General features: G+C 48.7%; 1 protein-coding gene across 1 annotated transcript; it reads right to left on the reverse strand.

Annotated features, from left to right (window-relative positions):
• Window positions 1-43,293: 43,293 nt before the first annotated feature.
• LOC144155977 (uncharacterized) lies at window positions 43,294-59,490 on the reverse strand. Its single transcript, XM_077687763.1, has 2 exons — window positions 58,899-59,490; window positions 43,294-43,631 (listed from the first exon to the last, which is right to left on the reverse strand). Exons 1-2 carry the CDS (start codon window positions 59,488-59,490, stop codon window positions 43,294-43,296), a joined length of 930 nt encoding a protein of 309 aa, XP_077543889.1.
• Window positions 59,491-72,089: the final 12,599 nt, after the last annotated feature.

Below are 72,089 nucleotides of genomic sequence, written 5' to 3' on the forward strand. Positions count from 1 at the left end.
TCGCACTGTGAGAGGCCTCGTGAAGGAATTGTTTTGAATTGATGAACGCCAACGCCAGACGCCGGGATTGTCGCTTAAGCTCTCACCTTGGAACGTCTCGTAAAACATGTAAATTGCACATAACGACGTCACCGCACTTTTTGATCGATCGCTGCCAGCTTCATCCGCGTTGCTCGAGATAAGAGCTGCAGATTTCCACTGTGCAACCAACCCACCAACACGGCAATACAGTGACGTCAGTGCAAGCTATCACGCCTCCGAAAAACGCGTCTACAAACTTTGTTCTCGAGTACACTAAGCACGGCAGAGCAGTTCGACACTGCTTTAACGGCTGCCAAGCACCGGCAGCAACTGGGTGCTCTGCGGCCCTCGACTGCGACCGATACCCTCTCTCCCCCCCCCCCCCCCCCGAACACACACACACACTGTTGGGACTGGGCCATTCTAGCTCAGTCACCACTGTTCGATTCACTTCACTTTATTTCCTTAAAGACCCCACAGGGGGGTGTTACATAAGGGGCGCGTTGTACAACATAGATACAAAAGCCACAGGTTAACAATACAGATGCATAGATGTTGCGACGTTGCCCTGCTCAGTCCGCCATCGACGCGGCGCAGAGGAGAGCGATGAAGTTGTCGAGCCGACGGTGATTTTAGGCTGCATTCATATACAATATATACAAAGGTAGCAAGAGCGTTATATGGCTCGCGCAGAGGCACTTCTCAACTCAGGGCCTCCGATAAAATGCCGCCGCACAGACGCTGCTTCAAGGCTGGTTTTATACCCCCGGGGTTCCGCCGCAGCCGCGTGCAGTTCGAATCTTTCCAATCAGGACTATCACTGGCCGCAGTTTGAATCCGGCGAGTGCAGGCGAAGTGATTGCGTCAGCCGAGCCACGAATGGGAAAGGGGAGGCGACTCAGCGGCGCCGTCTCCAGAGTCTACTCGTCGCTGCGTGTCTTTTGCGGGCCGGTCGTCCCAAGCATGATTTGGTGCGGTCGTCTCGATGGGAAAAGGAGAGTAGACTCGGCGGCGCCGTGTGCCGCCAGTTGCGGCACGTCTGCCGCGGGCTGGCTGACCGAGGCGCGAATCGGGCCCATCGTCGGCGCGTCGCCAGGTGCAGCAAATTTGTGTCGGGTGCTCTGGTTAACCGCACACACACGCATAGAAAAATTATTAAGATCAGACCCGTGTGGGTTTTGGCCTAGCTGTTAACGGAAATAGACACAACGACGCGTAGCGCCAGTCCTGTCCCTTTTTCGCGGCGGGACCTCCCTCTTTGGCTTTTCGCGCGCTAGCCGGTTTTCGTCTTTCTGTTTATCTCTTATAGCGCTTTCCATTGGGCGAACAGGAACACTTCTAACTGCACCCAAAGTGCTCTCGCGAGTTCTGACGTCTTCCAGTGGTCGAACAGGAGCAGGGGCGTTGTGTTTCATTGGTCGATGAGGAGCACTTTTTTGGCGCCGAGAGCAGCCGAGAGCAGTTCTCGGTGCTCCGTCGACAGCGGCGGAGTAACAGGGAACGCCGAGGAAGTCACATGACCTCTTTTGCGTCACTTCTGGTTTTATCCCCGGGTGGCGGCGGAAAAATGGCGGAATCCAGCAGCCGCGGTAGTCGCTCAGTGCGTACGCTAGCAGCTAAGCGCGCCCGTCTGAACAAGGAATTGCTGCTACTTTTAGATGTTGAAAGCACCACAGATTCAAGCGCAAGCTCATCATCGGACAGCAGCAGCAGCGACGACGACGAGGATTTGACATTGCATGAGTGTATGTTCGAGCACCTGTTCACCCCGCCGGAGCAGCGACCGAAGGTAGAGTCGTATCTGGAAAAGACGGCGGACGCTGTTATCGTTCGCAGCTAATTTTTGGGAGACACGATGGTGACCCCTTTATCATGAACATGATTATCCGCTCGGCTTCTTCATTCGTGGCTATGCGGAAGGCAGACACAAAACCACCGGCACGTATCTGACAAAACTGGCGAGGAACAGCGTGCGGACATCACGAGCGCGCGAAATGCTCCGGGAAGCGAGCGCTGGAAACGTTTGGTCACATGACTATTGACATCTCGCCCTCCCCCTCTTTTCACTGCTCCCGGAGCAGCGCGAATGTTTCATTCGCGGAACGAAAGCACACGTCCCCGCTACTCCCGTGTGCTGCTCTGGCTGCTCGCTCCACTTGCTCCTGTTCGCCCAATGGAATTCGCCATTACTTTGCGGGCTGGCGGCGGTTGTGAGGGGTACGGTTGCGCAATGTTCGCAGAATTCGGAACAGCGGCGGCAGCATCTCTTTCCAGATGGTTTTAAAGGAGCCATGAAGAGAAAATACAACTTCGTTTAATTTGAAAGAACTAGGATTCAGTATCTCCCTCAGCTCCATTACAGCCACAAAAGATTTTTTTTAACGAAAAAAACGCAAGAAGTATTTAAAAACTTTCAAATTTTGCGCCACATGTGACGTGTTATGAGCAAGAATGACGTCATACGGGCCAACAGTAAAACAATTTTCAGTGCGTTAACTGCACGTTAGCATTCAAGTGATGCGCTCAAATGGAACTAGAGGCCCCATTACAGACGTCCAGTCATGTGTCGTCGCGACAGTTCCTTTTCACCCGAACCACCTAAGAAGAAGAAGAACAGGTCAGTTAGGCCGCCGCCAATCGCACAAACAAGGTTCCGTAACGTCATAGAAAAGTTGCGGGAAATTGGCTAGGGGGTCGCGACTGCTTCACACGTTTTCTTTAATATCTCCGTTATTTGTTCGAAGATTGCGATGATTGTGGTATCATTGTTATCGGGACTAAGCCGTCTTTCTAATAAACCTAACTTGTATTTTGTCTTCATGGCTCCTTTAAAGACGATAGTCTTTCTTCGGCCACTTGAGCGCGACAATGTTGGCCTGTCAGTCTGTCTGTCTGTGTCCGTCATAAAGATAATTCATTATTGCAACTTAATATCATGCCCTGCTGTACACATGGGAGCTACTGGGGTCGCCGTTAAGTAGCTTCATGTACATAATGCGCCCTCTCTACAACTGGCCAACTGCCCCGCGATTCAACCGCGATTCAGCGCGCGATTCAAAACGCGAGTGCGTACGTCCCGTTTCGCTCTAGCTCCCGTGTACGACAGACCGTGTACGACAGCAAGAAAACGACAGACGTTTTCTTGCTCTGTCCTGATTTATATGTAACCTGTGTTTTTCTAATCAATTAAACAATTTATTTTTTCTACTTAGTCTTTCATTCGAGCTACGACCTAGCTAACAGTGCAGATAAGTTGATTATTCGTGAGTAATACAAATTGAGTACTCATGAGTACTGATTGAGTACTCATGAGTGCAGAATGAGTAGTACTCATGAGTGCAGAATGAGTAGTACTCGTGAGTGCAGAATGAGTAGTACTCGCGAATGCAGAATGAGTAGTACTCATGAGTAGTACTCATGAGCAGTAGTACTCATTGAGTACTCATGAGTACAGATTGAGTACTCATGAGTACAGATTCAGTACTCATGAGTACAGATTGAGTACGAATACTCATGAGGACAAATGAGTTTGAGTACAAGTGAGTACGATTACAAATGAGTATTTGATGAGTGAGTACGAGTGATTTTGTGAACAGACGAACTTTTTGAGTCTGAGTTTGATTGAGTACAGGGTAAATAAAAAAAAATGTGATTGAGTTTGAGTGAGTTGTTTCTGTTTTGCCGACCTATATAAAAAAATAATACTTACCGGCGCCCGGTTTCGAACCAACGACTCTGCGGGGGGACCGCAAGGTACATGGTACTCTACCCACTGCACCACAAAGCCCACACAGAATGGAAGGTTACGAACACGCCTTATATCCTTGACTCATTCAACCGTCGGCCACAGGTGCGCCCTCTCCCCCGCGTCCTGCTCGCCTTCTCTCCGCTCGCAACGCCCTCTCTCGCCGCGTTCGGTTCGGGCGCACAACAGGTGGGGACGTGCGCAACACTAAGGTGGCTAGAATGTGGAGGTGTGAGTACCGGCGGCGGAAACGTGACTCCAAAGCGCGCAGATGCCACGGGCGGCGCTGTTGACCAAGGCGCGGTAGGGCGCGGTAAGGCGCGCAGCTGGAATGAGCGCGCCGACGGCATCGCGTCGGCTGCATTTCTACCATCAAGGGGGAAACGAACCCGTTGCGGTATGGCGAGCTTTCTGGAAGAGTAAAAGAGAATATTTATCACTAAAAAAATTTTATGAGCCGATTTCATTACACCCATGAAATTTAGTTTTACGGGAACAGTTCGCATTGCATGCAGTTTCAAAAGCACGTTTGCACATTACGTGAAGTGGCTCCGGCTTCTATTAAAAAAAACTTGGAGTTGTATAATGTTCACTGACACCGCCCGGTACAGAGGCGCCTTGCATTTCGCTTTGCTCGAAATACGGCCGCCGTCCTCGAGATCGGCACTACCGCATGGGCCTGCAAACTGTCAATAACTGAAGGCGTCTCGGAGTACACCGCGCTTTCTGCTACCCTTAACAAACCGCTAGACCGCATGCAGTTATCCCGCTCACATCAGAAATGATAGCAGACATTGAAGCAACCCATCTGGTCTCGTCATGAAATCGTTTATTTACAATAAAAAAAACGGTTTATTTACATGTGAAGATACAAATTTAACTATATTTACAGGTGCCCATTAGCACCTGTATATAAGAAACACACAAAGAGCATTCACCGCTGAAAAGAAAACAAGAACTATTCACCGGGGAAGAACTATTTGCAGGTGAAGAAGAAACAAAAAAAAGTAGGAAAAACTATTTTCAGGTGAAGAAAGACAAACTACTGACAGGTGATGAAGAAACAAAAAGTATTTACAGGTGAAGAGAACAAAAGTATATTTATTGGGGGAAAAGAAAAAGTATTAACAGCGGAGCTGTTGTACAAGCCGTAAGTTCGCCGTAGCAGAAAGTAGATACCAAGAAAATGCCGAGCCCTCGTGAGCGCGTGCCTCGCGGCGACCACCGAGCGCCTTCGGCACGGGAAGTGGCTTTAGTTAAAAAAAAAAAAAAACAGCGCTGTCGTCAAGCCTTACCGCCCATGTAAAAAGAAACAAACAAAACAAAACTTCAGCGCTAATGCGGAAGTTCCCGCCACCGCTGCCTCGAGAATTGATGAGAAGAGCACGGTACGTGGAAGTCTACAATGCTGAGGATGACTTTGCATCTACCAGTCGCCGCGAAGACGACGGCATCTTCGATGCATATGACGACGATTACTAGCTCCCAAACAATGCAACTAAACAATGAGTTTTTCGTATATACGAAAAACTTAACTATGCGTCCGGCAATGCCCAACTACAACAGCTTCGTCATTCAAGTATTGCGCGTGAATGCAAGATTTTCTGAATTTTTTTATAAGTGAAGAATTAAAAAAAATGGTAAAATTCAGCCTGCATCATGCAAGGTTTCACTGCATTCAGTTTCTTCTCATTACCTTACTAGTTCACACCTTAAGTAGAAACTGTATCCTCCTAAGGCAATAAAACCGTATAGCGTGAAGCTCAGGGCAGCAGAATGGTCTCGGCAGCCAATCTGCGGCACATCACCCATTGACTAGCGAATTTCTGCCGCGGCTTTAGCATGCAAACGTGTTACGCCGAATGCGCAAGTTAGTTTGTTTTCTCCGTTTGCTCCGCCGTCTTTTTTGCTGTCGACAGCATCGCACCCCGAACAGATGCCCGAACGGGAGAACGACGCGAGACAGTCCACAACGCACGACGAAGCTGGCCACGGCGGGGGCAGGGAGAGCGCGGGCAGGACTGGGCAGGACGGCGCGGCCGGCTGCGGCTACCGCGCCTCGACGGGCAGCGCCACAATTTCCCTGGTGTCATCTGCGCGCAAGGGAGTCACGCGCGGCCGAAGGAAGGCGCCGCGGTACTCACACCTCCCCATTCTAGCCACCTTAGCAACACCCTCTCTAGCCGCGTTGTGTTCGCGCTGATCAACAGTCGGTTCGCGCGCAAGAACAGGTGGGGGCGCTCGCATCGCGCTCTCTCGCCGCGCTCCGTTCGCGCTTAAACCACATATGTCGTTCGCGCGTGCTCCGGTCGCTAACATCTGTGGCGTGATCGTGACGTCAACATCACGCGTTCGTGTGGTGGCGCGATTTTGGCGCTATAACACTCTCTCGCGAGGGGCATTGGATTGGATTCGATTGGATTGGCTTGGATTGGCTTGGATTGGCTTGGCTTGGCTTGGCTTGGTTTGGATTTGGATTGGATTGGAATAAAGTGGATTGTGTTGGATTGTGTTGCGTCATAGCCGCGCCACGTTGCGTCATAGCCACGGCAGGGGGTTCACGGCACGTTTCCCGTTTCACCAGCGACTTCATCGACAATGTCTACGCTGGAAGACAACAATTACAACAACAACCAATACGTAATCCATACGACTTGCAGGCGCGCCCCCCGCGGAAATGCTCTGCATTTGATCGCGCCCCTCGCGAGGGGGATGTTTTTTAGATGCGGAGCATCTGATGATCGGGGCTATGTCCCTCCCTCCGCCGTGCGGCGTCCGTACCCCCACTGCGCATACCTGGCCAGTCACCACTTATGGTGATTGTGGCAGGATGTCCCTAGGGATTGGCCAACCAAAGAGTCCATCACGAGGAAGCTTCGCGTTCAACCACCGTCATCATCTTGTCGTCGGGGAACTCTGAGTACCACACCCCCACTGCGCATGCCTGGCCAGGCACGGCTGATGATGATTGTGGCAGGATGCCCCTAGGGATTGGCCAACCAAAGAATCCATCACAAGATAGCTTCGCGTTCAACCACCGTCATCTGCCCGTAGGGGAAATCTGAGTACCACACCCCACTGCGCATGCCTGGCCAGGCACCACTGATGATGATTGGGGCAGGATGCCCCTAGGGATTGGCCAACCAAAGAATCCATCACGAGATAGCTTCGCGTTCAACCACCATCTTCATCTTCCCGTAGGGGAACCCTGAGTAGTATGCGGGGAATTCCTCCTCTCTTCTCTGACGTTTCTCTCCTCTCTGGCATTCCTCCTCGCCTCTCCGAAGCTCCTCTCCTCTCTCAGATTGTGCAACGAATGGCAACACCTGCGGTAGCCGCTGCATACTCCGCTGTGGGCGCCACTGTAGCTCCGCGGTATGAATGACTCATTCCGCTCCCCTCATTCTCCTCCCGCAACGCCGCGGTGAGTCAGCGTCAACGCCAGTAGCCCCGTGTACATGGACGCGACGGGGGCGGGGTGAGTTGAGTGGCGGGTTCAGCTTACCTCGACACGTCCGAGTTTATATGACCCCGTCCAAAGAATCGAGGTGAGGGGAGCGGCGGGGTTCCCGAAAAAGGGGCTACCGTATTTTCACGATTCTAACGCGCACCCTCTCTTGCTAAAAGGTAGCTTAATATTTGTGTGCGCGTTACAATCGGGCTCAAAACCGAAATAGGCTTTAAAGTGGCCAGCAGCATTCCCATGCGCAACGTACACTAAGTACCCGCAAAATCCAACTCAATCCAATAAAAACAATCCGTCAACACCACGTGATTGAATTTCGGCGCACTGATTCCTCAATGGCATGCCGCATACCCTGGTCAGCTGTTGCACATTTTTTTTGTGCTTCTGCTTAGCCCCTAACGCTTAGAATTATGAAGATCAAGGCACTTGAAATCGCAGGCAGCTTCAGTGTTCCCGCTATAACTTTATTTCCAGCAGCAGCTGGATAAGCTACCTTGTGAAGCACAATTCATTATTGGCTTCTAGAGCTGCATACGCCAAATAAAATCTCCCTCTTCCAGGTACGTGGTGTCATGTCTTTTCCATCTGCGCAGTACCGTCAGTGTCACTTTTTTTTTCGAATTTTCCTGCGCGAAGTTACCCGCGCGTTACAATTGGGGGCGCGTTAGAACCGCGCAGATACGGTATTCTGCTCCCCGCGGCCCGCCGACTCAGCCCGACGAGAGAGCTAACCCACCCCCTGCCTCCGAGTTGACTGGACTCGCCGCGACGGCTCTCTGACCCACCCCGTTCGCTTATACATGGGGGGGTCGAGTCCAAAAAACCTGTTTATTTCGACTCAACGCGCCCTCGTCGGGTCAATGTAAACGGGGCAGCGCCGCGGACAGCGCAGCGGAAAAGAGGACTCGAGCCGCTGCCACGAAACGGCAACGGGAACAGGCCGATCACGAACTTCGGGCTCGCGAAGCCGAGAGGAAACGTCAACGCTGCCAAGAAGCTGCTACTGATGCAACGAGGGCTCGCGCAGCTAACTAATGGGAACTTGAGTCGACACCGGCTGCTTCGCATAATACTCAGTCAGGGTTCCCCTACGGGAAGATGGTGAAATTTTTTTTCGGCTTAGTCGCACAGTCTTATTGGAAGCCTTTGTCGAAGGCAAACTATGTCTGTTATGAGTAAAAGCTCGGTAATTCGAACCGCAAGGAGGGGCCGTCTAGGTTCAAATAATTGAAATATTCAACGAACGAAAGTCAAGAAGAACAGCAGTACATTGCGATTGTGACGCAGTAGGGTATGTCACCAATTTGATGCTCCAAAACTGCCGTCACTGGGATATTCCGTTTGTCCTCGAAGACGACAGCTAGCACTTTTGGAGTAGACGAATGAATTTAGCTGGATGCCTCCTATTGGTTAGGTGCGGCGCGAACTGCTCTTCCAGCGGGGCCGCAGCAGGGCTAACGTCCCGACTAGCACCTGCAGGTCGGAGTGTCCCGCATTAAAAACGTGGTGGCGCCAATGTAGTCTCGTCAGCTGAAGGCAGGGATACAGCTAAAACCCGGGCCATGCAGGGAAGAAAAGCTAAGGAGACGCCCTTATGTCACCTCTAGTGAAGCCGGACGGGCCATTTTCGTGGGTCGCCCTCTTTTGCCTGTATTTTGCACGCTCGCACTACCTTGTCCGCCTTCACTCACTCCACTGTCGTCTGCTTCGTGGACACTTACACTGAGGCGGACACCTGGCCCATCGAGATACGGACCTTGCAGACAGGGCTGCGGCACCTACAGCGCCTGCTGACCGCATGCGTCCGGACTGCGCTCCAGCAGAGGTTCCTCGGTTTGCCGAACTCGTACACGGAAATGCTGCTGACCGTATTCGAAGAGGGAATTCAGGTGCCGAACCCACCCCGCCTCGATTCGCCACCACGATACATCAGCGAGGCCCTGCGGACCCCCCCCCCCCTTCTCCCCCCGCGGGGTCCGTAAAGGCCGATCCACACGACGGACCGAGGGTCCAATCGGTCACGTGATGAGACGTCACGGTCCGCCGCGGTCCGATCCACAGCAGAGAGCATCCACACGGCGGGCCGGCTGAGCGGACCGCGAATGGCCGACCGTCTGAACTCGCACGCTTGAAGGTTGAACACAGGCGCCGTTTGGCGGTGACAACATGTTGTAACGCACAAGCCTGCACGAAACGTTTCATTCCCACAATAACAGCCACCCGCATGCCAGCAGGGCGGGCGCGCTCACGCAGCCGCCGGCGTCGTTCGCACGAAGGCGACACCACGAGCGGCGACGGCGGGGTGATCCTGGCTGCATACGGCTCGTCACCGCTCGCTGGAACCGAACGCTTCCCGCAAATTGAGGTCCACATGCGTGAAACAAAGTGATAATGATGGCTATCATCGCACTAGTAAGAGCCATAGGACTCGCTATACTCGCTTACAATTTAACATCACCGCAGCCGGATGTCACTGCGCGCAGCACAAGTAGCGCGTTACTGGGAATTTTTTAAACATGGCACGAGCGGTTTTGTATCTTTTTGGACCTAATATGCTTATAAACTACTGCAGCAACGGCAAACAAACTACGCGAGAAAAGGCAAACGATCACGCATTCGTCGCAGACTCCTTTCAAAACGCGCGCGCGCGTTGACATCCGGGTCCGTCGCGTAGGCGGAGTGATACCGTACATAAGCTGTTGCCGTTCTTAACTTGTTCCCGAGTATAGTAAAAGCGCAGATCAAGTATGCGTCGCGATTGTAAGCCTAGCCCGCCGCCTATCCCAGCGGGGGTGATTGACAGGCTCCTTTGAGCGATTCGAAACAGCCGCGCTGCCCGCGCCTTTCTTTTGTGGCGCAACTGGACCCGGCTCCGCCCACGCGGCGCGGGAGCTGTCAGACCACGCTGATTGATGTCGCGGTCCGCCGTCGAGACTCCGGACTGAAAAGCCTCGGCGAATATTTGGACCGCGAAGGCCGCGGTCCTGCGTGGTCCAACGGCGGTCCGCGTGAACTGGTGACGTCCTATCACGTGATGCGCGGACCGCGGTCCAAATAATCGTTTTGGTCCGCCGTGTGGATCGGCCTTAACCTGCAGCGGACACACTGCACCAGGCCATCCGCCACTCGGTTGCCGCCCGTCTCCATGACGAGCTGAGCATCTACCTCTATCTTTACACGGACGGCATCGTCAAACACAGCATGGGCGAGGCGTCGGCTGTGTGCGTCCTGAGGTGGGAGCCAGCCGGAGCTGCCGCCTGCCACTCCCAGCTTCTCCACATAGGCGGAACTGCTCGGCCGACTTCGGCCTGAAGAGGTGGTCCGAAGGTCACAGGGGCGGTCATCCTCATAGACTCCAGGTCTTGACTGATTGATTGATTGATTGTTGGGTTTAATGCGTCGACGCTATACAGACGAAGAGGTGCGCCGTAGTCGAGGGCTCCGGATGAGTTTTGACCACCTGGGGATCCTTACACGGGCGTTTCACTTTTCGCCTGAGTCACAAAAGCCGCCGCCGCGGCTGGAAATCGAGCCTGCGTGCTTGGGCTCAGCAGCACAACGCCTTAGCCACAACGAAGTCACACTTCTCCGCATAGTGCTGAAGCTCAGCGAAAAAATAGTCGATAGGCTGCATCTCTTTGATACAGCTGTTAGAAACAGCATTGGCTGATGTGACATTCTTATACGGGAGGTGTGTGTAATTGAACTTTGCGCAAAGCTGCGAGTGTGCGTCCGGACTGCTCACATTCGGCTGGGGCTAGAAAGGGGAATGTCTCGACAGCCACCCTAGCTGTTCGGCCTAGTACGGAAATAAGCAATGCCCACCTTGTTTCTGCTGTCTTTGTGCTGTATTCGCGGGCTGCCTCGTAAAGGTCGCACGCTACTTTCTGGTCCGGCGGGGTTGCTTCCCGGTCGATACAGTGTTGGTGGCTGGATGGGCGGAAACGTCATGGCTACTTGTTGCGTTGGTGTTTCATGGAATTGCTACGTTGATCATCCCACTTGACACACCCTGTTCTGTCTCGATGTGTACACATGTCAGTTGATGCCACACAATGATCAGACATTGCACGCCAGCCATTTTCTGAGAGCTTCGGCCCAGCCTATAGGCCCGTGCCATGGGGTTTCTAACTATATACACGCAAGAGGAGTCTGGCGCTAGCATCTCTGCGGCTTACACCAAGGCCGTCTGTGTCGTCAATGGCGGCCATTATGCCATGCGCTCGCTTTAGTTTCATTATTGGGTTTGATTGAAACGTTTTAGTGGCCGTCTATTCGAACACAGTGCCACAAAAGCGCAAATAATGGCGTGTTACTATATAAGTGGCAAATAAAACAGGCTATTTTAAATGTAAGAAAAAAACAAGTAAAGTAAACTTTTGCTGGCACGGTTGTGCCTAATATTCTACACGTCAAGCTGGCAGTTAACAACAATGTTGATATTTTGAGATAAATTCATTACAGGCTCTCATTAAAAATATATATATATATATTAATATTTCAAATAATAAGTTGTTTGAAAAGCGTGGAAATGTTTTTGAGCGTGGCTATGAAAACGTCACCTTCGTGGTGAACCGGTGCACCGACTATCAGCTACGGTTTAACAAAATTTGTTGCTTAGTGAGTAGGTTCACCCTTCAAGAAACAGGAAAACGGGGCGTAAACAGTCATGAGTGAAGACAAGATATGGACGGCTCGAGGCGCCCGTATCTGTCGTATCTGGTCTTCGTCTTAGTGTATTTGGTTTCTTTTTTTTTTTAAAGCAAAGCTTTCTACCTCTACCCCCAAGGATTCTCTCGCGACCGTTGGTGTCACCAGAAAACTCCAGCGAACAAATAAAAGAATTCACTGGAACCGCCGGGAACCGAACCTGCAACTTATAGACTCACAAAGCGAGAGCCCGTTGTCTTACTGATTCAGCTACGAGCCCACGCGAACACGGGAAGACAAATGGTGTACTCACCAAGCACATCTACGGGTTTACCCCCTGCCATCTCGCTGAATGCCACGTGAAAGCGTCACACGACCACTCACGCCCGTCAAGGGGCCCTGTGCGCACCTTGCTCATGTGCTAAGAGTTACAAAAATTGAAGGAAGCTCACACCAATGCATGGCATCTCACTTCTAGTACGCCAATGTGCTAAAGCCTGTGGCCTCCAGTGTTCACGTCAAAAATCACAGCTCCTTGTCGTCCGCCCTCACGCCAAATCAAGGAATACATTCAAATACTCCTTGATGACCAGGCCATCACTCCAAACCCCAGCATCAAGATCCTGGTCCTACATTTCCAGGCCAGCACCAAGAGTGACGTCTCCTTGCAGCGCCTAAAAAAATAATCTAGTCATACACGTGATCAGGCGAGTTGCCACCAAGAAGCGAGGCCTAAAAGAATCCGGTACCTTTCGATTAATTGAAGCTTTTGTCCTCTCGAGAGTTACTTACGACAAACCCCTATCTTCTTCTCGTCGAGGAAATCATAGAGATGCTTTATATAATGATTAGAAAGGCGGTTGAGCAGGCCATTGGTCTTCTCATGAGTGCGTCCACACTGAGGCTGCTTAGCACGGGCTCCACAACACGGTGGAAGAGCTGATAGAAGGCCATCTTTCTAACCAGAAGGTCCGACTCAGGACTGCGGTGGGTAACCGCATGCTTCACCAGATTGGCTGGGCAGCCCAGAATGTCACTCCGCTTGACGTACTCCCAGACTGTTGGCGACTAAAACTAAAGATGCTCCCTTTGCTTAGAAATATGAACCCCTCACATGACGAGGGTCAACGAAAAGCACGGGCTCAAGCGCTAAACACCGCCCTCGGTGGGGCTCATGCAGTTATCTACACAGACTTCTTCTAACATCGAGGGCAGCAACACGCCATCATCGTGGCTACCTCCAGAACCAACCTCCTTGCGTGTACCTCGCTTAGGACCCAACAAATGACGGCAGCAGAAGAGGCCGCCATCACCTTGGCTCTCACTCAACCAGGGGTTCGGAGGTTAGTCACCGATTCCCATCAAGCCTACTGGAATTACCAGTCGGGTTCGGTGTCCTGACCTGCACTGTGCGTGCTAAAAAACCACTACCAAAACGATTCCATTTAGCTCATCTGGACACCACCTCACGCTTAAATGTAGGGAAACAAATACGCCCACCCAACAAGCCTGCGCTTTTACCTCCCGTGCTATGGAGGTGCACGAGGACAGTCACCCGCTGGTAACGTCCAGAGCGATAATCCAGCATTATCGCCTTCTGAGACAGACCGTACCTTCGCCTTACCCTGACCTTTCCAGAGAACAACAAACTACCCTACGGCTCATACAATCCGGGCTCCTTCCCACAGCCTACGCGTCTTCACGTAATGCATCCGAATCGCTATGACGCTGAATGTAAATTTTTCTCAGAAGTAGGAATACTCCGCCCCGTAATCGGGGTGTGCGACTTTAGCCCTGAGCACCCTCTTCTCTTTCCGTCAACTACCCAACAAGAGCAATGGGAGATGCTTCTGTCCAGGCCCTCTCTACCTACCCAGCTTCAGCGGGTAGACAGAACACAGGCCGCACGGACTGCATATGGGCCCCACAGAAGAAGGAATCACTTCCCAAGGCTGCACTCTGGGCTGTTCAGAAATCTTAACAGAAGTATTTCTTCCTCCTCCTTCTCAGCCGCGAGTCTCGTCGCCTCCGCAGTCAAGGCTGTTCAGCCTTCCTTGACTGCGGAACACGGACTTGCAATTACGTCCGAGATTTTTTATCAAATAGAAAAGCCATCCTCAGGCTTGGTGACTTGTCCTCCGGTCCCATTGACGTGGGTGGCAGAGGCACACCACAAGGAGCGGTTTTATCTCCCCTACGTTTTAACATAGCCCTTATAGGCCTACCTACCATCCTGGGGGCCATCCCGGATCTGCACCACGGCTTATATGCCGATGATATTACAGTGTGGACAGGCAAGGGTTCGGTAGGCGAAATGCAGGACCGTCTCCAGCTGGCCGCTGATGCTGTGAGTGACTATTCAAGGACGTGTGGGCTATCCTGCTCACCACACAAGTCCGAACTTCTTATGGTCGGAAAGAGAAGAAGGAAAAAAGTCCAAGATCCCGGCATCCAGATCACCCTGGACGGCCATACCATCCTACCGTCACCTCACATCAAAGTCCTGGGTATGACTTTTCAAGAGGACTGCTCAAACACCATTCGTCTTAACCGGCTCAGTCACACAACGGGACAAATTACCCACATGCTCCGAAGAATAACCACCAAAGCGAGGGGAATGAAGGAGGCGGACACCCTTCGTCTGGTAGAGGCCTTCGTCATCTCACGCATTACCTACGCCATTCCCTATGCTATATTAAGCAAGGGCGACTTGGCCAAGATTGACACCATGATCCGGAAAGCCTATAAGCATGCTCTGAGGCTCCCTATTAGTACCTCGACCGACAGGCTTCTGAAATTGGGCCTACATAACACGGCCGCCGAACTAGTCGAGGCCCACCTCGCCAGCCAGCGTCTGCGACTAAGCACGACGCCCTGCGGGAGGAGTCTCCTCACCAGACAGGGAATGGCGTCCCCCGAAGAAAGATCCCAGCAAGTACGGGACGTACCTCCAAAAATAAGAATAATCATTGACGTTGCACCTATACCCCGCAATATGGACCCTACTCACCACGCAGGGAGAAGAGAATTAAAGGGCCCCTGAGATGGGGTTTTTTGGGGGGTCGATGGTATCGGAGCGCAACGGCTATTTCTTGAACTAATCGTGACGTGTTTGTGCGCTCTTGATTTAATCAATTTTTTACGAGCGTAAAAACATCAGAAAGCTACAAAAAACATCTTTTGTGTGTGGGTGCTTTTACACAGTCACACATATTTGTTTTATACCGGAGTGTAAAGCACTTACACACCGGGCCAAACCGGGCTTGACGCGCCTCCGTTCTCGGCGGAAGGATACAGTGAGCGCAGGAGCAAAGACTTTTGCAGCCAGCGTGATCGCTGGTGTGATCCGTGTCTGGTGTTAGAGTATCATCAGTTTTCTTTGCATTTGCTTTCTTGGACGCTGTACCCGAATAGATTCTTTGCACCATCTGTGTTTCGAGCGTAGCCTCGACGTTGTTTCAGAGGTGGTAACGAACGGCGCGCCAAGGGAGCGCCGCGCCGACGACGAAGGAGGAGCTCCGCACGCAGCGCTTGGACGACGCCGGCCACTGCTCGTGATCACGAGGCGCACGCTCAAGTGCGCTCACGCGGGCTGAATAAATCAATTCAAGCCCAAACGCTGTCGCAGCTGATTCTTTGCGGCGGTCGCGACAAGGGCAAGAGCAGGGGTTTCCCCAGGCATCGAGTAAAGGGGGGGTGTCTCTTGCCTCTGGGGGGGGTTCATAAACTAGTAAAACTGTTTTTTTATCCCACTAGTTAAATAATAGACGTCTGTTAACCAAACGCTCATCCCCGTGACGTACGTTTTTCATTTTCTATATATATATATACCTGAGAGGCGGTGCTGTCTATTCAATCTAAGAAAAAAACAAATTTAGAGAAATTCATTTTTTACCATGAAAAGTCCGTATTCATTTTTTTTTTATTTCTCGCCATTTTTCAATGTATAAGGACATTTTCGAACATGTTACCAGGGCCAGTGACGAAATTTGAGTTCTTGAAACAATGTTTAGGTAGTACACGAATTATGCAGCACCTATAAATCAGGCACCGATTGTACGCTCCCGATTTATTAAAACGCCAGGATTAGCTTCCGTAGCGCTTTTTGCTACTCCCTGGCTGGTAGCAATGTGCTCGCAGCGTGGTCAGCCTCTTAAACCACTTTGCCCCTTTCCTTTAAAAGCCTTTTTTGTGTGCACATACGAACTTGCCACGAGCTGTTGAAAAAAAGGAAATAAATACGTGCAACGCTAACAGCAAGCTCGGGTGGCGCACTTTTTATTTTGCCCGAGGCTACTGCCAAGAATAGCAGACGGGCAGCCCGCGCATGCGCAGGTCGATACTGAAAAAGGTCCATATGACTGACAAGAGTGAAATTTGGGGATTCAAGGGGTGTGTCCAGAAAAACTAGGGGGGGGGTCTACACACCCCCTAGGGGGGGTGTAGGGAAATCACTGGGCAAGAGCATGCTCATCCCGTAACGACAACTGCCAAAGAGTTTCATTTCATTGCTTCCCATCAAGTCATGATCGCAGGAAAGTGTGGTTTGCTGCACCGGCCTTCTGAATGAACCTGTTGCCTAGTGTCCTTAGCGCGCTTTACCGTTTACCATGTTAAATGAAGCAAGAGTAGCCGTTTGCCGCTGAAAACGAAAGGATTGCACTCTGCGGTTTCTGCATTCCGGCTTACCGGCTCTGCCGAGTAGCGACATCTGGCGAATTTGTCGCAAAGCAAATGACACAAACGTTTGTTGCCCAGAACTGTTCGCTTACGCTTGAAATGGCTTGAATCTTAGACGTCTTAGATTGAACTCTCACAATACAATAATTTTTTTTTAAAGAGCCGTATACTTCTACTGTAGAGCTTAAAAAATCGAAAACATGACGTTGACGCCGCCATCTAGTGGGAAGAATTAGGACCAAGTATTGCATTAACCAGAATTCACGCCACCGCTAAATATTTCGATATAAAATGAGTAAGATATATTGTAATGATTCCGCAGTTACCTATATTACCTTGCCCAAGACGATTTTGAAAGCATAAAAGAGCTATGCTAGTTCATAAAGGCATCTGAACCATTGGAAGCGTGAGAGGCTGGAGTAGGGGCGGAGATTTTGCTTGCTCATTCTGAAAAAAATTGTCATTTATCGTGCTCCTGATCATCATTTAGCAAGAATGTAGTAAACAACATCAACTAAGATTGCTTGCATGAAGCGCCGAGCGCAGCGCATTTGCTGTGCCGTAAAGTTCCGGAAGAACGCCCACCCAAATTTAAGTACAGTGATATCAAGTGAAAAATACGAGATGTGCGAAATTTCGGGTCAAGCGCGGAAAGGACGAATAAGTGACCGCATCTACACATGAAGAGATGATTCGGGTTTGTTTTGTTCACTCATCGGCGCTAAAGCCATGGATTTTACGGGGTGGGCGCGCGTCTTTCAGTAAATTGAATATTTCACCCGTGGGGGGTGGGCGATGTTTCGGGGGAGGGCGTTCACTCGGAACTTTCCGGTAATCTAATCAAAACGCGAGCGTACATTTCGCCGGCGCAGGGGGCTCGCTACTCAAGTCGGTAGAAATTCTAGCCTCTGTATCGCTATGTAGCGACGGTAAAAATAAGTTACCGTTCACGGAAACTCTGGCGCGTGCAAGGTCGACTTCCGCAATCACCAGTATCTCCTGCTCAAAGTCCGTAAAGACTGAAAACGTAGCTTAAAAAAAAAAAAAAGGATGTCGTCGTCTCATGTGCGACCCACTCGCTGAAGTAACCATGGTAACAACGACGCTCTAAACCAAACCGCCGCCGTCAAAAATCGCAGACATTCCGTCGGCCAACCATGAAATGAGTGCTTCGCCTCGGACGAGGTCGGACTATGTCGTCATCGCAAGTCGCCGAGCCAACAAATAGTTCTGTCTCGTCGGGGTAATAACTTTTGTTAGCGTGAGCGAATATGCTTACTATTTTTGGACTTGTTTCTACAAGAACTATAGAGTAGATTTCTGACACAAACAAAAACACTTTGAAATCCATCTCAGGCCCCCTTTAAGAGCGCGCACTCTCGACAAACGACACAGGGACCGAGACCGCACGGTTTACACCGACGCCGCCGACTACGCCAGAAGGGGAGCCATGACCGCCGTGGTTACTTCAACAGAGAACCACCTCACCAGCATCACCTTGCCCTTCACAACCACTACCCAGGCAGAGGAAGCGGCCATTGCTCTGGCCATCTCCCAGACAAATGCGGATACCGTTATTACGGACTCGCAACAGGCTTGCCGAAACTTCCTTCGTGGTAGAATTTCCAAAACGGCTCTGAACATCCTGTTGCAAAAGCCACCCGAAAGAAAAGTCAAGATTATTTGGACGCCAGCCCACTCAACCCTCAAGGGAAACACGACCGCCCATGACATCGCCCGAGATCTATCCCGCCAGGCGACACGAGGGTGTAGGTTAGAGACTGCGTGTCCTTTGGTTACGTATCAAGACATAACGGGGTACTATAAGTGCCAAAGAATGATCTATCCCCCAGGTCATGCATCCCTAACCAAAGAGCAGGAGCACTGCCTCCGGCTCCTCCAAACAAATACGTTTCCTCATCCGTCAAAACTTCACTTGCTCCATCCCACTCAGTACTTCCAGCTGTGCAAATTTTGCGCTTCCCCGGGCACCCTGTACCATATGGTATGGGAGTGTTCGGCAAACCCCAAAATTCCAAGAATCACGCACCCTTCCCGTGAGCAGTGCGAGAAGGAGCTGTCCAGCTCCGGTCTCGATTCCCAGCTTAGGCTGGTGGAAAGGGCCGTAGCGGCAGGGGTCTCCAATGGAGTCCTGGACTGAGGGCCCCACACCACATTACGATGCTCCCAATGAAGTTTATCCTCCTCCTCCTCGTCGCCTCCGTCCGCGGCGCAGAGACGGAGAAGTCAGATCGTCTAACACCGGGTTGGAGCTTACTTTGATTTTATAAAAAAAAGTTTCCACTCTTGCTACACCAATACAACTCAACCAAACACCGTTCATGCATCATGCATTGATTTAACCTTACCAAGAATATCTCTTTGAAGTAATAAATGATGTGGTTAAGTGGATTTCACTTCTCTCTGGTTTTACTATTTGTAGAGCGATGTGAGTGATTTTAAGTGACGTCGCATGAGTAATCGGTATGGGTGCCGTTTACAGCTTTGCTTTCCAACCACATTCACGGGGTGGATTGGCGCGAGATTTTTTTCGTCTGCTACAGCTTTCGCGGTGGCATATTACCAGTGTTGTACGGAACGGCGTTACAAAGAACGGTGTTTCTGGACCTAGTTCCTTTTTGCAGGAACGGAGGAACGCCACCGTTCCATTAAAGGTCGGTGGAACTGTAACGGTAATTCCTTTAGTTTTCGAAGGAACGGCAGGAACGGCGTTCTGCAAACGTTACATCTCTGGGATTTGGCTGTTTTTGATGCCAAGGCTTCAGTACAAGAATCCACAGGTCGCTACTGTGCTTCTCTTCCTATAAGCTGGCCATTTTGTCCTCCCTTCAGGGGTACGTGCTTCCTCGAAGGTCAAATGCAAAGGAATAACCAACCACGCAGCGGGCTGCAGCTTGTGCTTGTTGTCATGCTGGTTGAGGTTACGCGGCTTTTGGCGGGTGAATAGCGTAGCTGTGAGAATGCTTTTTCCCTTTCAACGTGTGTTTGGGAAGGCCACCATGCACGTCTGGGCGATAGAATTGTTCCCTTTCGGGGAAAGGTTGCTTAAGACGGGATCCTGACATTTCGGTGTAGGACCTTTTATTGACTTTTTGTTGTATTCTCAGTGGCTAATGGTGAATATTTGTAGGCAAGTCATCAGCAAATCATACGCTAATGTTCTATCTACATGCCTGTTCGACATGGACAGCCAGGTGCATTAAAACTTTAATACCCACTGTCCTGGATGCATCAGCCTAAATTAGGCAGCAGAAGCATTTTTTGCGCAGTGTAAGTGTATTAAATAAGTTGCATTTTAAATGGAGTTGCACTTTGTATGGGTAGCCACCTTTCATAATGCAACTCTCAGCGCTTTCTTGTACCGGTACATTCATCCCAGCTGAAAATATGACGGCAATATCCATACGACATGCATGATATCATAACACCTTCCACGAGATATCTTCTATATCACGAAGATTTCAACGACAATCAAATAACTTTTACGACATGTTGCCTACATCTTAAGGATTCAATGACATTTCGTACTCCTCAACATCGTGAAGGTCTATTATCGCAAAGATTTTAACGGCTTGTCGAATAAGTATAACGACATGTCTTTGATTAGAAGGACTTCTACTAGATGTCGATATACTGCAAGATTATAAAGGTCAAACAACATGTCGAAGAAAATCAACATGTTTATGATATAAAGATTCCAACGATGAGTACTAGACGTTCTACAATATGTCTTCAAGGTATTCTTACAACATGTGACATATCGCACAAATCAGCCCGACATGTCTTATGCTTTGTGTAACATTTCGCAGACAATATATGTTCTGCCTTGTCAGCATTGGAAGCATGCAGAGTACAAGATACAGCACACGATAAATTACCGTACAAACTCTGATAATTTGCACTTTCAGTGTAATCGAACAAATTTCAAATTCTTGTTTAGGGTGTTTTTAGCAATGATTCTAGAGGGCATATTTCAATTTCAGCCATTGAATTACCCCATAAATTTCACTTCTCTACATTACAATATATCTGCTGCTTCACCACCAACTAAAAATTTGTGTCCACATATCATTAAACAGCAGCGTCTATGACTGGCATAGATGCTAGACGTAAACGTTTGCGTTCTGATTTTTCCCTTCTTTAAGTAAGTCAGATGGACTGTAACTTAACGATGTCAAGATATGATTTGGCTCATACCACGGCAAGCACAATCGTTTGTTGCTGCAGCCTCAGTTGCTTTCCGTCAACAACAAACTGAATCGGCTGTACAGCATTCTTCGAGGGCGTGTATGCAGGGGTTCTATATTCATATCTTCCATTTTTGCGCAGGCTGCCGGGGGCGCCCCATGTAAAATCTTTTTCGCTCGTTGCTGCGACCACAATACCTGTTTGCTGTACCCATTACGACGATGTCACCGCATGCTCCAGTCGCTTTCTAATATTGCCTTGCATTGTCCCCTACTTATTACAACCTAAGAGGTTTTCGCTGCTGTTAGCAGTCGTTTCATACAACGGGTTTCATGCGCCTGACATGCCAGGAGTGACATCGCTTGTAGTATTAGAACGATGTTGCTTGTCTGCAAGATCGGTGCGTGACAAACAAGCGTTATCAACGCCAGAATTTTAACGGCGGATTCCATTTCATTCGTGGCTACCGTGGCTTGCGAAGAAAAGATCGGGGTTGACCTGCCATAGGTTTTCTTGAGTCAAATAAGGGAGCTCTGGCTCAATCGCTTGCAGTACTAGCAATGTGGCCTCATGTGAAAGATCTGTGCGTGAAAAAGAAGCGTTAGAGCTGCCAGAATTTCAAAAACACAGCGTAAACTAGACACAAGCGGCAATATTCGTTTACGATTTAGAAAAGTATACAATCTTTTAGTCACCATGCATACACCTGCCGAGATGACCGGAGTCTCTCCCCAGCTCTCGTCCGGGAAAGTCATATCCAAGGAGGTTGTATAAAAACTTCTGGAGTGGAGGCGGCTCTCGAGAAGTGACGCCGATGGCCGCCATCTTGCCTTGCGCAAAAAAATCGCTCCGTCGTAGCAGCCGCGCACCGCATCGGTCCCGTTCTGCAGTCTCCCCACTTCACGTCTGGCGGTGTTGTACGTTCGGACGTGCGCATTTTGGACTTAGTTTGTCGTGAATATTTTTTGGACGCTACAAAGGTGCAGAAATCAGCAATGGTGTGCTCGCGCGTCGCATTCGACTGCACTAATCGCGGGAAGAAGACGCCGAGGATCACCTTGGGCCCTGTTCATTTTGTGTCTCGCGAGTACCACAGCCTTATAAGTGTACACTTGCCCACTATTTGTGTAGTATGGTGCCGATCCATCTACTTGTTTGAGCACTTGTTTACACAGATATGCAAACGTTTTAACTCGTAGTTGCGGTGGTCAGTAGTCGGTTGACGGCGCGAAATCACAGATTTGTTTATTACTATTACCTAAACGGGGCGCCGTCAAAATTGCGCATGACGAAAGGGCACGCGACAGAAGAGCACCGACATAACAGCACGGCGTGAAAAGGGCACGCGACGAAACAGCACGCAACAGAACAGCACGGCTACAAAAGCGCACGTGACGGATGAGCACATCGACAAAACAGCACAGCGTCAAAACAGCACAGCGACAGAAGGGCACGATTTTATGGAATGCCAAACTGGGCAATTGTTTAGATTTTAAAGCATATACAAACATTATAGAGGGGGCACGATGCTCTGTAGGAGTTTCTCTTCACGTTCCGCTACTCTTTTTCGAAAAACATGTTCCGGCTTCAATTTTTACACTATGTAGGATGTTTGAAATCAAAGCAGCAGAGGCCAGGGTCGTCATTTGGTAAAACTATTCAGACACTGAAAGAAAAAGAATTTGTGTAGAACCAAAAAATTCAAAAAGACAAAACGAAAGGTTAGGCGATACGAAACTCAAAATGGCTTTTGTTTCCTTTTCAACATCAAGGTTTATAGATACGATCCGTTACACTAGTCGTTTTTGAAGTAGCCTTTCAATTTTTGAGTGTAATACCAGAGTATAATAATAATAAAAACAATAATAATACTAACGAGCTATTGCCTTAAAACCACCTTACAAAACTTTATGGAAGTCTCTGCGTATCGCAGTTCTTTCGATTCTATTGAAATATTTTCCGGCCTTGCAGTTCCGATTGAATATATGTGGAAGCTCCCTTCCACCTTGCGTTGCCTACACATTTTTTCTTGTTTTTAAAACGGCGCAGCTTGCACTGCAAGAGAAAAAGCAGAGCTGGCAGCCCCCTTCCTTCGTCGGAGACCAGGCTGTTGCGTCTCCCATTCATTTCCGAACTTGCCGCTGAAAGGCCTCCAAGACTGGCAGGCCCGAATCGTTTCGTCCGCAGGCTTCCACATCTTTCCCAAAGTGGGCCGCCCGCGCTAGAACTGGTAGCCGAGTCTATAAAGTCAACGACCGCGCTACGAACCCAAAGGGAATGCGGTGCGCCCGGAATGCGATGCTCAATCAGTATCCATAACGCGAGGATCCCAAGTTCGATACCGACCGCGGGCAGGGGCCCTTTAGGGGCTGGGGATGTTGGCGCTTTCTGTCGTCGTCTTCGTCGTCGTAATCGTCGTCGTAATCGTCGTCTCACGTAGTCATGGTGCTAAAACACAGAAAAAATCGTTTACGCCTCGAGCTAGAACGTAACGCGTGATAAAAAACCGGGACACTCGTTTACCCCTCGCGCTGGAGCGCTTCGTAACGATTACTAAAAAAACACCGGGACACTCGTTTACGCCTCGCGCAAGAGAGCTTCGTGATTCAAAAACAAGAGAATTTTACAGCAAAGCTGTATACCTCTACCCCCAGTGATTTCATCTCCGATGGCAAAAACGCCAAGGCGCCAAGAATACACTTATACACTGCATGCATCGCCCAACCTCAGGTTTCACGTTAGTGGAGATGGCCCAAGATTTTTTTCTTTCCAATTATTGTTATTGTGTTGTTCACTGCAGCCGCTACAACCGTGCCACCCTCAGGCCTTTGGGGTGTCACAGTGTTAGGTTTCCTGTTTCATGGCGTTTCTGGTTTCTGGTTTCATGCCCTCCCGAACCACAGTTATTTCTCAGGATTCGAGGCTTTTTGGTGACACTGACGGACAAAGCTCGGCCTCACCAGTTCTGCTGTTAAAATGACTGTCAAAATTCACCTTCCCGCGCATGCGCAGAGCACACGGAAGATGTTTCCAGCGTGTTATTTTAGACTGCCCAATATACTTTCCGCTAAAACGTGAACTGTACCACAAAAAAATAGCAGTAGCTAACCATATTATGGTGGGTCCAGAAACTATTAGGTATATGGCCTGACGCTGGACGTAAAAATAAGGTTGTCCGTGCCTTCAATGCATTCTTTAACTCAACAGGTATCCCTTTAAACTAATAACGGATAGTTCAAGCCTTTCACCGCGAATTCCTGAATACGAACCCAGAAGGGCCAACTAAACCTCGGGAACCTTGTGGGCGGACGTTGTCGTGTACTTGTGATTTCTTTATGGCGCTTCGTTCAGCGAAATGGAGTAGCCGGGGTTTACTGGCTTCCAACCCTTCCTCTGAATAAACAAGTCAACCCAGCTACCTACCTATTTTATAAAAGGCCCAGATGGGTTCCTAGGCAAAAAAAAAAAAAAACAAAAAAACATAGCTTCAGTTTTTCAATTCAATTCAGTTCAAGTTTATTTTTCCCAGAATCAACTGGACGACTTCCTGGCTAAAAGCTGCTTGAACAGCTTGACAAAGGCTGTTTCAAGACTAAGACTAAGGATTCAATAAATGGCATGGCTTACACTACATAAATCTACAGTGTCGAAATATTTACGATATAAACAATACGATTTTCCCTCGAATGTGTACCTTGTAAAAATTGGAAAAGTTAAATTCGCTAGATACGAGGATAAGAAGTTATAGCAACCAACACGCAAAGTTTCAACATAATAGCGAACAGTGTTTGCGAAAGAAGAAAAAATCCCGTACCATCTCCACTCCCGTGAAACCTGGGGAGGGGCAAAGCATGCAGTGTATAACAGTATTCTTGGCGCCTAGGCGTTTTTGCCCACGGATATGAATTCGTTGGGATTAGAGCCTAGAGGTATACAGCTTTGCTGGAAAAGTCTCCTTTCTTTGAAGCAGGAAGCGTTCTAGTGAGAGGCGTTGGAAAACTAGTGTCCCGGTGGGTTCTTTTAGTACACGTTTTTTCCCATGGTGATGTCACTTTCTATCGCGAATCGTTGGAAAACGAGTGTTCCGGTGCTTTAGCACCGTGACTACAATGACGACAATGACAGGAGACGCAGAAAGCCTGAGCCCCTAAGAGGCTTCGCCCCTAAAAAAACATCCAACAAATACACATAACCTAGTACGTAGTGACCGATGATTGGCTTAACTTAAAGGACAGCGATTGCGAATAAAACTCAATCAGATGATTGGCTCCAACCTACCATAAATGACATTCAGTGTAAAAGGTTTCAAACTAAACAGTATATACGCAGACACTGCGGGAAGCAATGTAGTTATTCAATTGAACGCAAATTATTCTTGCACAGCTGATATTCAAGGCGAAACCCTTTTACCGTGTGCATAAAACCATAGCGGTGGATTTAAACAAGTAAGCCTACAATCAGTTAACGCGCCCAAATAAACCTCCACTTAATAATGCCTTTCTTAGCGAACGGCGTTTCGTAGAAGGATGATTCTGTCAAGACGTTTCGTTGAATTAAATTGTACACACCTAGAGAAGCGTCTTTTGCGCGGATGGACAAAAGATAAGCGAGGTTGTTGTATTATATTCCCGCTTACTGCATTTAAAGGTGGTATTTCGACAGCAATCTTGTGTTCTTATTTTGTTGTACACAGTAGGTATCCATGCCGCTTATTTATTTATTTATTTCAAAAGAAATTTATAACTATGAAGGGATTAGCTCTTTGGGCTTCTGCGGGATAGTTGCGTGCATTTTTCTTAACGTGGCAAAAATGTATGCCTTGTTTCAGTTGCTGCCTTTCAAATACTATATGCAAACACGGCTCCAGAACACACAAAAAAAATAATCAAAATCATTTAATGAGGAAAAGGACTGAAACACCAAGCTTTCTCTGGTTTAAATGAAGAAAGTGGGCGCTTACGATTCGTTTCTTTGAATTTAATTCATTCAGAAGTTAGAGCGACTTAGAGTATAATTCGACCCCGCACGGGGCACCTTGAGTAATCTTGGTGACGGTACTGGCGATACCGCGGACCCCGAGCCCCCAAACATAAGCTGGATCCAACCGTGGCAATGTGTTTATAGGTGGAGGGTTAGAAACCACGAACGGTAGCCGTCGGAGCCCAGGTCAAGCTCCGGCGGATGGGCTCCCTGTCTGTTCACCAGGCAGGGAGCTCCGGGACCTCTCAAGCTATTAGGGTAACGTTTGAGACGAAAGTACCCCCGTCCCCTACTTTTTTCCAATGCCATATGGATAAATCAAAACCCCGCCGTAAACCCGATCGGTCCCTGAAAAGGGCCGCACCGATGTTACGTACCCACCCCTTCCAACTCTCACTCTCCCGAAACCTGATAACTATCCCCGATTCTTGATTATCGAATCCCTTGAAAAAGACAAGCCAGTTGCCTCAATGTCCGTTTTTCTGACTACAAAATTCATAGAAGGAATAATCGGTAAACACTACAAAGCCAAAAAGCAAAGAACTGGAGAGTTGCTGGTAGAAGTCGCCACCCAGCAACGGGCCACAAGTCTCCTGAGCCAGACCCGTATTGCTGATCTTGGCATCAAGGTCACGCCCCACCGCAGGCTCAACAGCTCGCAGGGCGTGATCTCAGAGTCAGATGTGGCAAACGAGATGGAAGCCAATCTTCTAGAAGGCCTGAGAAATCAGGGTGTGACGGCAGTCAGGCGGATATCCATAAGACGAGATAATAAGGAAATACCTACCAGGCACATCATTCTCACATTCGACCGTTCAACTCTTCCAGACCATATCAATGCAGGATTCATACGGTGCTCTGTCCGAGCGTACATCCCGAATCCGCGGCGCTGTTACAAGTGCCAGCGGTTCGGGCAATGTACCAACTCGTGTCGGGGCCAACTAACCTGTGCCAAGTGCGCGCAACAAGGTCATTACTCTGATAATTATCCTTCTAATCAATTGCTTTGTGTGAATTGCCAAGGACCTCACGGCGCGTATTCGCGAGCCTGCGAGACATTCAAAATTGAAAAGAAAATCATCAACGTCAAAGTCACGGAAAACATCACCTTCCCGGAGGCGCGAAAGAGGTTCGCCTCTTTCTTCTTGGGGAGGTATGCCGACGCAGCTCGCCGGGGGGCGGAGCGGCGTCTAGTTTCGGCGGGGACCCAGTACCACGAGTCGGACCTGGTCCCGCCCCTGCCCCCCCCCCCCCCCGGGTTGCCTCCGGCGGCCCAACCCACTACCACACCGCCTGCTCAGTCAGCAGTGGCTGTGGTGGCAACTCAGTCAGTTGGGGGCGCTGCTGCCTCCATTTCTCCTCCACCTGCCCAAAGCTCAAGTGAGGGTACAGAGGAGATGGAGATGGGGGAGCCCCCGGCAGCTCCCGCCCCTGCCGCACCGCCTGTGCCACTTCTGGCAGTGCCGATGCCATCGGTGGCGGCGGTTGCAGGAAACGGCACCCACCAGGGTGCCAGGTCCAAGGAACCCAATCCGTTGGGCACTCCGAGGATGTCCAACCAAGAAATGGACGTTGGACCCTACCTGTCTGCATTACAGCGGAAGGAACGGGTACCATCGTCCAAGCCATCCGATAAGCAAAAAAAAACCAAGAGTCACAGCCCCGAAAGACGATACATAAACACACATTCTCACACTTTTCCAGTCGCTATTGCAAATAATGGGAAGGGAAAATATTGTACAATGGAACTGTAGAGGCCTCATCAAAAATCTTGACGATGTATATGAGTTACTGCACACCAAGCAAGCAAGTATAATGTGCCCGCAGGAAACTCATCTGAGCAGCAAAAACACAAACTTCCTGAATAATTATATGGTATTCAGAAAAGACAGAGATGGATGCACACACTCCTCGGGCTGTTGTCGCTCAAAAATGCATTGCATGTAATACCATCCCCTTAAACACTGTCCTTGAAGCTGTAGCGATTCGTTCAATAATATTTAATAGATTAATAACGGTATGCTCCCTTTACATACCGCCTGACTTCCAGCTCTCAAGCTCGGATATCGAAGGGCTGGTAGATCAGTTTCCTGAACCTTACATCTTGATAGGCGACCTGAATGCACATAATTCTCTTTGGAGCTCTTCCCGCACCGATGCCCGGGGTCGCCTCATTGAGAAATTCCTAACATCGTCGGGAGCATGCCTTTTCAATGAGAAACAGCCAACATATTATAATATAGGACACGACACCTACCCACATCTTGACCTGACTGTAGGATCGGCAGTACTTCTTTCGTCTCTTGAATGGGACGTGGACACGAATCCATACGGTAGTGACCACTTCCCTACTTCATTAACATACATTGACAAAGGCCCTACCAGTTCACCTTCCCATGATAGGTTCAATGAAGCAAAAGCAAACTGGAATACATTTACAGGAATCTCCAAACTACACTACACATCTATAACACACCTACACGTACATGAAGCCGCCCAACTCCGCACGGCACACATCCTCGACACCGCCGAAAAGTCCATTCCCCACGCCTCTGGTGCCCCGCGCAACCAGAGGAGGCCGTGGTGGAATGAGGACTGTAGGTGGGTGCGAGAGGCCCAGAACAAGGCGTGGGGTATCCTGTGCCGGTACCCCACGTCGGGAAACCTTTTATGGTTCAAAAGGGCTAAGGCGATGGGAAAACGTGTGCGCCGTGAGGCAAAACGAGAGTGTTGGCGCTCATTCGTAACATCCATAAACTCTTACACCGACTCTCGCAAAGTCTGGACACGAATACGCAAACTAAAAGGACAACAGACACACAGCCTGCCCCTGGTTAGTACAACAGGGGACAAACTGGAAGACCAGGCTAACACAATCGCACAACACTTCCAACACGTGTCCAGTTCAGCCCACTACACTGGCACTTTCGTGAAACACAAACAATTGGCTGAAAAGAAGTCTTTACTTGATAATGATAAGTCAACCTCCTCTTATAACTCTGAGTTTTCACTTCATGAGCTGAGGACCGCTCTGAGCACTTGTAAACCCTCAGCTCCAGGCCCAGACAACATCACATATACAATGATACAGCACCTACACTCAGACACTCTTCTAACACTCCTCCACCTATATAACAAGATTTGGCTTTCGGGGCACATTCCTCACTCTTGGAGGGAGGCCATAGTAGTGGCTTTCCTAAAAGAAGGGAAGGACTCTTCCTGTCCTTCCAGTTACCGGCCCATTGCTTTGACAAGCTGCCTGTGCAAGCTGCTCGAGAAGATGATAAACCGTAGGCTCGTGTACTTTCTTGAGTACAATGGTCTTCTCGAGAGCTACCAGGCAGGCTTCCGAGCAGGGCGATCCACAAACGATCAATTAGTTGCACTGGAATCTTACATTAAGGATGCCTTTATACGCAGACAGTACTGCATGACCGTATTTTTTGATATCGAGAAAGATTATGATACGGCATGGCGTTATGGCATTCTTGCAGACCTAAAATCCTATGGTGTGACAGGTAACATGCTGAATACTCTGTAAAGTTAGCTGTCTGAACGAACATTTCGTGTCAGGGTCGGTTCGTCACTTTCAAACGTTCACGTGCAGGAGAATGGCGTGCCTCAAGGTGGCGTATTGAGCTGCACCTTGTTTATAGTTAAGATGAACTCTCTCCGAAAGGCACTGCCGCCAACCATATCCTGCTTGATGTATGTAGATGACGTTCAAATATCCTTCAAATCATGTAACATATTCATTTGTGAACGTCAGGTCCAGCTTGGAGTAAATAAACTTTCTCGCTTGGCAGATGAAAATGGATTTAAACTTAATCCTTCTAAAAGTAGCTGCGTTGTATTCTCAAAAAGGCGGGGCATCCTGCCCGATCCCGACGCAAAACTCTTTGGTGACACGATTCCAGTAAAAAGAGAACACAAGTTTTCTTGTGTGGTGTTTGACGAAAAACTCACATTCATACCCCATATAAAACGACTCAAACAAATATGCCTAAAAACAATGAATATTCTAAAAGTCCTGTCTCAACAATCGTACGGTGCAGACAAACAACTCCTGCTTTGACTTTATACCGCGTTGGTAGGGTCACGGTTGGACTACGGAAGCGTTGTGTACGGGTCAGCCACAAAAACAGCACTTAAAATGCTCGACCCAGTGCTTCACTTGGGGCTTCGCCTGTCTTGTGGGGCGTTCCGTACCAGTCCTGTCCACAGTCTTTATGCAGAGTGCGACAAATGGTGCTTAGCATACCAGCGAACTTATGTTGACCTACTATAGGCCTCCAAAATCTCATCAATGAATAACCATCCCTTTAAACCGGTTTTTAATGATACGTCCACAACTAAACTCTTTTAAATGCACAGCATTTTAGTAACTCACAATGTCACGCGGCGTTGGCGTGCGCTGTCGTAGTCCGCATGCGCGTCTTGTAGTCCGCATGCGCGCCCTGTCGTAGTCCGCAGGCGCGCCTTGTCGTAGTCCGCAGCTAGGAAGAAATAACAGTTTCCGGCGCCCGGTTTCGAACCCATGACGCCGCGGGCGGAACGCAAGGTGCCCGGCGCACAACCGACCGAGCCACGAAACCGACACAGATTTCGATGCACCGAACGCGCCTTATATCCTTCACTCCTTTCTCGTTTGTTTCGAAAGCGCCACAAGTTGTCCCGCGCTTCCAAAAGATGGCGACACGGGTCCCGCGATCAAGAGATACGACTTGCCGGCGCACCCCCTCGGAAATGCTGTGCATTTGATCGTGCCCCTCGCGAGGGGGATGTCTTTCTTTGCTGTCGCTGGAGAGCTGCCGGGATTATCTTTATTTGAACTATGATATCTAGTTTGTCCTCTGATCAGGTAGCTCGTTTCCTGTCCCTGAGTGTCATTCCTTACATTTTTTTTTATCGTTTGTCAATATTTATTTAAACCGCCCATCCATTCCTGTTCTTTTCTCGCAGAGAGTGAGGGACGAGGTGACTATTCATGACGTCTCCCTGTTAGACACATTCAAATCATCTCACACTGATCTTGTAGCACCATGGCATCTTCGTCCTGTGGCATGTGACTTGTCTTTCGTACAATACAATAAGAACAGGACACCAAGAAGTGGGATTTTGCAGCATTTCATGCATCTGCAGAATAAATACAGGGCTGCAGAGTTTTTCAGCGATGCATCTAGAACGTCCACTGCGGTGTCTTGTGCTGCGCATGGTCCCAATTTCGAAGCATGTAGAACGATGAATGTAAAGACAAGTATTTTTACGGCAGAAGCATATGGCATATTTCTGGTTGTAAGTCACATAGTTGAACATCATATTCCTACACCCATCATTTATACAGATTCGTTGAGCGTCGTCCGCGCATTATCATCCGGAAAGTCATCAAAAAACCATGTCATTAATCTTGTCTTCAAAACAATAATGGTAGCTTATTCCTCAAACCTTGGGGTGACTGTGTGTTGGGTGCCAGGCCACTCTGGCATTGGCGGTAATGAAGTGGCGGATGAAATAGCCGCCATTGCTGCACTCCGAAACCAGTGGACATGGCAACACTACCTTACACAGACCTCAAGCCACACATTAGACAACAACTCCGTAAAACTTGGCAAGCAGACTGGAGCGAACAGACAGACAACAAACTACACGTAATAAAACCACACTTGGGACAATACACTACTGATTCACACACAGGCACATTGAAGTTACCTTAGCTAGGTTACGGATAGGCCATACGCATGTAACGCACTCGCACCTGCTCACGGGATCTCCAAGACCCCTGTGTAGCAGGTGTGGGGAGGGCCTATCCGTAGTCCACATACTCATTGAATGCAAGGCACAAGACAATACACGACGCAAACACTTCAGAGAACTCTACAGACAACATATTCCCCTACACCTATCGTTGTTTCTGGGTGACGATGCCATGGTTTCTGTGAAACGCGTGTTTAAGTATTTGTCAGATGTTAAGTTTTTAAACCTCATTTCCTATCATGCATAATCAAATCTGGCCCTATACACCAGCCATCACCATTATCTTTATTGATCTTACTATGTCCAGTTTACACGGTTTATACCTACTTTTTGTGGTAATCACTTCTTTTCATTAAATAACTTCTCTAGCGCTCTTTGCCCTCGTCGGCCTTGCGCCATTAAACACCAACCATCATCATCAGTATAATTCGATGTAGAAAGCACGCCATTCTGAACTATTTATTAGAGGTGTTCTTGCTCGCAATTCTGCGTTATTTTAGTCCAGCGGGTGGTTATGCGGCCTTTCCGAAAATGTACATTTATTTGTGGAGTATGAGCCGACATATTTGAAGCTTTCAGTCAATTTTGTTCTTTATTCCTTTTTTTCTGGGGACTTAATTTATAGAACAAATCAGTGATAGTATCATCGCGTTTTTTTTCACTGGTTTCTTGTAACGACTTATTGCCGTATTTTTTTTAGCAAAGCTTTGAGCAACCTGCGACAAGTTAAAAGCTGAGAAATATTGCGCCACGGCCTGCGTAACTTAAGTGAGTGCGTGTTAAAAAATCATTCAAAAGAAAGTTCAACCAATGAAAAAGGATCAACGAGCAATCCTCATTAAATAATCGCAGAAGACATTGTTTCAAAATACACGCGCAATTATAATTTCGCTATTTCAACCATGTTTCCAATGTTATTTTCCGGGATTTTCTATTTCAGTCTTTGTTAATTTTAGAATGTCTAAACGATGCACACTTTTTATTTGGTTAAGTAATTTTTGCAAGTTTGTTTTTTCTATTCTTCGGCGTTCAAAACTTCATTGGACCAACTGCCTCCGGTCACGCTGTTATAAAGATGAAATGTGTCAGCTTGTTCTGCCTTGGTCTGCGCGTATGCTTTCGTAGCACCTGCGAAAGTCTGTGTTGGTTTTTTTCTGCCAGGAATGCCGCAGATGAGAAGGGGGGAAGGGAGTGTAGGTGGTGGCCGAAGAGCCCCAGGCAAATAATTGTGACGCTATTGTACAGGACACTTTAGACTCGCCAACTTCACGTGCGTGCCGCGGCTCGTGGGGGGAAGGTCGATGAACCCAAATTCCAAGGAAGGAGTTCCGGGCGCCCAGCGGGCCAGTGACGGTCGTCATTGCATTGGCGTGAGTCGTCATCTTTTAGAGGGGAAAAACCAGAGAGGCCAGCCGGCTTGAGCCGATAGCTGGCGGGTTGACAGAGAGTAGTTATCGCCTTGCAATGTAGCAAAGTTGTAATAAAGAAGTGATGGCACAAGCAATCATGATATAATAAACCGGAGAGTTCAATCTCGTCTACATCGTCGGTGCAGCCGCAACGAGTCCCAGTGTCCCCCTCGGGGGTCACGGAATCCGCACAAAAAAGAACGTGAATGATATGACGCCATTAAATCAACACAGCCACTGCTTGACCTGGCGAAAATGGGTATGTCGTGCCCGCTAATTGAAGTGATGAAAATGACTTGAAAAACAACCAAGAAGGGGGCCCTCCAGCCAGTATTCGGACATTTTGGTGTATGACATGTCGGTGCGGGACGTTTCGGTGCGGACATTTCGCTGCACGGACATTGCGGTGTGTGGACCACAAAACAACCCAAACGGCCTTTGCCAGTCCAATGGCGTATTCGGTTGGGCGTTTACGAGCGCTTTGGAGTGCTCTTAAAAGCGGCCGCACCTTCGGTTGGTAGAATTCGAGCGCTCGAACTACCTTCGGTCGGTTCTTTCGGAGCGTCAGCCTCCGACTCGGAGCGCGCCCGACCGCTCTGACTTCGGATTGAGAGCGTGGCGCAATCTGTCCGGGAGGACGGGTCACGTGGCACAAAACGCCGCGGTCATTGAGGAAAGAAAAGGTCCTTGCCTCTATGGCCGCGGTTTAGCACGGCCGGACTCGACTCTCCTCCCGCGCTTGCGGGAAGAGAAGAGTCGAGTCCGGCCGTGGGTAAGGTGGCTAGAATGGGGAGGCGGGAGTACCGCGGCGCCTTTCTTCGCCGCGCGTGACACCAGGGAATGTGGTGACACCGATGACACCATGGAAAATGTGGCACTGCCGGTCGGGGCGCGGTAGCCGCAGCCGTCCGCGCCGTCCTTCCCGCGCTCGCCCTGCCCTCGCCGCGGCCAGCTTCGTCATGCCCTGCAGCGTCACAAAATTTATTTATACCCCTGTCACACGGGCACTTTCAATCGCGATTGAGTCGATCGGGATCGAGCTCAATCCGGATCGGGCGCATGCTACACGGCAGTTTCAATCGCGATCGAGCTCGATCCCGGTCGAACTCAATCCTGGTTTCTCAAGCGCGATCGAGGCTTCCAAGCGCGATCGAACGAAAGCGGCGATACTCTCGTCCCCGCTCAGTAGTGACACAGAAGGTGAAAACTTCAACTAACGCCACAAAATGTGTCAAATAACTTGACCCAAATAAGCGTGAGGTAACATTTACATAGTTACGCATACTAGGGTCCCTAGAAATTGTGCTAGTCTGCCGTCCGCGCGCTTTCTCTATAGGAAGGCGTGTCCGCGCCGCTGATGCACGCACAGCGCTGCGCAGAAGGCGCTGCGAGCAATCGGAGCGCCCGAGCGGCCGGAGCAAGAGCGGCCGCAGGCCGGCCTGTGCCGCGCGCTCTGCCGCGGAACGCGAGCGCGCATCGGTGTTTGTCGGCCACTTAAGAGCGGTGAAATGGAATGGTACGAGGTACATCAGCTCACAATTAAAGGTACGATAGTACTATAAGACCTTTTAGTTTCACGCCCCGAGTTTTTCGCGAATTGGGCTACGGAGCCTCTTTGCGGCCGTTGAATTTCGCGAGTGAGACCGAAGGATGAAACCGCAGCAACCAGCGTAGCCGTTTCACTACCAGCTTGGACCATTATTAAAGTAAAGCTTTCTATGTCTCACTGATGGCCTATGTCGCCTCGAAAAAGCACTGCGGGAAAGCCAACTGTCTCTGACGACGGTGATGTTTGTGAGTAAAGTGAGAGGGGAAAAAAAAACGCTTCCCGTGATCAGAATCGAAGCTGGCTCCATCGCGTTTTGAAGCCGACGTCTATCTCAATGCGCAATTCCAACATGGTCAAAGCAATTTGGATTTGGAGAGGAGTGCATGGACGTGCACATGTAATTAGTCAGAAAAATTATCCACTCCTCCACTCCGCAACGATGGTTGAACACGAAGCTTTCTTCGCGTGAAATCAAACGGCAAAGGGTCGATTTCAAATCCGGCGCGATCATAAGTCCAAAATGCGTGCGAGTAAAAGTGAAAGCTCAATGAGTCAAAGTCAAGGAAGCGCTCACAAGGAAGCGCTCGCAAGGAAGACAAGGAAGCGCTCACAAGAAAGCTTCGCGTTCAACCACCAATGTTCAGACAGTGAGATCCCGTTCAAAAAGAACTCCCTGCGGCACCAGAAGCTGTGTTTGTTCCACATCGAAACTACCGGGTCATTCCCGAACGTCATTGACGGTGACAAGCACGCAGCCGGCTGGTAGGCTGACAAGACGAAAAGCGAAAGCTTGAGTAAAATGTTGTGCCAGCAAAAACTTGTTCCTATATACTTTGGGCAGAGTGCGGGGGGAGGGGGGATAAAGCAAGGTATATATGGTCATGACAGTATAAATAAACCTCAATATTTTTACTCCTTGGTTTCAAACAGGCACGATTATATGATTGGCCATAACACAAATATTCTCCCGTTTTGCTTTCCCCGCGTGCGTCTCGCAATTCTCTCCGAGTGTGTGTGTGATTAAAAAGAACCTGTGTAATGACTTGCAAGTGAAGTTACTGATTTGCAGCCGGGTTTTATTAAAAATCAGTTTCACGTACCCAATGCTGGCGAATGTTTCAAATCGTGGTATTCACGAAAATTACAGGCACGCAGAAGAGGTTTGATAGTACCCAAATTTTTGAAAATTTCGAGGTAAGCGAAGTGTTAAGCGGGGGACGAATTGCAATGCATGCTTTCCGCACTGGGCGAACAGAGTAGAGCCGTTGGCCTGAAAATTAATATGCAGAAAACTAAAGTAATGATCAATAACCTCAGGACAGCACAGCAGTTTGAGATAGGTGGCGAGGCAGTGGAAGTGGTAAGCGAATATATCTACTTAGGCCAAGTTGTGACCCCAGATCCCAACCATGAGGCAGAGATAATTACAAGGATCAGAATGGGGTAGGGTGCATATGGCAGACATTCTCAGATAATGAATAGCAGCCTACCATTGTCGTTGAAGAAGAAAGTGTATGACAGCTGCATCTTACCGGTACTCACCTACGGGGCAGAAACTTGGAGGCTCACTAAGAGGGTTCAACTTAAATTGAGAACGACTCAGCGAGCAATGGAGCGGAAAATGATAGGTGTAACATTAAGGGACAAGAAGAGAGCGGAGTGGGTCAGGGAGCAAACTGGTGTTAAAGACATATTAGTAGAAATTAAGAAGAAGAAATGGACGTGGGCAGGGCATGTAATGCGAAGGCAAGATAAGCGCTGGTCATTAAGGGTAACAGAGTGGATCCCTAGAGAGGGCAAGCGTTGCAGGGGGCGGCAGAAAGTTAGATGGGCAGATGAGATCAAGAAGTTTGCGGGGATAAATTGGTCACAGTTGGCACAGGACCGAGGTAATTGGAGAATAATGGGAGAGGCCTTTGCCCTGCAGTGGGCGTAGATAGGCTGGTGATGATGATGATGATGGGTTAAGCGAAATGCGAAAAATGTATGGCCGGATCACTGGAATAAGAGCTAGTGCTGGTAACAAACGCTCCAATGCACAGGGACGCTTCCGGAAAACAGGCAAAAATAATTTGCAGAAAAAACAATTTTTTTAGGTATTGCGGAAAAAGAACTGCGTGATGCTCGCCTGTTTCGCGTTCGCATCTGGTCCCAAAGAAGTGTTCTCGAGCTTCTCAATGCCGCATCAACTGTTGGTCGCCAACGCTATATTCTATCTTTGCTGTGAAGCAGGCAAAGCATATCTTTTTCTTGTTCCTGCCGTTTTTGGGACTTTTTGAGACACGTCGTCGTCCACATGATCAGAAGCGTCTTCCCCAGCTATATCAACGATGTAGGCGTCCGACAGCACTCCGCTAACGGGACATCGGCCGCGCACAGTGCGTACCCCGTGCAAATTTGCCGTTCGCGACGGTGTTCGGCGCGTAATGGGAGCTAAGCTTTAACCAAGAGCTTATCAGCTGCCGGCAGCGGATGTTGCATTGCGTCCTATTGTCAACATTTCGAGATATCCGTGATCCCCGAAAAGACGTTTCGAGACAAAGGGTGGAAAATGTCGCCTATAGGGGCGTACGGCTGGGCCAGGTGGCGCGACGGAGCGATACTAGCAGCGCTGCGCGCGGCGGGGAACCGCCCTAGATTGCCGTACGCGCACCGAGCTGCCGTTCGGCCGCTGCTGGTTTTCAATGGCGACTAACACGCTGGCATTCTACTGCGGCTTCCTTTCTCTCGAAAACTGTGAGCTATTTTTTAGGGAGGCAACCCTGAAGAAAGGAAAGCTACTCGTGAAACATGTGTTCGCGGTGGAGGAGATAATACAAGCAGACGAGCATCAGGACGCCAAGTGCGTTTCACAAGTGCAAGACAACGTCGTCTACGATGTGCACCTGAAGGTAAACGCTCTTCCTCTTTTTTGTGTTCTTTCTACCGCTCTTGTCGAATGTATTCGCGCTCAGAGGCTAAGTACACAAAGGTGGTGATACTAAATTGACTTTTCGCATGCAGATCTGCGCTCACACACGTTCCGTAGCCTCCGGGACGTGCTCTTGCAAGGCGGGAATAACCAGCCGCTGTAAGCATGCCGTGGCTGTGTGCGCCTACGTGAATGAGGCAACTGACGGTACCTGCACAAGCAGACCCCAGCAGTAGGGAAAACCGTCGAAAAAACCCAAGCGGGACGTGAACAAGACCATCGCGGACCTGTTCCCAGGTATTTTGATTAGGAATGCATTCGCTCGATTCCTCTTTTCACCGTGGTTTCGTGATTGATTGATTATGAGGTTTAACGCGCCGACGCTACACAGACGACGAGGCACGCCGTAGTGCAGGGTTCCGGATTAATTTTGACCACCTGAGGATCTTTAACGTGTGCCGAAATCTCGAACACACGGGCGTTTTTGCTTTTCGCCTGCGTCATAAAAGCGGCCGCCGCGGCCGGGAACCGAACCCGCTTTCTTGACATACCCTGGTTACGTGAACTTGAAAACTTATCCTCCTCATATTTCTACTGTTAAACCGAGTGTAAGCTGATTAGTTTCATGCTAGCAGCGTTGCATTCTTCGACGCGTTCGGCCTCCGACGCGTTCGACAGCACGTCCACGGGTGAGGATTCCTCGGGCGGATGAGGCGACATCAAATTTCTAGCAGCTGATCGATTCCGCTTTGCCAACCTGCAGTAAAAGCGCGGCGAGTATAAGTCAGTGCGAAATCTGGCTGATCCTACCCTTCATCTTACCTTTCGTGTCTCTCACCACTTACCCGCCGCTTTTTGTAAACATCCGGAAACAGAGTCGGCAGGTAGGCTGGGTTGGCCTGGCTCTCGCTCTTTGCATTGTTCACGAAGTGCCTGCTGCATATTCGTGTTTTTTTGGGGGAGCCACGGGGACCCATCAGAGCTATTAGAAAGTAAGGTAATTTAGTGCAGTTCAGCTACTGAATGACAGGAGAAAGGCAGAGAAACGGTCACTCACTTTTTCCGCCGCACAGCCCTAATCCAGGCTTCTCGGCGGTCTGTCTCGTACCACTTGCCGGGAAACGAATAGAACTTGACGATGGGCTCTTTTCCCTTCGTGTTTGCGACGCTGTTGTGGCACCCAACTACACAACAATATTTAGAGCCCTGTCTTTTACTCTTAGGCACGCTAGTTTTCATCACGGCGAAGCAGCAAGCAGCGTACTCCAGGCGAATCTGCGGAAGAGCGCACCCCGTGTGCGGCAATGAAATGGGAGCAAAGACCGCCAGGGGAGGAAACGGCGCTGCATGCGCGCGGCGAAACTTGAGCCGTACGCCCCTATGGCAGGTATATGCACGGCAAAAAAAGGTTTCGATTTAACCGATATTTCGAGATATCCAAGTTTGAGTTATGTAGAAACCACTGTATCTGATGACTGAAGGTGATAAAACTTCGTATGCATGTGCACACGTCTTGTTTTTTTATTCGGCATTTACATTTAACAGATTCCCAGCTGACTGGACGTAACTGAGGGGGCCGCGAAGACGTGCGCTTAAGGGCCTCCAGATCAACGATGCGAAAGGTCAGGAGGCACCGGTTCGAGCTGCTTTATGTACATACACGTACAGGGGACAACATCTTGGGAAACTTGCAAAGAAAGACGGTTCCAAAGAGCCATAGAAAAAAGCGGAGCGCCGCCACACACCACACACATTTTCACGCGCTGACTAATCCATCAGTTAACAACGGTGGGGGGGGGGGGGGGGGGTATTCACAAAGAACGGTTGTTTGCTAGCTGAAGTCCCGCATGATATTTCCAAGCTGGAAAACGATGCATTGCCGGCAGTGTTCCAGAAGCCCCCGAGTATGTGTCGAAATCGGTTCGACACATACTCGGGGGCTAGCATAGCGACACGATTCCGCGGTTTTTACAAGGCTCGATCCTTCATAATACGCGAAAACGTACTCCTGTCACTTCACGCTCCGGTTAAAACACTTGTACTGGTAAGAACCAACTTATTTGGCTAATCTGGTTTGTCGACAGAAACGGATAGGGGTCGAAAAGGGGCAGCTAAAATGGGCTGAACCCGCTCAGAAATAGGGCAGAACTACGAAGGCAGCAGCGGCACGGCAGAGCGCCGTCCGCCGCTGCCCATCGCGCCGGCCGGCCACCGCGCTCCGATTGACTGCAGCGCCGCCGCTGCATGCATCAAGGAGGAGCCCCCTTCGCGGCCGGCGGACGGCAGACTAGCACAATTTCTAGGGACCCCACGCATACCTACGACCGTGAGAAGTTACTAGACGCCGGCCGCAAGTACAACGTTAGCGCCATCTAGCGTACACGAGTGCAACCGGTGCAACTTTTCGATCGCGATTGAAACGGGCCGTGTAGCAGCGGCAGTGCGTCGAGCGAGCTCGAAAACTCGATCGCGATTCACTTCAATGGCGATTGAGGGTGCCCGTGTGACAGGGGTATTAGTGACGCTAGTGCGTTGTGGACTGTCTCCCATTCTGGGCGCGATACAGCCAACAGCAAAGAAAACAACGGAGCAAACGGAGAAAACAAGCTCACTAGCGCATTCAGCGTAACAAGTGTGCATGCTAAAGCGGCGGCAGAAGTTCCATAGTCAATGGGTCATGTGCCGCAGATTGGCTGCCCAGAGCATATTCTGCTGCCCTGACGGCAACTGTTGTACGGTTTCATTGCCTTACGAGGATACACTTTCTACTTAAGGTGTTTACCAGAAGGTAATGAGAAGAAATTGAATGCAGCGAAACCTTGCGCGATGGAGGCTGAATTTCACAGTTTTTTCTAAATTCTTCACCTGTAAAAAAAAATTCGGGAAGCTTGCATTCACGCGCAATACTTGCTTGAATGGCGAAGCTGTGGTAGGTGAGCATTGATGGACCCAGTTAAGTTTCAGTATCACTGTTTATTTTCATATAGTTGCGGTGCTAGTAATCGTCGTCATATGCGTCGAAGAGTTCGTCGTCTTCTTCGCGGCGAGTGGTGGATGCTAAGTCTTCCTGAGCATTGTAGACTTCTACGGTGCTCCTCGTCATGGACTCGAGGCAGCGCGGTGGCTGGATCTCCAAGTCGTCTCGGGAAGGAGTGGCACACTAGTCATTTCTCCAATTATCCATAATGACTTCTAGAGAATGCGGCTGCTGTCACCTCTCCCAAACAGGGTGTCTTTTCAACTTTAGCATTAGCGCTGATGTTTTTTTTTGTTTCACTAATGCTACCGTGCGTGCCGAAGGCGCTCAGTGGTCGCCGCGAGGCACGTGATCACAAGGGCTCGGCATTTTCTTGGTATTTTTTTCTGCCGCGGTGAAATTACGGCTTGTGCAACAGCTCCGCTGTTGGTACTTTTTTTTTCATTTTCACCTGTAACTGGCCTTTGTTCAGAGTCTCTTCACCTGTAATTACTTTTTGTGTATTCATCTCCTGTTAGTAGTTCGTTTTTCTTCCCCTGCAAATATTTTTTGTTTCTATTCCATACTTCTTTTTTGTTTCTTCACTGCAAACAGTTTTTTTCCTCTTCAACTGTAAATGCGTTTTTGTTTCTTCTCCATATTCAAACAGTTTTGTGTTTATTTTAAGCTGTAAATACTTCTTGAATTGTTTCTTCCCCTCTAAATAGTTCTTGTTTTCTTTCCACCTGTAAATGCTTTTTTTTTCTCCACCACCTGTAAATTTTTTCTCCTTAACCTGCAAATAAACCGTTTTTTTTCAGTTGTAAATAAACAATTTCATGACCAGGCTAGATGTGTTGATTCAGTGTCTGCTATCATTTCTGATGTTAGCGGGAAAACTGCGAACGGGATGCAGGTTTGTAAAAGGTAGCAGAAAGAGCTGTGTACGTCGAGACGCCTTCAGTTAATGACAGTTTGCAGGCTCTACGGTAGCGCCGATCTCGAGGACGGTGGCCGTAAGTATTTTGAGGGAGGCGAAACGCATGGCTTCCGTGTACCGTGCGGTGTCAGTGGACATTATACAACTCGAAGTTTTTTTAATATAACCCGGAGCCACTTCCCGTATAATGCAAACGCTTTTGAAACTAATGAGAACTGGGCTCATATAACTACATTTCACGGGTGTAATGAAATGGGCAGATAACATTTTTTTAGTTATAGATATCCGCTCTTTTACTCTTCCAGAAAGCGCGCGATACCGCAACGGGTTCGTTTTCACCTCCATCGTAGAAATGCAGCCGACGCGATGACGGCGTTGCGCTCATTCCAAATGCGCGCCTTACCGCGCCTTGGACAACAACGCCGCCGGTGGCATCGGAGCGCTGTGGAGTTACGTTTCCGCCGCCGGTACTCACACCTCCCCATTCTATCCACCTTACCCTAAGTTTACCCGGTGGCTTCCCACGCTGGCTCACGGTGGCGCTACAGGCGCGCTGCTCAGTTTTAGGCACCTTAGCTGCTCCGAGATCGCCGATGCATTCAGTTGGTACGTTGCCTCTCGCGCTCTTATTGCGAGCCGCCTTGGCATCTGACGACTCCGAGCCAGAGGACCGGAGCGGCCAACCGAATACGCCATAAGAATCCCCCTCTCAAAACAACCGCGCTATTTGCACTCGTGTTCACAATCCCTCCTCTCAAATACACACGTCAGTATTTGCTCCCGTCTGTGTAACCTCGACTGCGCCCTCTCCTCAGTGAAAACGAGTTGGGGGTCGGCTTTTGTTGCACCCAAGAGGAACAAAGAGGCAGCACCATCCATTTGTGGGACTATACAATGGCCTCCCCTTCCCTCCCCCCCGACGCAACAGCAACAAACGGGTATTACAGGGCGTCCGCGGGGACGTAAATGCGTGCACGTGCTTACAAAAAGGTCCATCTTCCTCCACGACAATATCGCAGGCTTGTCTGGAGAAAAAACTAGGGACAACAGTGTTTGAAAATTCAGTTTATCGTGACAACGCAGTTTACTTTGATTGATTGATTGTGGGGTTTAACGCGCCGACACAACGCAGGCGATGAGGCGCGCCGTAGTGGAGGGCTCCGGATTAATTTTGACCACCTGGGGATCTTTATCGTGCGCCGAAATCTCGTACACACGGGCGTTTTTGCTTTTCGCCTCCATCAGAAAAGCGGCCGCCGCGGCCGGGAATCGAACCCGCGACCTCGTGCAACGCAGTTTACTTTAAACATTTCATAAGATTTTCGGCATTTTTGGGGGCAAGTGAATGTTTGTAAAGCTGCTTTCTTTGTAAAGGGAGAGTGCCTTTTATTTCAGCAAATATCACTAAGAATGCATTATACCGTAGTGAACACCACCCTAATGCCTTAGCTGATTTGCTTGCCATAAAAAAAAACGAATATAAATTAACCTATTCTAATAAAAACATGTACAAAAGAATTCGATCAGTTGGCTGCATGACAGGTGTTCCATGAACGAATTATAAAACAAAATATACAAATGCTTGATTTCTAAGAATAACTGGCAAAAATCAAACTCGACATCAACATAAAACTGAAATCACTTCACTAGATTGCTGTTCATAACTCTCGTTATGAGGAAATAAAAGAAACGCTTTTTCAAACTAACACATACCCCATCATTTTGTGAATGATGGGTGAATGATGGGACATCATTTTGTGAATGATGGGACACGAAGCAACGACGCCCCTGGTGGCCACGACGCGAATCACGCCCGTTTTCAATGGGAAGAGGCTGTTCTTTAAAAATACAGGGCATAAATTATATTTTTGAGGACGGGGAACGCTTCCAGGAATCACTGCGAACATTTTTAAGGCCCCAGCACGTTTGCACACGCAACATTAGTTGTTGCGGCGGCATGTCCCATTTCTAAGACGAATTTCTTCTGCCAACAGGGCGTACTCGTGCTTGGTTTCCCGCGTCGTCAGTGGCCACCGTGGATTATCGTCCACGTGCGCACGCATCCATCGCAGGGCGTCGAGGTGCTTGACCCCTGTGCTGCCTGCTGCGCCTGCGCGTACTGCACACCACCATCAACGAGGACCATATAAGCACGCTCCCGTTGCCCGGACTTCACTTGGCAGCAGCAGTTGCGGCGGCATGTCCCATTTCTAAGACGAATTTCTTCTGCCAACAGGGCGTACTCGTGCTTGGTTTCCCGCGTCGTCAGTGGCCACCGTGGATTATCGTCCACGTGCGCACGCATCCATCGCAGGGCGTCGAGGTGCTTGACCCCTGTGCTGCCTGCTGCGCCTGCGCGTACTGCACACCACCATCAACGAGGACCATATAAGCACGCTCCCGTTGGCCCGGACTTCACTTGGCAGCAGCAGTTGCGGCGGCATGTCCCATTTCTAAGACGAATTTCTTCTGCCAACAGGTTGGTTGGTTACTTTGTGCACCTATTTCAAATTTATGCTGTCCGCGACTGCTGCCCAAACCCTTGTTTTTTAGTATCGCTATGCCTACTCTAGCGCAACTAGCCAAAAAAATTGAATCTCTCGAAGAACTTTTGAATGAGAAGTTGGACTCACTCATTGATGATTTGGTGTCTAAAGTTAACATCAAGTTGAAAGATCTTGGTCTTGGTGAACATGCTTCGCTTTGTGAAAGTGTTCGTTTTATGAGCCAAGAATTTGACGAAATGAAGCTGAGACAGGAAGATCTGCTGGCCTCGAACAAAGTGCTCTTGTCACGGAATGAAGCACTCGAAAAAAGAGTGGCTGATCTCGAGCAGTATTCGAGGATGAATAATGTTGAGATCAAGGGTGTTCCTTCATCACAGGGTGAGGATTGCGGAGCCATTCTGAGACGAATCGGCGATGCTGTCGAGTGCCCCGTCTCAGCCGCCGATATCGACACGGTTCACCGTGTTAACTCTAAGACCACCGAAAAGAGCATTATTGCTCGCTTCTGCTCGCGTGATAAAAAAAAATGAGTTCATTAGGAAGGCTCGCAGAGCCAGACTGCGCACTGACAATATCGGCTTCTCTGGTGGAACTAACCTGCCAATCTATGTTAATGACCATTTAACTCTTGATAACAAGAAAATGTTCTCAAGGGCACTGGCACTGAAAAAGGAACACAAGTGGAAGCACCTGTGGACCGATAACTGCCAGATAAAAGCCCGGAAAGCAGACGACAGCAGAGTGTATCGCATTTCCACTGAGTCCGATCTTCGAATCTTCACGTGATGCATTGTAAAACTTCCTATCGCTTATGCCCTAAGGAAGGTATAGTTCACTCTCTCGTTTCATGGCCTTGCATTCTCCGGAATCTGTGCAGCGTCAACTTTCCAAAATGAGTCGTTCCCTCATTCACTTCAATGCATGTAGCCTTCGTAAGAATATAGATGCAATTACTAACTTCATTTCCACAGTTCAGCATGCCTTCACGTTCATCTGCATATCAGAGACTTGGCTTTGTGACACAGACAACGGCATGACCGGTTTCCCGTCTTATCAAGCTGAATATTGCCATCGCCAAAATGATAGTCATGGGGGTGCCGCGATTTTTCTTTCCCAAGATGTATCTTACACGCGCAGATGTGACCTTGAATTAAATGTGAATCTTTGCGAGTCAGTGTGGGTAGAGGTTGACCGCTCATTCCTTAATAATGAAAAGAACCTAATTCTAGGTTGCGTTTATCGCTCACCATCGTCTTCCCTTTGTGATTTTTTGCGCAGTCTCAGTGAAGTTTTATCTAAGCTAGCTTTTGAAAATAAGAACGTAGTAATTGTAGGTGATGTTAATATTAACTTGCTTGACACGAACAGTACTTCTTATGCAAATTACACTGATTGTTTCACTGGATTTGGCTTCGAATCGCTTGTTGATTGTCCAACTAGGGTAGCATCTCACGGTACCGGTACACTCCTCGATCACGTGTTATCCAACATGGCGTCACCACCCTGCGTGGGGGTTGTTGACACCGATATTACCGATCATTTTCCTATTTTCCTCACATTCGAAAACATAACCCACACACGTAATATTAGCTATTCTACATCTGTATTTAGTTCCGATTCCTTTGTTGAGGCTATCAGTACAACTGATTGGGGGACTGTTATGTCTATGTCTGACCCAGATGCAGCCTTGCGAGCATTTTGCTCGTCATTTTTACTCGCCGTGTCGACTAACACGCGTACTGTCCAATGTAAAAAGAAATACAAGTATCCGCACAACCCATGGATGTCAAATGGTCTTCTAATAAGTTTAAGGAAGAAAGAAAACATGTATAAAAAAAAGAAGCGTCAGCCCTTTAATATGTGTCTGGCTAAACGATACAAGTCCTACTGTAATCTATTAAATACCTTGCTCAAGCAAGCGAAAAAAAAGTACTACGAAAAAGAATTCGACAAGAATAGGACTAACCCCAAAAGGCAGTGGCAGCTGCTCAACTCCTTCCTTAACAAGTCATCTGCTAATGTCCCTCTAACCAAAATCGACTACAATGGATCCACCCTCTCCGAGCCCAAGGAAATTGCCAATGCTTTCTCGGAATACTTTTCTTCCGTCTATACTAACCACCGCCCCCATGCGCAGTCGTATACTTCTCTGGGACGTACCACGCAGTCATTCTTTCTTTTCCCAACAACACCACAGGAAGTCTTTTCCACCATTGCTAATCTTAAAAATACAGGGCCTGGGTTAGATGAAATTTGTGTAAGGCATTTAAAACTGGTTGCACATTTAGTTTCCGACAAGCTCTGTCATATTATCAACCTCATGTTTAAACAGGGTTTATTTCCTTCATTCCTAAAAAAAGCTAAAGTAATTCCAGTTTTTAAAAAAGGCGATAAACAAACAGTTTCGAACTACCGTCCTATTTCAATTCTTTCCTGCCTTAGCAAACTAGTCGAAAAATTGTTTGTTAAACGTCTGAATGGCTATTTATTTAAATTTAAGTTGCTTAAAGACAGCCAATTTGGTTTCCGTCCAGGTAGGTCAACCAATTTAGCTGTGCTGTCTCTAACTGATTACATAAAGAAAAGTATTGATTCGGGAAATTTAGTGGGTTTGGTTTTTTTAGATCTCACAAAAGCCTTTGACACAGTAAATCACCAAGTCTTATTGCATAAACTTCAGTCCTATGGCATAACTGGCCCTGCGCTTACATTCTTAAAAAATTACCTACTTGACCGACAGTACACAGTACACGCCGCAAATACCTTCTCTGCAATAAAATATGTTAACCAAGGAGTACCGCAGGGCTCAGTATTGGGTCCTTTGCTATTTATTTTGTATATGAATGATCTTCCTGATGTTCTTAGCTCTTCTGACTGTGGTCAGTGTGTTTTATACGCAGATGACACAACGATATCTTCATATGATAAAAACATTGGTGCTCTTATCTCAAAGTTAAATCTTGCATTAAGTGCCCTTATGAATTGGTGCAGCAGTAATCACTTAGTTATCAACCCCACAAAAACTAAATTTATGGTGTTTAAAAGTGCTCAGAGGTCATTATCTACCATTCCCGTAATACAACTTGGTATTCATTCCATTTCTGCTTGTTCTGATGTCGTCTTTCTTGGCATACATCTTGACCCATGCCTTACCTTTTGCAGTCACTTTAACCATCTTAAGCAGAAGACGGCGTTTGGTATCCGCGCATTAATCAAAGCTCGCCCTTTCTTTTCCCGTGAAGCTCTACTAGCGCTGTATTTTGCGTTCATTCATAGTCATATTAGTTACGGTATAGTCTCATGGGGCAGCACTTATGCTTGTCACTTATCATCAATACAGCACATTCAAAATCAGTCAATACGCATTGTCACTTCTAGTTCTTCGCAATCGAACGCCTACACATTACTACGCTCTTACAATATCTTGCCCGTAAATGTTTTGTTCCAGTTGAATCTCGTGACTTTATTCCACAAATTGCTTCATAATCAACTGGCATTCCCATTTATTGCATCTGATCTTTTGCAGAATAATAATGTGACCAGGTTTGCGGCTAATAAAAATTTCCTGTTACCCCCCGTACATACTAATTATGGGAAAAAAACTTCCGCTTTCAGTGCGATATCCTTTTGGAATGCGTTGCCTTCTAGTATTAAGTGTTGCACTTCTTTTCCTTTATTCAAAAAGTCTGTTAAAAAACATTTTCTCGAATAACCCTACTTGTGATCATTTACCTGTTTGACTTTTGTTTGTTCTTTGATTCCTTTTATACCATGTTGCGTGTTTTTGGCTTGATTTCTGATGTGAAAGTGTATTTTCATGTCCGTATTTTGTAAGAAATTTCTGTTGCTCTGTATAAAGTTTACTTTCATTTTGTATCGACGAACCGAGGGTCCCACTAAAGTCTTTGGCTCTGGAACCCTCGTCTGTATATCCTGGATTTTGTAACAACTAATTTTTGGAAATAATAAAACTTGAACTGAACTGAACTGAACTGAATGAAGTTTAATAATGGGAGCCTATGGAAGCAGCTAAAATTTGGGGTCACTTTCAGCCACATTCAGCCACAAAAACGCGCCTAGTGACAACACAGTGGTTGAAGTGCAAGTTGTGTTAACTGATATAGCTAAAGCAGGGACTTGGCTTCCCTTGCGTGCAAACGACAAGTCATCACGCGGACGATAAAGCGTTCCAAATTGACAATTTCTGAAATACAGTGACTGTTATCGCCTAGCAGCTACATAAACGCTATCTTCATTCAGCGCTTTTTTTGAATCACTCTACCAAAGAGGCATAATACTACGGTTTGCGGAAATTTAAGTACACTGGTACTAGCGGAAATCTTTTGTCATGCTGTGTGCCGTTCCAACAGTATGATGTGCTATGCAGGGATTTATTCCATCGATGCAAACGAAATTGATAAAAGTTATTCTGCCTTGTTACCGAAGGTATTCTTGGCCATTGGCGGAAAGTGCCCCCTATGACAATGCTTGCAAATAACTAACACGCCAGGCGCACTGTTGTACTAAAAATAAGAGCTGTCTTGTCCCGAGCGGCAAGTATACCAAGCATGAAATGGTGTACTGAATTTTTTCTGCTCGTCGTAGCTCTTGTGATGGTGCGGTTACATGCCTTGACCTTTGTTGTTGTAATAGGGGGGCGGTAGTAAAATACGCATCTGGTAATGTAACGAACCAATATTAAATCACTCACTCTACCTAACATTGTGTCGCGACGCCTGCAGAATTGCTGCGTTGTCTCATCTTAGCGTTTCTTGCTGCGTATCTTAGCGTTTTCTCGCGCAGACCGGATAAGCGCCCGGTCGTGTAACTTGTAACGCCCTGCATTTCCAGACAAATGCTGCTTTCGCAGAAGTTCCACCTTTAATCATTATAACATCGTAAATGAAGATCATTGGTCAAATGAAATTTTGAGAAACTAAAAATTAAGAAAAATATAAAACAATAACGAAAAATGGCGAACGGTATAACGCCCTGCATTTCCACAATAATGCAGATTTAGCGGAAATTCTGCTTTTAATGGTTATCATAGCGTAGATGGCGATAATTGGTCGAACAGAATTTTGCAAAAAGTAAAGAACAAGAAAAGTATAAAGAATACGGAAAATGCTGAGCCTTTTTACGCCCTTCAGTCACAAAAAATGCAGATTTGGCGCAAGTAACACCTGTGACCGTTATAATAGGGTAAATGGAAATAATTGGACAGACACGACTTAGAAAAACCAAAAAAATTGGCTCTAAAAAACTCGCACTCGAGAGAAGCGGCATAAGAATGCTGCGCATTAGTCGAGATTTCTCTGAATTTATGCATTTTTTTAAGTGGCCTCGTTTCATCCGCGCTTGCGTTATTAGCGAGTTATTATTGTACGCGGAAGCGCAAGGTCGCGGTTCAGCATTTTCAACATTTTCAAGGCAGTTCACCAAAACCATAGCACTTGGGCATGAACGCACCCTTGTGCATCGAAAGTTTAGGCCATATAAAACAATGCCACAAATAAATGGGTTGCAATGGCTGCAATTGTCCTAAATCATTAATTTGTGCCCTTCTGGAACATCTTCACGACCTCAGTTTTCATGCAATTAGGTTTTACCTTCATAATCTCAGTGTTTTGCAACCTCATTTATCAGGCCTCAATGCAGCTATCACGAAATGAAAAGAAACTCCCTATATTCATTATGCCATGTTGCAAGCAAAGCTGTAAAGCAAGTATCTGTATACCTTAAACCTATCCGGATCTTGAAGTGACAGTCTACTCATACAAGCTTGGGACACGCACAGAGAACTGAGTTGGGTATGTAAATGTTAAGCATTTTGTCATTCTCCAATTCATGAGCACGCACAAGTGTGAGACAAAAATTACTTAATTGACACCATGTCGAAGGAGCGATGTTTTTTTATTTGATATCCAAAATACAAATGTGAACACAAAATACTTATACTGAAATAACAAATACAAATATTAGCAGATTGCCCTTATGGAACACACAAATGAAAATCTTGTGGAAGTGCAAATAACGACCTGTCAAGATAAAATTCTTGTTTTCATTTATGGAGTTTTCAGCAGCTTGCTGCTTACAAAACAGGGAGGAAACTCGTCTTTTTTGCAGGCTACTGACTGTATGACGCCCAACGTTTGGCCAAAAGCTGACGGTATCTCATGTCCTTCATGTAATATACTACCAAACAAAGAAGAAGTACATTCTGCTAGCTTCAATTATGGTCCAGGTGCACCACTTCCGATGATGTAGATGGCCTTTGTAGAATCGCCCCAAGCAATCTTTGGCCCGGGAGCTGCTGCTTCTGGAATTTCGTCGCACTGGAATCGAAACAGCGTTGTAAATATTTCGAAAACGTTGAGTCATGGGTAGCAACCTGTTGTGTTGGCACTGCGTGAAGAAAAGAAACGACAGGTGAATAAGTGACCAGGTACAAAAGGGTGGCGTTACTTATCGGCGGTAAAACAGTATAGCATAAAGGGGCGCAGCAGAAGTATCACCAACGCGTTAGCAGATATGTGAAAATATCATAAATCAGGCAAGTGCATCGCTGTAGTTTAGGCAATTATTTCTTTCTTACTGCTTGTAGATTCAAACGCTCTCCAAAAGGACGTTTTCTTCATATTCATAGGAAGGCCGAGCGCTTTTTCAGTGCAAAGGCGAGCGAGAAAACGTTGCCATATTTTATTTGACAGAAACACGTCAATTGCACGTCGAAAAGAAACTCTGTTCGCTGTTACAAGCGGAGGGTAATGTGCCGTAGTTTCTTTTTATGAAACAATATTCATCAATAGTACGGCGCAAAACGTTTTGTTATAGATGGAACAAAATTGCTAGCAATATCTTTTGCTAAAGCATAGGTGAGACTGCGTCTAATCTCACGGGAGCCGTGAGAATTACCTCCGGAACATTCTCACGGCAGTTCTCATAAAAGCTGGCTGGCCTAAAATTTGCTGAATTATATTACGTCTCAACGTAACGTAACATAGCATAACCTCACCGAACCGAGCGTAACCTATCCGAACGCATCATAACCTACTAAAATCCAGACCAACTGCAACAAACCTAATCCAACGACACAGAACACCACCTGTATTAAACGTAATTCAACTCATTGTACAAGTCCTGTGCGTCGATCGCTTGATATATTAAAAACCAGAGTAAAAAAGTATTAAGAAAATTACGATGACCGAAAAATTCTGAAAGCTAAAAAAAAAACATGCAAGGGGTTACTCGAACCTGAGCCTTCTCGTTTAAAACCAAATACGATACCACAGCGCTACAGGGACAGCTGCGAGCGTGGCATTTTAGTGAATATTTATCCCATAAAATCTCCGCGTAGCGTGCTTAACCAATGAGAGGCGACTGCCGTGAGAAATTTCTGGCGGTAATTCTCCCGCTTGCCGCGATAATAGACACTACCCATATGTAAACTGACGTGGGCAGGGCATGTAATGCGAAGGCAAGATAACCGCTGGTCATTAAGGGTAACAGAGTGGATCCCTAGAAAAGGCAAGCGTTGCACGGGGCGGCAGAAAGTTAGATGGGCAGATGAGATCAAGAAGTTTGCGGGGATAAATTGGTCACAGTTGGCACAGGACCGATGTAATTGGAGAATAATGGGAGAGGCCTTTGCACTGCAGTGGGCGTAGATAGGCTGGTGATGATGATGATGATGATTAGGTAAACTGCGCGCACCGAGCAACAGTCAGCGCATCTGTAACAACATTACAAGCCATCGCTTCGAGCGACCACCACGCCGGCGATGTGCCGCGTTTGCGCTGCTAATGCTATCATGTTTCTGCAAACCGCGAGTTGACACTCCAGAGAGACGACAGCTGTGGCTAACACAACAAGATGGGTGCTGGTGTTACTCATGAATGTTTCTTCATGTGAAAACTTTACCACCTAAACGCACCGTAATGAACTTTACAAATCGCCCCAGAATCCAGACTACTCCACGCGCCAGAAAAATCACTAGCCGAAACGACGACGCGAAAACCTACTTATGAAAAAAACGTTACATAACTTTTTGCTGCGCCTACCAAAAATGACAAGCAGTGGCCATGGAATATTGAAAAATACAAAATTCAAACTGGGTTTTATGTGCCTTGACCTGGAAAATGAAATGCGTGGAAAACTGCAATTTCTTTATGACACCACGGTACTCATTACGGCAACTGAAGCAGTACCTCAAATGTGCAAGCGTTTTCATTTTTCGCCTGGATCCCAAAACGGCGCCGCACAGGGAAACCGAATCCTCTTAAAGCACGTCAAATTTTCTGTACGGCCCCGGGTATCGGAGAACGGTTTTGGCGCGGGCTTCTTCCAACGACGAAAAAGGCATAATTTCATAGCCCTTACTAGTTGTCTGCAAACACTTATTCTTACAGTCTGCGCCCCCCACCCCTCGAAAAAAAAAACAAGAAATCCAGGGACTTACCTATCCTTTCGTGTTCAACCGGGCTATGCCTGCAATACACAAACCAGCCGGCTTGAAATGGCGTCGCTGGTTGGCTTGCGTGACCGGTGGCCCTAATAATCCCATCACATTTGCAGTTGTTTCCACTGTTGCACCGACCTCGAAACACACATTCGATGTCAGCGGAAACGAACGTGGTCAAGAAAGTGTGAACGCTCGGAACTAAGTATAAACTACACAGAGCAAGAGTCAAAGCGCGGGACTCCAACTTGCTCTGCGGTCAAATTCTTCGCACGTGCGCGATAGAGACAAATCACCGTACGACAACTCGCCGAGCTCGAACTTTTTTCCACTCCTATTGCGCATGCGCGCGCGAGATATTTCTGAATGTATTTCGGCTTTCGCCGCGTCGTCGGGCGCGAGTCGTCGGCCACCGCAAAAGAAGCGCGCGGGCGATTGTGTGAGGAGGAATACGCGCATGCGCCGCAAGCCGCACATATCGCTCGGAGCTTCACGATTGCCCGCCTTTTTAAAGCAAAGCTTTTTACCTCTACCCCCCAAGGGTTCTTTCGCGACCGTCGGTGTCACCAGAAAACTCCAGCGAACAAATAAAAGAATTTACTGGCACCGCCGGGAATCGAACCTGGAACTAATAGACTAACAAAGCGAGAGCCCGTTGTCTTACCGATTTAGCTACGGGCCCACGCGAAGACTGGCAAGACGGGTGGTGTACTCACCAAGCACATCTACGGGTTTACCCCCTGCGTTCTCACTGAATGCCACGTGAAAGCGTCACGCGACCACTCATGCCCATCTAGCGGCCCTGTGCACACCTTGCTCATGTGCTAAGAGTTACAAAAATTAGAGGAAGCTCACACCAATGCATGGCATCTCACTTCTAGTACGCCAATGTGCTAAAGCCTGTGGCCTGCAGTGTTCACGTGAACAATCACAGCTCCTTGTAGTCCGCCCTCATGCCAAACAAAGGAATACATTCAAATACTCCTTGATGGCCAGGCCATCACTCCAAGCCCCAGAATCAAGATCGTGGGCCTACATCTATAGGATAACACCAAGAGTGACGTCTCCTTGCAGCGCCTCAAAAACAGCATTAATCAAATCATACACAAGATCAGGCGAGTTGCCACCAAGAAGCGAGGCCTAAAGGAATCCGGTACCTTTCGATTAATTGAAGCTTTTGTCCTCTCGAGAGTCACTTACGTTAACCCCCTGTCTTCTTTTCGACAAGGAAGACATAGAGATGCTTTATATAATGATTAGAAAGGCGATCGAGAGGGACATTGATCTTCTCATGAGTGCGTCCACCCAGAGGCTGCTTAGCACGGGGCTCCACAACACGGTGCAAGAGCTGATAGAAGGCCATCTTTCTAAACAGAAGGTCCGACTCAGAACTGCGATGGGTAACCGCATGCTTCACCAGATTGGCTGGCAGCCCAGAATGTCACTCCACTTGACGTACTCCCACACTCTTGGCGACTAAAACTAAAGATGCTCCCTTTGCTTAGAAATATGAACCCCTCACATGAGAGGGTCATCAAAAAGCACGGGCTCAAGCGCTAAACACCACCCTCGGTGGGGATCATGCAGTTATCTACACAGACGCCTCCAAACATCGAGGGCAGCAATACGCCATCATCGTGGCTACCTCCAGAACCAACCTCCTTGCGTGTACCTCGCTTAGGACACAAGAAATGACGGCAGCAGAAGAGGCAGCCATCACCTTGGCTCTCGCTCAACCAGGGGTTCGGAGGGTAGTCATCGATTCCCAGCAACCCTACTGGAATTACCAGTAGGGTTGGGTGTCCTGACCTGCACTGCGTGTGGTAAAAAACCAATCCCCAAACGGTTCCATTCAGCTCACCTGGACACCCCCTCACGCTTCAATGGAGGACAACAAATACGCCCACCCAATAGGCCTGCGCTTTTACCTCCTGTGCTATGGAGCTGCACGAGGACAGTCACCCGTTTGTCACGTTCAGGGAGATAACCCAGCATTATAGCCTTCTGAAACAGACCGTACCTTCGCCTTACCCTGACCTTTCCAGATAACAACAAACTACCCGGCTCATACAATCCGGGCTCTTTCCCACAGCCGACGCATCTTCACTAATTGTATCCGAATAGCTACGACGCTGAATGTAAATTTTGCTCAGAAATAGGAACACTCCGCCCCGTAATCGGGGTTTGCGACTTTAGCCCTGAGCACCCTCATCTCTTTCCGTCAACTACCCAACAAGAGCAATGAGAGATGCTGCTGTGAGAGAGGCCCTCTCTACCTACCCAGCTTAAGCGAGTGGACAGAACACAGGCCGCGCGGACTGTATATGGGCCCCACAGAAGAAGGAATCACTCCCCAGGGGTGCACCCTGGGCCGTTCAGAAATCTGATCAGAAGTATTTCTTTCTTCTCCTCCTTCTCTGCCGCAAATCTAGTCGCCTCCGTCCGCGGCGCAGAGACGGAGAAGTCAGATCGTCTAACACCAAGTTGGAGCTTACTTTAATTTTATAAAAAAAGTTTCCACTCTTGTGCTACACCCATACAACTCAATCAAACACCGTTCATGCTTCATGCATTGATTTAACCGTAACAAGAATATCTCTTTGAAGTAATAAATGGTGTGGTTAAGTGCATTTCACTTCTCGCTATTTGTAGAGTTATGTGAGTGAATTTAAGTGACGTCGCATGGGTAATCGTTATGGGTGCCGTTTACAGCTTTGCTTTCCAACCACATTCACGGGGTGGATTGGCGCGATTTTTTTATTTTATTCCTGGCGTCAGGCCCTCTGCTAGTTTATAGCCGTGACACTGGCCGCTGGCGCAGCATATAAGCGTGATGCAACCACCTGAGGTTTTGTCACGGAAAAGAAGTCTGTCCGGGCCTCTTATATCCCGGTATTGAGACTGCCCATCGCATATAAATAGGACGCCATCCGGGACACGACTAAGAGTGTAGCGCAAGATTCCTTGCACAAGATCCGCAGTGAAGGCCGTTGCGCGTTCCGTGATAAGGACTTCAGGGGCTCCATGTCGCAGGGCAACTTGGTTTATGAAGAACTTGGCGACTTCTTGTGCAGTCCATTTCGGAAGAGCGGCGGTCTCTGCGTAGCGCGTCAAGTAGTCTGTCGCTACAACAATCCACTTGTTCTGTGATCGTGACGTAGGGAACGGGCTTAGAAGGTCCATTCCAATCTGTTGAAAGGGCCTTGATGGCACGGCGATCGGTTGCAGAAGTCCGGCGGGTCTTGTCGGCGGCGTTTTTCGTCGCTGGCAGCTAACGGCAACTCCGAACGTAGTTGGTGACGTCGGATGTAAGGCGGGGCCAGAAGTACTTCGCCTTAATTTTTTCCATAGTGCGAGCTGCCCCGAGATGTCCGGAAAACAGGTCGTCGTGGCACGCTTCCAAAATTTCGCCACGGAAATCTGCGGGGACGACAAGTAGATAATTCGTTCTCGTTCCGGGGCTGAAATTCTTCTTCACGAGGACGGAGGTTATGAGGCTGAATGCTGGTAATTTCCGCTTGAACGCCCTGGGCACGCTGACATTGCGTCCTTCGATGTAGTCTATCATAACGCGCAAGCCGTTGTGGCACACTGCTGGGCAGCTAGGTCGTTCTCAGTCACGACTCCGAAGAACGCGCTGTCTTCATCGGAGTCTGGTGGTGATGGGTCGACGGGGGCGCGGAACAGGAAGTCGGCGTCGGAGTGTTTCCTGCCGGATTTGTAGACCATTGTAACGTCGAAGTCTTGCAGGCGCAAGCCCCACTACCCAAGACAGCCAGACGGGTCCTTCAAATTGGCCAGCCAACACAGCGCGTGGTGGTCTGTCACAACCTTGAATGTTCTACCATACACGTATGGGCGAAATTTTGAAATGGTCCATATAATTGCGAGGCAGTCTTTTTCAGAGGCTGCGTAATTTTTCTCCTTCTTCGACAGACCACGGCTGGCAAAGGCAATTACTTTTTCCAAACCGCTTTGCTTTTGGACGAGAACGGCTCCCAAGCCTACATCACTGGCGACGGCGTGCATTTCCGTTTCGGCGTTTTCGTAGAAATGGGTGAGCACGGGAGGGTTTTGCAGGCATTGTTGCAGCTCGCAGAATGCTTTTTCTTGGGCGTTTTCCCAGGCGAAAGGGGTGCTATCTTTTGTCAGGCGCGTGAGTGGCTCTGCAATGCGTGCGAAGTTTGCGACGAAGCTTCCGATAGTATGCGCACAGTCCGAGAAATCTTCGCACGGCCTTTTTGTCTTTCGGTCTGGGGATGTTCGCTATAGCTGATGTTTTTGCCGGGCCACGCAGGATTCCTGCGACGTTGATGACGTGTCTCAAAAACTTGAGTTCCTCGTAAACGAAGCGGCACTCTTCAGGCTTCAGCGTTAACCCCGACATGCGAATAACCGCGAGTACCGACTGCAATCTTGCGAGGTGTTCGTCGAAATTTCGGGCGAATACCACGACGTCGTCGAGGTATACGAGACAGGTGTGCCACTTCAGGCCAGCTAACACAATGTCCATGACTCTTTGAAACGTTGCTGGCGCCGTGCACAGCCAAAACAGCATCACCTCGAACTCGTATAGACCATCCGTGGGTATAAATGCAGTCTCTTCTCGGTCTCTCTCGTCCACCTCAATTTGCCAGTAGCCGGTCTTCAGATCCATCGATGAGAAGTACTTCGCGTGGCATAACTGGTCAAGGGTGTCGTCGATTCGTGGCAGGGGGTACACGTCCTTTTTGGTGGTTTTGTTCTATCTCCCTTAGTTAACGCCGAACCTTAATGTGCTGTGTTTTTTTTTCACGAGTACGACCGGCGCAGCCCACGGACTTTTCGATGGCTGTATAATGTCGTCGCTGAGCATGTCGTCGACTTGAGTCCGGATGGCTTCCTGCTCGTCTGAAGAGACGCGGTACGGTGACTGTCGGGTAGGTCGGGCTGCATCCTCGGTTATATTCCGGTGCTTTGCCAGATGTGTCTGATGTAATTTTAAATTTCAAAAAGACTCGCTGTAGCGACGCAGTAAATCCAATAATTTCTTCCGTTCTTCTTGCGGTAACCCCGGATTCACGTCGAAGGGATTCGGAAGCTTGAAGGTATCTTCGGGTGAGCGTTCAAAGTCGGTGACCGTGATCACGTCAATTGTTTCTTGCGTGTCTTCGAGGAATGCAATTGCAGCGCCCCTGTGTAAATACTGGTATTCCTCGCTGAAATTAGTGACCAAAACTTGGGACTGGCGTTGCTTAAAGCGCGCAATGCCTCTTGCAACGGACACACCGCGGTCGAGGAGCAACGATCTCACAGTAAACCGTGATCATCAAGCTTGCACGGGGTGGAAGAGTGACATGATCATCGGGGATCCTTACTGCGGCACGGTATTCGGTTCGGGGTTCGGTTCCGGCTTCATAGAGTGATCGGAAGAAAAAGTTATTAATTTGGTCTGTAGATCACTTATTGTAACCGTTGTCCATCAAAAAGTCCATTTCAAGGATGACGTCGCGGGAGCAGTGAAGCAAAATGACGAACGCCACAGGGTACGTTGTGCCGTCTATGGTGACGCGCGATGTGCACGTTCCACTTGTCGTCACGGGGTGGCCTCCTGCTGTGCGTATGTGCGGACCGTCCCATCTGGTCATAACTTTCTTCAGCTTAGACGCAAATGGTCCGCTCATTACTGAGTAGTCGGCTCCCGTGTCTATGAGGGCGACTACATCAAAGCCGTCGATGGACAGTTGAACGTCGGAGGCCGCCTTCCTCGAGTTCCGGGCACGTCGTGGCGTCGTATCTCTGCTTGTACGTGTTGATGGTCGGTCACTATGCGTCGTAGTCTTCGTGGTATTCTCAGCGGCAGGTTGGGTCATGTTGGGTAGGCGTCGCGCCGTGTGGCTGTCGTGTTCGGGAGTCTCGTCAGGGTTAGGTCGGGTCGTCGGGATGAGGCCATGTCGTGAATCATTGTCTTCAGCGAGTGGCTGCGTCGTTGGAGGGTTTTCATTTTTCCTCCGTTGTGCAACTTTACCTCCCGAAGTTGCTGGTTTTAGTTTCCCCTGCGTGATCTGGGGGACCTTCCACGTGAGAAGTCAGCATTGCTACGGCGGCTCGGCGATTGGTATGGGTAGGGCGACGGCGAACGGTCGAAACGGGCTGTGCCACGGCCGGTTTAAGAAAGGTAGTCATCGATCTCACGTGGTCGTTGCCCAGGGAGAGGGCAAGGTGCGTCGACGGAGAAACCACGCAGTCCGAGTCTCTTGTATGGGCAACGACGGTAGATGCGATCGGCCTCTCCGCAGTGGTAGCACAGCGGACGATTATCGGCGGTATGTCAAACGTCGGTCTTTCTCGGCGTCTGCTTTTGGGCTGTGGACGGCGGTACGGTGGATGGTGGCGACAGTGGTGACGGCGGCGAGAGTGGACGGTGGTACGGCGGAGCTTCTTGTAGACGGGTTGGAGCAGGGCGGGGTCGACGAACAGCCGTTGAGTAAGTCATCGCCTGTGGCTCACGGGGTGCCTCGGATGGCATAGAAGTGCCCAAAGCGTGTTAAACCTCTTCGCAGATGACGTCAGTCAGGGAAGCCACTTCAGGTTGCGGCGTCGTCAGAAAAAGCTTCCGAAGCTCCTCCCTGACCACTGCTCGGATGGTCTCGCGCAGTGTGTCGGAGCTTGTAGCCCCGGCACCGATGGTCTCGGAAACCAGCGCGTTGACCGCGGGATCGTACTGCCTCGTTCGAACTTCCAGAGTCTTGTCCATCGCGGCCGCCTTAGACTCGAATTCGGTCACCGTCTTAGGAGGGTTGCGGACAAGGCAAGCAAAAAGCTCCTGCTTTATCCCTCGCAAGAGAAACCTTAGTTTCTCTTCTGTCATTTCCGGATCCGCACGTCGAAACAACCTCTTCATCTCCTCAACAAAGATCACTACCCCTTCGTTGGGGTGTTGCGTGCGCGTTTCTAGCAAAAAGGGGGCTCGTTCTTTTCGCACGACGGTGGCAAACGTTTTAAGGAACTCCCTCTTGAAGAGAGTCCAGTCAGTCAAAGAGCTTTCATGGTTCTCGAACCAAGTTCGAACTGCATCCTCCAAATAGAAGAAGACATACCGAAACGTTTCTTCGTCAACCCGCCTGTTAAAGATCCGAACACGCTCCACTTTCTGCAACCAGTTTTCAGGATCTTCCGTGGGTGATCCGTGGAATGATGGTGGTTCCCGGGGTTGCTGCACAACTACAGGATGGCTCGTGGTCATCGTGGATGCATTGGTCATGGCAACGGCCATGACGTCTTCCGCCCTCAATTTATCTGCCAGTAGTCCAAACTCCGGCTCTAGGCCTTGCTGTCGGCGGCTGGCACGAGTTGGGCTTGCTTGACGACTTGAAGAGGGTTGAGGGTGCATGTACCCCGCACCTCCACCAGATGTCACGTTGCCAAAGACGACGCAGTTGTCTTCAAGAAAAACAAATTTATTGGCGAAGGATGAAGGCTGTTTGCACGTCGCGGTTACGTTTCCGCAATGTGATATGGGCTGGCGCTGTAATGTGGCCTGTGATACGAGTGATAGTGTTTCATTACGTTTTAAAGCAAAGCTTTTTACCTCTACCCCCCAAAGGTTCTTTCGCGACCGTTGGTGTCACCAGAAAACTCCAGCGAACAAATAAAATAATTTACTGGCAGCGCCGGGAATCGAACCTGGAACTAATAGACTAACAAAGCGAGAGCCCGTTGTCTTACCGATTTAGCTACGAGCCCACGCGAAGACGGGGAAGAGAGGTGGTGTACTCACTAAGTAAATCTACGGGTTTACCCCTTGCGTTCTCGCTGAATGCCACGTGAAAGCGTCACGCGACCACTCACGCCCGTCTAGCGGACCTATGCGCACCTTGCTCATGTGCTAAGAGTTACAAAAATTAAAGGAAGCTCACACCAATGCATGGCATCTCACTTCTAGTACGCCAATGTGCTAAAGCCTGTGGCCTCCAGTGTTCACGTAAAAAATCACAGCTCCTTGTCGTCCGACCTCACGCCCAATCAAGGAATACATTCAAATACTCCTTGATAGGCAGGCCATCACTCCAAGCACCAGCGTCAACATCCTGGGCCTACATCTCGACTGACGTCTCGAACACCTACGTCTCGAACACCACGAGTGACGTCTCCTTGCAGCGCCTCAAAAAAATCGTGCCAATCCACCCCGTGAATGTGGTTGGAAAGCAAAGCTGTAAACGGCATCCATAACGATGTCCCATGCGACGTCACTTAAATTCCCTCACATCGCTCTCCAAATAGTAAAACCAGAGAAAAGTGAATTGCACTTAACCACACCATTTATTACTTCAAAGAGATATTCTTGGTAAGGTTAAATCAATGCATGATGCATGAACGGTGTTTGGTTGAGTTGTATTGGTGTAGCACAAGAGTGGAAACTTTTTTTTATAAAATTAAAGCTCCAACCCGGTGTTAGACGATCTTACTTCTCCGTCTCTGTACCGCGGACAGAGGCGACGATATTTGCGACAGAGAAGGAGCAGAAGGAGGAAGAAATACTTCTGTTCAGATTTCTGAATGGCCCAGAGTGCAGCCCTGGGGAGTGATTCCTTCTTCTGTGGGGCCCATATGCAGACCGCGCGGCCTGTGTTCTGTCCACCCGCTGAAGCTGGGTAGGTTGAGAGGGCCTGGACAGCAGCATCTCTCATTGCTCTTGTTGGGTAGTTGACGGAAAGAGAGGAGCGTGCTCAGGACTAAAGTCGCACACCCCGATTACGGTGTGGAGTGTTCCTACTTCTGAGCAAAATTTACATTCAGCGTCGTAGCGATTCGGATGCATTAAGTGAAGACACGTAGGCTGTGGGAAGGAGCCCGGTTGTATGAGCCGTAGGGTAGTTTGTTGTTCTCTGGAAACGTCAGGGTAAGGCGAAGGTACGGTCTGTCTCAGAAGGCGGTAATCTCCCTGAACGTGGCAAGCGGGTGACTGTCCTCGTGCAGCTCCATAGAACGGGAGGTGAAAGCGCAGGCTTGTTGGGTGGCGCATTTGTTGCCCTCCATTGAAGCGTGAGGGGCTGCCCAGATGAGCTGAATGAAACCGTTTGGGGAGTGGTTTTTTAGCACGCGCAGTGCAGGTGAAGACACCCAACCCGACTGGTAATTTCAGTAGGCTTGCTGGGAATCGGTGACTATCCTCCGAACCCCTGGTTGAGTGAGAGCCAGGGTGATGGCTGCCTCTTCTGCAGCCGTCATTTCTTGGGTCCTAAGCGAGGTAGACGCAAGCAGATGCGTTCTGGAGGTAGCCACGATGATGGCATATTGCTGCCCTCGATTTTTAGAGGCGTCTGTGTAGATAACTGCATGATCCCCACCGAGGGTGGTGTTTAGCGCTTGAGCCCGTGCTTTTCGGTGACTCTCGTCATGTGAGGGGTTCATATTTCTAATCAAAGGGAGCATCTTTAGTTTTAGTCGCCAAGAGTCTGGGAGTACGTCAAGCGGAGTGACATTCTGGGCTGCCCAGCCAATCTGGTGAAGCATGCGGTTACCCACCGCAGTTCTGAGTCGGACCTTCTGGTTAGAAAGATGGCCTTGTATCAGCTCTTCCACCGTGTTGTGGAGCCCCGTGCTAAGCAGCCTCTGTGTGGACGCACTCATGAGAAAACCAATGGCCTGATCGACCGCCTTTCTAATCATTTATAAAGCATCTCTATGTCTTCCTTGTTGAGAAGAAGACAGGGGGTTGACGTAAGTGACTCTCGAGAGGACAAAAGCTTCAATTAATCGAAAGGTACCGGATTATTTTAGGCCTCGCTTCTTGGTGGCAACTCGTCTGATCATGTGTATGGTTTGATTAATGCTGTTTTTGAGGCGCTGCAAGGAGACGTCACTCGTGGTGTTCGAGACGTAGGTGTTCGAGACGTCAGTCGAGATGTAGGCCCAGGATGTTGACGCTGGTGCTTGGAGTGATGGCCTGCCTATCAAGGAGTATTTGAATGTATTCCTTGATTGGGCGTGAGGTCGGACGACAAGGAGCTGTGATTTTTTACGTGAACACTGGAGGCCACAGGCTTTAGCACATTGGCGTACTAGAAGTGAGATGCCATGCATTGGTGTGAGCTTCCTTTAATTTTTGTAACTCTTAGCACATGAGCAAGGTGCGCATAGGTCCGCTAGACGGGCGTGAGTGGTCGCGTGACGCTTTCACGTGGCATTCAGCGAGAACGCAAGGGGTAAACCCGTAGATTTACTTAGTGAGTACACCACCTCTCTTCCCCGTCTTCGCGTGGGCTCGTAGCTAAATCGGTAAGACAACGGGCTCTCGCTTTGTTAGTCTATTAGTTCCAGGTTCGATTCCCGGCGCTGCCAGTAAATTATTTTATTTGTTCGCTGGAGTTTTCTGGTGACACCAACGGTCGCGAAAGAACCTTTGGGGGGTAGAGGTAAAAAGCTTTGCTTTAAAACAGCATTAATCAAACCATACACATGATCAGACGAGTTGCCACCAAGAAGCGAGGCCTAAAATAATCCGGTACCTTTCGATTAATTGAAGCTTTTGTCCTCTCGAGAGTCACTTACGTCAACCCCCTGTCTTCTTCTCAACAAGGAAGACATAGAGATGCTTTATAAATGATTAGAAAGGCGGTCGATCAGGCCATTGGTTTTCTCATGAGTGCGTCCACACAGAGGCTGCTTAGCACGGGGCTCCACAACACGGTGGAAGAGCTGATACAAGGCCATCTTTCTAACCAGAAGGTCCGACTCAGAACTGCGGTGGGTAACCGCATGCTTCACCAGATTGGCTGGGCAGCCCAGAATGTCACTCCGCTTGACGTACTCCCAGACTCTTGGCGACTAAAACTAAAGATGCTCCCTTTGATTAGAAATATGAACCCCTCACATGACGAGAGTCACCGAAAAGCACGGGCTCAAGCGCTAAACACCACCCTCGGTGGGGATCATGCAGTTATCTACACAGACGCCTCTAAAAATCGAGGGCAGCAATATGCCATCATCGTGGCTACCTCCAGAACGCATCTGCTTGCGTCTACCTCGCTTAGGACCCAAGAAATGACGGCTGCAGAAGAGGCAGCCATCACCCTGGCTCTCACTCAACCAGGGGTTCGGAGGATAGTCACCGATTCCCAGCAAGCCTACTGAAATTACCAGTCGGGTTGGGTGTCTTCACCTGCACTGCGCGTGCTAAAAAACCACTCCCCAAACGGTTTCATTCAGCTCATCTGGGCAGCCCCTCACGCTTCAATGGAGGGCAACAAATGCGCCACCCAACAAGCCTGCGCTTTCACCTCCCGTTCTATGGAGCTGCACGAGGACAGTCACCCGCTTGCCACGTTCAGGGAGATTACCGCCTTCTGAGACAGACCGTACCTTCGCCTTACCCTGACGTTTCCAGAGAACAACAAACTACCCTACGGCTCATACAACCGGGCTCCTTCCCACAGCCTACGTGTCTTCACTTAATGCATCCGAATCGCTACGACGCTGAATGTAAATTTTGCTCAGAAGTAGGAACACTCCACACCGTAATCGGGGTGTGCGACTTTAGTCCTGAGCACGCTCCTCTCTTTCCGTCAACTACCCAACAAGAGCAATGAGAGATGCTGCTGTCCAGGCCCTCTCAACCTACCCAGCTTCAGCGGGTGGACAGAACACAGGCCGCGCGGTCTGCATATGGGCCCCACAGAAGAAGGAATCACTCCCCAGGGCTGCACTCTGGGCCATTCAGAAATCTGAACAGAAGTATTTCTTCCTCCTTCTGCTCCTTCTCTGTCGCAAATATCGTCGCCTCTGTCCGCGGTACAGAGACGGAGAAGTAAGATCGTCTAACACCGGGTTGGAGCTTTAATTTTATAAAAAAAAGTTTCCACTCTTGTGCTACACCAATACAACTCAACCAAACACCGTTCATGCATCATGCATTGATTTAACCTTACCAAGAATATCTCTTTGAAGTAATAAATGGTGTGGTTAAGTGCAATTCACTTTTCTCTGGTTTTACTATTTGGAGAGCGATGTGAGGGAATTTAAGTGACGTCGCATGGGACATCGTTATGGATGCCGTTTACAGCTTTGCTTTCCAACCACATTCACGGGGTGGATTGGCACGATTTTTTTTTAGAGGCGTCTGTGTAGATAACTGCATGATCCCCACCGAGGGTGGTGTTTAGCGCTTGAGCCCGTGCTTTTCGGTGACTCTCGTCATGTGAGGGGTTCATATTTCTAATCAAAGGGAGCATCTTTAGTTTTAGTCGCCAAGAGTCTGGGAGTACGTCAAGCGGAGTGACATTCTGGGCTGCCCAGCCAATCTGGTGAAGCATGCGGTTACCCACCGCAGTTCTGAGTCGGACCTTCTGGTTAGAAAGATGGCCTTGTATCAGCTCTTCCACCGTGTTGTGGAGCCCCGTGCTAAGCAGCCTCTGTGTGGACGCACTCATGAGAAAACCAATGGCCTGATCGACCGCCTTTCTAATCATTTATAAAGCATCTCTATGTCTTCCTTGTTGAGAAGAAGACAGGGGGTTGACGTAAGTGACTCTCGAGAGGACAAAAGCTTCAATTAATCGAAAGGTACCGGATTATTTTAGGCCTCGCTTCTTGGTGGCAACTCGTCTGATCATGTGTATGGTTTGATTAATGCTGTTTTTGAGGCGCTGCAAGGAGACGTCACTCGTGGTGTTCGAGACGTAGGTGTTCGAGACGTCAGTCGAGATGTAGGCCCAGGATGTTGACGCTGGTGCTTGGAGTGATGGCCTGCCTATCAAGGAGTATTTGAATGTATTCCTTGATTGGGCGTGAGGTCGGACGACAAGGAGCTGTGATTTTTTACGTGAACACTGGAGGCCACAGGCTTTAGCACATTGGCGTACTAGAAGTGAGATGCCATGCATTGGTGTGAGCTTCCTTTAATTTTTGTAACTCTTAGCACATGAGCAAGGTGCGCATAGGTCCGCTAGACGGGCGTGAGTGGTCGCGTGACGCTTTCACGTGGCATTCAGCGAGAACGCAAGGGGTAAACCCGTAGATTTACTTAGTGAGTACACCACCTCTCTTCCCCGTCTTCGCGTGGGCTCGTAGCTAAATCGGTAAGACAACGGGCTCTCGCTTTGTTAGTCTATTAGTTCCAGGTTCGATTCCCGGCGCTGCCAGTAAATTATTTTATTTGTTCGCTGGAGTTTTCTGGTGACACCAACGGTCGCGAAAGAACCTTTGGGGGGTAGAGGTAAAAAGCTTTGCTTTAAAAGAAGGTTTGTGCATAGGTTCGTGCATCGCACAAGTCCTGAGCGACTTGTTCTTGGCAAAGAGTGACCGACAAATTGCTTGCCGCCTTGATGGCAGCCCTATTGTGAAGATCTGCCAGTATGTAGACGATTATCTTGTGGTGTTGAATGAAGTTGCGCCCGTTGATAGAAATACTATTGTTGCCCATGTGCTAGGTGTCTTCACTGAGTGTGCAGGTGATTTGAAGTTTACGCACGAGTTGCCGGAGATGGGTGTCTTGCAGTTTCTGGATGGGCGCCTGCACCTTGTGGGTGATCAGCCTTGTTGGCAGTATGGTCCGCGTAGTAAAAAGGGCATCATACCCTATCAGTCAGCTCATTCAAAGTTTGTGAAGCGAGGCATTGCAAAGAACATTCTGAGGGCGGCGCTTACCAGGTCTTGCCAGCATAGAATGCAGGCTAGCTTGCTGGAGCAAGCGGAAAGACTTAAAGCTCCAGGTTTTCCACCTGAAATGGTGGCCTCTGTGGCAGAGAGCCTTGTGAAGGATCTCCAAACAGACCACGTGCCCGGTTCTGAATGCCAAAGGCAGAGAGTTCCTGTGGTAGCCTTGCCTTATGTACACCAATTGTCCCACCGCCTGAAAAAGTTTGGTGAGAAGTGTGGTGTACAGGTGGTTTTTTCGGCACTTGAGAGGCTGTTAAAAATGGTGCGTAGGGTGAATAAACCCGGCACCAAGCCCAGCTGTGCCATACGGCGTACAAACAGGTTTGTAAATTGCGCGACGGGGGTTGTCTACAGGATCCCCCTGTCGTGCAAAAAAGTGCTACATTGGCCAAACAGGGAGTTGCCTCAATGTGAGGCCGAGAGCACCAGGCGGCTGTCATTGCGCAGATGGGGGCTGGCCACTTGGCTGATCATTGCCGTAGGGGTAAGGGGTGCACACCAGACTTCTGCGGGACGCACATCATGTACAGATCATCCTCCCAAACCGACCGAGAAATTGTGAAAGCCTGATTGATAGGAAGAGAGGGGGAAGTATGCGCCAGCGTACCGTCTTTGGCACTATCCGCAAAGGAAAGTAATTTTTTGAGAGGGAAAGGTGGTTGAGGGAGGGCCAAGAATGAAGGCTGTTTGCACGTGTCGGTTAAGTTTCCGCCATGTGATATGGACCGGCGCTGTAATGTGGCCTGTGATATGAGTGATAGTGTTTCATTACGTTTTTTTTTCTTTTTTACGATAACCCATTCCTTTTTCGTGTACTTATTGGTGTTTTCCTGTTTATTTGGCATAAACTGAGTTGAAGTTCTAGCGTGTGTTTCGTGTTCTCTTTAGCTGTGTCCCTGTCTTAATGTTCGCTAGTACGATGAATTCCTTAGTATGCAGTAACCAACTCGCCCAACTTAGCGCTTTAGTAGTGTTTGCACCTACTTTTGCGTAAAGTCTCCCATTACAATTGTGAACTGAGCGGTTCCCTTAGTCATTGCTGACTTCTCATCATCGTAGAAACTATCTACGACCTCATCCTCGTGGCTAGATCTTGGCGCATACGCTTGTGTTAACTTTAACCTGTACTGCTGGTTAACCGCAACCGGTATTTATTGCTTTCCAAAATTTGCAGTTAAAGTAGCCGCCTTTTATTTACTGTGTGCGTTTCATGATTTTGTGATGCGCGAACATTACAAACACTGAAAATGACAGTGAAAGCAAGAAAACCACACTTTAAATAAAACGGACGTAGGCAGGCATTCGATTAGGGAAAAGCGGCATTCGATCCGACGGCATCCGATAAAACGGGCATTCTTTTTATGAAACGGCGTTCGATTAAACAGAGTTTGATAAGATGTCTGGTAACCATTATGAGCGCATACTGTTGTGCCAGAGCGCCTGGCCCAAAGGCGTTGCACGAGGCGACGCGCCGACAGCGAGGCTGAGTCACGCCTCTCCCTTTCGTCGCTGCGGCGCGGCCGAATCCTGCATCTCGAAACGCTGCGGCGCGGCCGATTCCCGCATCCCAGAACGCGGCGGCGCGGCCGAATCCCGCATCGGAGAACGACCAAACAAGGGCATGTCGCTACGCCCGGAGGCGAGGTCACGGAGACGGCGGGCGCATCGCCCTCCCTTTCCCCATTGGCGGCGCAGCTGACTCGCCGCTTCGCTACCATTCGTCGGAATTCAAACTTCAGGCAGCGAGAGCTCTGATTGGAGCTATTCGAACTTCTCGGGGCCCCAACGAACTTCCCGGGCTATAAAAGAAGCCCGGAGGCTCTCATCGTCGGCATTCCTCGGCGGCTTCTCTCCGGCACCAGTCTCTTCGGAAGCACCGAGTGAAAGGGTGGTGTCGCCTTTGTGCGAGTTATGTAACGTTTGCTTACCCTGTACATACTTTATATAAATGTTACTTTAAGTTTTCGTCGGCTTGAGAACTTCTTCGCTCTGCTCTGCGCCGCGTCGATAGCGGACGGAGCAAGGCAACGTCGCTACACCGGTGACTGCGCTCGGGTGGCCAGTCGAACAGTGGATGGCAGCTGCGGGATCGACCGGCAACGGCTACTACCTGATGTGGTAAGCGCTCGACGTTTTCTCTCAGTTCACCAGACTTCTCTAGCACAGGTTATGGTAGTTTAGAGAAGGGCTGGGTGAAGCACTGTGTATAGCTTTGAGCGTTTCAAGCCTAGAGAAAGTGTTTTGAAACCAAAGCTAGTGCCGAGAGGTAAACAAAAGAGCGTAGAGAATTACTTGCGCGTGCCTTACTAGTACCTCGATAGTATAGGAACGGCAAGGGAATTCTAAAGCGGGTAAGCAGCAAGAGGCCAGTGCAAACGATGGAGGACCTTAAAGTGAAGGAACTCATCGAAATTTGCGAGGAGCTGGGCCTTGACTTAGGCCGTGCGAAACGGAAGCATGCGATCCTTGAGATCATGCGGAAGGAGAACGTAACGGCTGAGGAAGTTGTGGCTTCGCCGCCCAGCCGAGGAGTGATGCGGGAAAATACGGCGGCGCTGGCCGATTCGTAACAGCCCCAAAAAATGGAATCTGTTATCGCGGAATATCCCCAAAATTTTTGACGCCCGCAGGTATTAGATTAGTTTTTCGGTAGAGTGCATGCGTTACGTGTTAAAGTAATGTTAACGCATAACTCATACAATAAAGTGCGTTATGTGTGTGCGTTATGCCCCAGCACATGTTAGCTTTGTCAAAGCCATGCCAGCGACAATGGAAGAAAAGTCGGCGAAGCATTTATGTGCACGTGCTGGTGGCTCTCCAGGTGCCAGGGGACCCTATCACCGCTTTAGCCGAAAATTGCAGCCGAGGCTATACGGGCGGAACTCGTGCCCTGAAGCGTCATTTCCTATCCGAAAAGAAAGCACGAGGGAAGCATGGTGGGAGGAGGGTCTAGGCCCACTCGTCACAAGTCCACTCGTCATAGGCCAACTCGTCACAGGTAAACTGGTCAGGAATGCCAACTCGTCACAGGGCATTTCGTACGAGGAATTCTCGTATCACCGGAATATTCGTCACACGGAAAACTCGCATTACGAGCTTTTTTTTGAAACGTGAAAGCGATGTTTCCGCCTGCTATACGTCGCCCATTAAAAATGATGTAGGCGAGCGAGTGTTCTTTCAAAGTTTTTGACGTAGGAATTTAGGTAAATATGCCGTCATACCGAGTTAATTATATTAAAATGATAATCGCATATGCAAATTTGTATTACATGGCACGCATAAAAAGTAAACAAATTGTTCTAAATGACGCAGTGAACAGGTTGTACATGAAACAAAAAAAAATGTTATATAGCCCCCGCTTTGTACTGTTGTAGTATTTGTACTATTGCACTGTTGTATCGCTGTCTCGTTGCGTAGGCGTCTTCAACGCTGGGTTCCGACGTTGTTCACTGCATCAGTTCAGAAGCGGATGTTGTGGACAGTATTACGAAGCGTGTTGACTGGGGCTCCGCTGTCATGATCAGCCAGGATTCTTGCGATGCGATCGTTGACATCTTGGTATTCGCGTGCGAGCCGTGGGAGGTGCTGTCCGACGATGACTACTACTACCACCGCAAAAAGCGACAACAGAACATGTTAACAAAAATTACAAACCGCGGTGGCGTACTGGATAAGCGTTGTGCTGTTGGGCCTAACGAAGCGGGTTCGATTCCCGGTCACGGCGGCCGCTTTTCAGATGGAGGCGAAAAGCGAAAACGCCTGTGTGTTCGAGATTTCGGCGTACTCACGTAAAAGATCGCCAGGTGGTCAAACTCAATTCGGAGCCCTCCACGTGTAGCGCCGGCGCGTCAATCCCCCACAATCAATAAAATCAACAAATAAACAATTTCAAACCTAATGCAATGCGTGGTGGTGCGTCCTTCAGTGTTTACATAGAAAGAAATCCTTCAGCTTATCTGTGGTTCAAGCCTTGCGGGAGTTAGTGCAAACTTCGCCATTTTTTTATTTTTATATTCGCAGACTGAAAGTGTGGGTGCGGGTTGTCCGCAAGGGCAGGTTATACGCGCGAAAATACGGAAGTACACCACCTCAACACCCCTGACGATCAGTACTTGAAGAAGTGCAGGTCGCGCTGACTTCGCTCCCACTCCCCCCTTCCCCCCAAAGAAAAAAAAAACAGCTCTTTGTATACGCACACCTGCTGGCCGCACAGACCTCCCCACGCCCTCCTAAACAGCCGTAACGAATTTACCATTGTAGAAACCATCCTCAGAGGGGCTTTCAACGCCAATTTCCGGTCAGGGCTTCTAGGCTTTTGTTCACCCGGCCGCGGTGTAACGAAATCCGTGCGACGAAAAGGCGCCTTGCACAAGAATTCCTATCTCGAGATGGCACTGTACCAAAAGGCCGCTGTGACGAGTTGGCCTACGACGAGTTTCCCGGTGACGAGTGGGCTCGTTCCCGGCTTGTTCACATTTCACATCGGCGCTTTGCCTAGTTGAAGTTACGCGTAACTTTTTGTAAAAGCGTGCATCTTATGTCTCCGCGAAGTGTCAGCAGCAACATTTGAAGCTTCGGAAGCTGTGGTAAAAGCAAGATCAGTGGTCGGGATTTCAAGCATCTCGAAGTGAGGACTCCTCTAGCCACGACTAACTGTGGTGCTTGGGATTAATGGCACTTTGATGCGAGTGAATACGACGAATCTCGCAGGCGGTGTGATTTCGAATACGTGCGATGTGCTTCGAGAATCGACTGAACTTGCAATGACCCCTTGGGTGACTGCGGCAGGTATCGTGCGTGCGTACTCTTCGAGACAGTGCAGCACCACACAGACGTGCGCTTTTCGCCACAGGATACCCTTCCACGCCTTGCTCTGCGAATGAATTGTCAACGGATCAAGGTTCACCAAGGCAAGCATTCCAGCTAATGATTGACTTTCCATTTTAATTCTCTCACGTTCTCTTACGTTTTGCTGTTTAAATAAAACAGGTTCAGGAAATATTTGTTTACTTGTGTTTTAATGGCCCTAACTGATGTAAGGAACGAATTTCCGAAAGGTTATTGTCCATGCTCGTTTAATATATATATTTTTTTCTATCCGGAAGAATAAATTTGCTTTCATGAGCAGATTGAGCGTCACTGACGGAACGCGATGATGGGACGCGATTTGGCCCTGCTTCAGAAAGACGGCCAAATCATCTGAAATGTGCCCAAATGAGTTTGGCTAAATTTTGTAGCGCTATTTAGGTTTCCCTGCCGGAAAGACTTCTGTATTTCTTATTAACAGCTACGCGGGTTTGTAAATACACGGCTAATAAAAAAAAAAGGCCTAGCGTGAGCATCGGCCACAAAATTCGCTGGAGTAGGCGTGGTCTCCGGCGTGTTCCAGCGTCACGGTCCAGCGGCTGCCAGATCTACGAGTTTCCGCGTGTGCTTACGCGACTGCATATGCATCAGGCATGTACAGTCTGCGTAACATCAAACTTTTGTGTTGAATGCATGAATGTACTACTCGTTGCATTGCTTACATTGCACCGCAGAAATTTGGGCTAGTTGGTGATACGACTTCGACATGGTAAAAGGCTCACTAGACGGGGACATAAGAAAAGACAGTGACACGGGACGAGCGCTAATGACACGGGATTAGCGCTCGTCCCGTGTCACTGTCTTTTCTTGTGTCCCCGTCTAGTGCGCCTTTTACCATGTCGAAGCTTACATTGCCTTTTGGTACAGCTTTCTGAAATCAGTTATTCACTGAAAACAAGTTTAAGCTTGTTCTAGAAAGGCAAGAATGCCCCCAAATGCTTATGTTTGTTGGTCATATTTTTATTGAAATTGTTATGCACATCCTGCATACTTCAGCTACTTAATAGAAAAACATCACGGGAAGTAAATTTCTTTTGCGAAACAAGTTGAAATTCCAGACATCACAGGATTTACTATGAAAACAGACATGACAGGATTTACTACAGACTACAGAACAGGATTTACAACAGACTACAGCACAGGATTTACTACAGACTACAGGGCAGGATTTACTACAGACTACAGGACAGGATTTGCGACAGACTACAGGACAGGGTTTGCAACAGACTACAAGACAGGACTTACTACACACTACAGAATGTCCAGTTCCCTCACAGGATCATTCTGTCGTATTTTTCTGTTGCGTTTTTCGACTGGGTTGCTGCTGAACCTGCATGATGGCATCGAAGA

This window comes from Haemaphysalis longicornis, unplaced genomic scaffold (assembly GCF_048455015.1).
Source record: "Haemaphysalis longicornis isolate Haplotype H1 unplaced genomic scaffold, Haemaphysalis longicornis Haplotype H1 scaffold_1, whole genome shotgun sequence".
Taxonomy (NCBI): Eukaryota; Metazoa; Arthropoda; class Arachnida; order Ixodida; family Ixodidae; genus Haemaphysalis; species Haemaphysalis longicornis.

Bases quoted from the DNA above. Each gene is read 5' to 3' on its own strand.
- LOC144155977 (XM_077687763.1), bottom strand. From the start codon at position 59,490: ATGGCCGTTGCCATGACCAATGCATCCACGATGACCACGAGCCATCCT. The intron at 43,632-58,898 runs GTGCCGGGGCTA...GGTGGTGTGCAG, and splicing joins GCTGGTTTCCGAGACCATCG to TACGCGCAGGCGCAGCAGGC.